Source organism: Loxodonta africana, chromosome X, assembly GCF_030014295.1.
Source record: "Loxodonta africana isolate mLoxAfr1 chromosome X, mLoxAfr1.hap2, whole genome shotgun sequence".
NCBI classification, from domain to species: domain Eukaryota; kingdom Metazoa; phylum Chordata; class Mammalia; order Proboscidea; family Elephantidae; genus Loxodonta; species Loxodonta africana.
In genome coordinates this window covers 50,890,575-50,962,663 of record NC_087369.1, presented here as the reverse complement: position 1 = coordinate 50,962,663, position 72,089 = coordinate 50,890,575, and the positions used below count along the sequence as shown (strand labels likewise).

At 40.3% G+C, this 72,089-nt stretch overlaps 1 protein-coding gene across 1 annotated transcript; it reads left to right on the top strand.

Moving 5' to 3' along the window:
• The first annotated feature begins 34,182 nt into the window (after positions 1-34,182).
• On the top strand, positions 34,183-52,033 carry NDP (norrin cystine knot growth factor NDP). The gene is made up of 2 exons (XM_023557943.2): positions 34,183-34,909; positions 50,860-52,033. Exons 1-2 carry the CDS (start codon positions 34,736-34,738, stop codon positions 51,085-51,087), a joined length of 402 nt encoding a protein of 133 aa, XP_023413711.1. The 5' UTR covers positions 34,183-34,735; the 3' UTR covers positions 51,088-52,033.
• Positions 52,034-72,089: the final 20,056 nt, after the last annotated feature.

Sequence of the window (72,089 nt, the reverse complement as noted above, 5' to 3'; positions counted from 1 at the left end):
CTATACATATTGTATTAGCTTATTTTATGTTTACTTAATATATCCTAGCTTCTTACTTTGTTTTGTTTTGATATGCCCAAATAGGCTGCTTGAGTGAGCTGGCTTCATTATTTTCTCCTTTGAAGCTCTAACATCCTGTCACCAGATGACTAGAGCTCTTCCCAGGTATACAAGCCATTCACTTTGATTATATGGATTCAGCTCAGGTGTCCAGGTAGTTGGTTATTAAGTGTGTGGTGCAAGCTCTGTCCTACAGTCTTAGAAGGGCAGGGGTCATTGGCGTAGGTACACATGCCCAGTTGTAGCAGGGGGTCATGCTCTCAGCAAGGCAGGGGGCTTACAACCATCCCCTGAGTGCCTGTGAGGAAAGTGCATCCCTGTGCCCCAGAGCACACAGGTGGGTGGGTTCTGCAGCCAGATCATGGGTACTCAATGGCTTGGTTGTAGGGACTGGGAGGTACCAGTTATTCTTGGACCCCTCTCTAGGGTGGGTAGGTGACATGGGCGGAGCCACCAGTCCTTAGGTCCCTGATTGTGGGTAGGTGAGGACCCTGTTTAATAGACAAAGAAGTGTCAAACATCAAAAACCCACCTCTCCACCACACAGCTGAAATAGTTGCAGTCTGCCAAAAAGGGCCTATTCTCCTGAAATGGGCCGAGACAGGTCCATGCAGGAATGAAAGGTATAAAAAGTGCATGGACTATTTGTGCCTGGACAGGAGCCAATTCTGCCCTGAGCTCCTCAGGTTTGTGGAGCTGACAGATATTCTTTTATTCTAGTAGAGAATTTATTTCTTCTCCAAGGCCAGGAAAATGGCTCAGGATGCACAGCAGGACCTATCTCAGGACCAGGGAAATCGACAGCTCCTGAAGTCTGCTTGGGGGCTGAGGGCACGGTAAAGTAAACGCAAATACTTAGATTTTGCCAACAGTGCTGTTATTCTCTAGTTCCAGAGATGTGAGTAGGTTGTGCATCTCGCTGTCTCTCCCTGAGGAAACCGCATCCAGAACACTACCACCAGCCCCACTGCGGTCGTTCTTGGGAATGGTGCCTGAGGGTTCCCAGTGATTCAGGTCTGGCAGCTCCTCACCACTTCTGAACTTTCTCTCCCTCCCCCTGCTGCTCAGTCCATTTTCTGACTTTGGCTTTGATGTTCAGGGCCCCTAGCTTGTCATATTTAATCATTTCACTTGCTTTTTTGGGTCCTTGTTGTAAGAGGGGTCACATGAAGCATCTCACTACTCTGCCATCTTAGCCCTGCCTCCTCCACTTGCTAGCTTTTAAGACCCCAGATGCTATTCACCAAAGTGAGATACAGAACGTTTTCTTAATATACTTTGTTATGCCAGTTGACCTAGGTGTCCCCTGAAATCGTGTTCCCCAGACCCCTGCCCCTGCTACTCTGTCCCTTGAAGTGTTTGGCTGTATTCAGGAAACTTGCCAGCTTTTTGTTTAGTCCAGTTGTGCTGACATTCCCTGTATTGTGTGTTGCTCTTCCCTTCACCTAAAATAAATCTTGTCTACTGTCTAGTTAGTGAATACCCCTCTCCCTCCCTTCCCACCCTGGTAAGCATCAAAAAATGTTTTCTTCTGTGTTTAAAGCTTTTCTTGAGTTCTTATAATAGTGGTCTCATACAATATTTGGCATTTAGTGACTAACTAATTTCACTCAGCATAATGCCTTCCAGATTCCTCCATGTTATGAAATGTTTCATGGATTCATCATTGTTCTTTATCTTTGCATAGTATTCCATTGAGTGAATTTACCATAATTTTTTTATCCATTCAACCATTGATGGGGACCTTGGTTGCTTCCATTTTTTTACTATTGTAAACAGTGCTGCAATGAACATGGCTGTGCATATATCTATTTGTGTGAGGGCTCTTATTTCTCTAGGATATATTCCAAGGAGTGGGGTTCCTGGATTGTATGGTAGTTCTATTTCTAGCTTTGTGAGGAAGTGCCAAATCAATTTCCAAAGTGGTTTTACCATTTTACTTTCCCACCAGCAGTGTATAAGTGTTCTGGTCTCCCCACAACCTCTCCAACATTTATTATTTTGTGTTTTTTGGATTAATCCCAGCCTTGTTGGTGTGAGATGTTATCTCATTGTAGTTTTGATTAATATTTCTCTAATGGCTAATGATCCTGAGCATTTCCTCACGTATCTGTTAGCCACCTAAATGTCTGCTTTGGTGAAGTATCTGTTCATACCGTTTGCCCATTTTTTAATTGGGCTATTTGTCTTTTCACTGTTGAGGTTTTGCAGTATTTTATAGATTTTAGAGATTAGATGCTGACCGGATTTGTTGTAACCAAAAATTTTTCCCAGTCTGTTGGGTGTCTTTTTACTCTTTTGGTGAAGTCTTTGGATGAGCATAAGTTTTGATTTTTAGGAGTGCCTAGTTATCTAGTATCTCTTCTGGTATTTGTGTATTGTTAGTAATGTTCATGCCATGTATTAGGGCTCCTAATGTTGTCCCTATTTTTTCTTCCATGATCTTTATCGTTTTAGATTTTATATTTAGGTCTTTGATCCATTTTGAGTTAGTTTTTGTGCATGGTGTGAGGTATGGGTATGTTTCATTTTTTTGCAGATGGATATCCAGTTATGCCAGCACCAGTTGTTAAAGAGACTGTCTTTTCCCCAATTAAATTTTGGGCCATTGTCAAAAATCAGCTCCTCATAGGTGGATGAATTTATGTCTGGATTCTTAATTCTGTCCCATTGGTCTATGTATCTGTAGTTGTACAAGCACCAGGCTGTTTTGACTACCGTGATGGTATAATTGCTTCTAAAATAAGGTAGTGTGAGGCCTCTCACTTTGTTCTTTCTTTTTTTACTTATCCAAGGCCTCTTCCCATTCCATATGAAGTTGGTGATTTGTTTCTCCGTCTCATTAAAAAATGCCATTGGAATTTGGATCAGGCTTGCATTGTATCTATGGATCACTTTGGGTAGAACAGACATTTTTACAGTGTTGAGTCTTCGTATCCATGAGCAAGGTTTTTTTTTCCACTTATGTAGGTCTTTTTTGGTTTCTTGCAGTAGTGTCTTGCAGTTTTCTTTGTATAGGTCTTTTACATCTCTGGTTAGATTTATTCCTAAGTGTTTTATCTTCTTGGGGGCTACCGTAAATGGTATTGATTTGGCGATTTCCTCTTCCATGTTCTCTTTGTTGGCGTAGAGGAATCCAACTGATTTTTGTATGTTTATCTTGTATCCTGAGACTCTGCTCAACTCTTCTATTAGTTCCAGTAGTTTTCTTGTGTGTTCTTTAGCTTTTTCTGTGTATAAGATCATACTTTTACTTCTTCCTTACCAATTTGGATACCCTTTCATTTCTTTTTCTTGCCTAACTGCTCTGGCTAGGACATTCGGCCCAATGTTGAATACGAGTGATGGTAAAGAACGTCCTTGTCTGATTTCCGTTCTCAAGAGGAATGTTTTCAAGCTCCCTCCATTTAGGATGATGTCGGTTGTTGGCTTTGTATAAACGCCCTTTGTTGTGTTGAGGAATTTCCCTTCTATGCTTTTTTTGATGAGAGGTTTTTTTTTTTTTTTTTTAATCATGAATGGATCTTGGAGTTTGTCAAATGCCTTTTCTGCATCAACTGGTAAGTTTATGTGGTTCTTGTCTTTTGTTTTATTTATGTGATGGATTACGTTGATTATTTTTCTTAATGTTAAACCATTCCTCCATACCTTGTATGAATCCCACTTGGTCATAGTGAATTATTTTTTTGATATGTTTTTGAGTTCTATTGGCTAGAATTTTGTTGAGGATTTTTGTGTCTAAGTTCATGAGATATATTGGTTTGTAGTTTTGTTTTTTTGTGGTGTCTTTACCGGGCTTTGGTATCAGGGTTATGCTAGCTCCATAGAATGAGTTTGGGAGTATTTCGTCCTTTTCTATGCTCTGAAATACCTTTAGTAGTAGTGGTGTTAACTCTTCTCTGAAAGTTTGGTAGAATTCTCCAGTGAAACTGTCAGGGCTAGGGCTTTTTGGGGGGAGTGGCAGGAGTTTTTAAATTACCATTTCTATCTCTTCTTTTGTTATGTGTTTATTTAGTTATTTTACCTCTGTTTGTGTTAGTTTAGGTAGGTAGTGTGTTTCTAGAAATTGTCCATTTCCTCTAGGTTTTCAGCTAGGTTTTCAAAATTTTTAGAGTACAATTTTTCATAGCATTCTGTTATGATTCTTTTAATTTCAGTTAGGTCTGTTGTGATATTGTCCTTCTCATTTCTTATTTGGGTTATTTGCTTCCTCTCCTGTTTTTCTTTTGTCAGTTTGGCCAGTGGTTTATCGATTTTGTTGGTCTTTTCAAAGAACAAGCTTTTGCTCTTATGAGCTCTTTCAATTGTTTTTCTGTTATCTATTTCACTTAATTCTGCTCTAATTTTTATTATTTGCTTTCTCCTGGTGCCCGAGGGCTCCTTTGCTGATCTCTTTCTGTTTGAGTTGTAGGGATAATTCTTTGATTTTGGTCCTTTCTTCTTTTTGGATATGTGCATTTATTCCTATAAATTGACCTCTGAACACTGCTTTTCCTGTGTTCCAAAGGTTCTGATAGGAAGTGTTTTCATTCTCACTGGATTCTATGAATTTCTTTATTCCGTCCTTAATTTCTTCTACAACCCAGTAATTTTTGAGCAAGGTGCTGTTCAGTTTTCATGTGTTTGATTCTTTTCCTTGGTTTTTCTGTTATTGATTTCTATTTTTATGGCTTTATAGTCAGAAAATATGCTTTGTAATATTTTGATGTTTTGGATTCTGTTAAGGCTTACTTTATGACCTAGTATGTGGTCTATTCTGGAGAATACTCCATGTGCATTGGAAAAGGAGGTATACTTTGCTGCTGTTGGGTGGAGTGTTCTGTATATGTCTATGAGGTCAAGTTGGTTGATTACGGCATTTAGATCTTCAGTGTCTTTATTTAGTTTCTTTCTGGATGTTCTGTCCCTCACTGAAAGTGGTGTGTTGAAGTCTCCTACTATCATTGTGGATCTTCTATCTCTCTTTTCAATGCTGTTAGAGTTTGTTTTGTGCATTTTGGAGTCCAGTCATTGGGTGCATAAATATTTATTGTGGCTATATCCTCAGAGTATATTGACCTTTTAATCATTTTACAGTGGCCTTCCTTATCGTTTGGGGTGGATTTTACTTTGAAGTCTATTTTGTCAGAAATTAATATTGCCACTCCTACTCTTTTTTGATTGCTGTTTGCTGGATATATTTTTTTTCCATCCTTTGAGTTTTAGCCTGTCTGTGTCTTTAAGTCTAAGGTGTGTCTCTTGTAGGCAGCATTTAGACGGATCATGTTTTTTTCATCCGTCTGCCACTCTGTGTCTCTTTATTGGCGCATTTAGTCCATTTACAGTCAGTGCAATTATGGGTGGGTATGAGTTCTGAGCTGCCATTTTTATGTCTTTGTGTGTGTGTGTGTTGTTGAGAGTTTCTTTTTTCCACTTAATTTTCTGTGCTGAGTAGTTTTTTATATATGTATTGTCTTTTTTAAAATTGTCTTTTCTACTTTTTAATTTTTGGTGTTTTTGTATTTGCTGAGTCTTTATGTTTTTATTTATTTTTTTAATTTTGATGCATACGACAGTTAGTTTCCTTTGTGGCTACTTAATATTTACCCTTATTTTTCTAAGTTTAAACCAAACTTTTATATCTTTATATAGCCTTGACCTCCTTTCCATACGAAAGATCTATGACTATATTATTTTATCTTATAGTCCGTCTTTTTTATTTAATGTTGTCATCTTTTACATAATGACTTCTCGATTTCCCTGGTTTGATCATTTTTAGCTTTGATTTATTTTTGTGATTTCTCTATCTGGATTGATATCTGGTTGATCTGTCCTGTGTTATAATCTTGGGTCGTTATCTGATATTACTGATTTTCTAACCAGGGGACTCCCTTTAGTATTTCTTGTAATTTTGGTTTGGTTTTTGCAAATTCCCTAAACTTCTGTTTATCTGGAAATGTCCTAATTTCGTCTTCATATTTGAGAGACAGTTTTGCTGGATACATCGTTCTTGGCAGGCAATTTTTTCTCCTTCAATGCTTTGTATATATCATCCCATTGCCTTCTTACCTGCATGGTTTCTGCTGAGTAGTCTGAGTTTAGCCTTATTGACTCTTCTTTGTAGATGACCTTTTGTTCATCCCTAGCTGATCTTAAAATTCTCTGTTTAGCTTTGGTTTTGAAAAGTTTGATTATAATATGTCTTGGTGACTTTCTTTTGGGTTCTACCTTGTGTGATGTTCGATGAACATCTTGGATAGATATCTTCTCAACTTTCACGATATCAGGGAAATTTTCTGCCAACAGATCTTCAACAATTCTCTCTGTATTTTCTATTATCCCCCACCCCCACCCTGTTCTGGTACTCCAACCAGTTGTAGGTTATTTCCCTTGCTAGAGTCCCACATAATTCTTAGGGTTTCTTCATTTTTGTAAAGATTCTTTTATCTAATTTTTCCTCAAATATGTTGGTGTCAAGTGTTTTATCTTCAGTCTCACTAATTCTGACTTCCTTTTCCTCAGTTCTACTCCTATGACTTTCTATTGAGTTGCCTAATTCTGAAATTTTATTGTTAATCTTCTGAATTTCTGTTTGCCATCTCTCTATGGATTCTTGCAGCCTATTAAATTTGTCATTATGCTCTTCTCTAATCTTCTTAAGTTCCTCTTATGCTATATCTGCACTCCTTGGCTTGTTCTGTGTTTTGCCTGATCTCCTTCCTGATCTCTTGAAGATTTCTGTATATTAATGTTTTGTATTCCACCTCTGGTAATTCCAGGAAATTCTCTACATCCAGAAGATTTCTTGATTCATTGTTTTGGGAGCTTGCTGAAGCCATCATGGTCTGTCTCTTTATGTGATTTGATATTGACTGTTGTCTCTGAGCCATCAGTTAGATATCATATTTATTTCTTTATGTTTCCTTACTGTGTCCCAGCTTCTTGTTTTGTTTCCTTTTGATATACTCAAATAGGCTGTTCGAGTGAATGGGTTTTATTATTGGCACCTTTGAAGCTCTAATGTCCTGTCACAAGGTGGTTAGAACTGTTAGTAGGTATATAAGCCAAGAAGTCCGTTTGATTTCTTGTATAGATTGAGCTCAGTTGTCCGGGTAGTCAGTCAGTCACCAAGTGTGTGGAGCAGGCTCTCACCTAGTCTTAGATGAGAAGGGGTGATTGGTGTAGGCACGGGTATCTGGCTGCGGTAGGGGGTCATGCACTGAGCAAGGTGGGGGGCTGACTACTGCTCCTGAGTGTTTGTGAGGAAAGCTTGTCTTTGTTGCCTAGGACACCTACGTCAGTGGGGTTGCAGCCAGACTATAGGCATGCAGTGGTGTTGGCTGTAAGGACCGGGAGGCACCACTTATCCTTCGATCCCTGTCAAGCGTGGCTAGGTGGTGTGGGTAAAGCTACCAGTCATCATGTTCCTGATGTGGGTAGGTGAGGACCCTGCTTAATAGGCAGAGTGGTGTCAAACCTGCCTCTCCAACGTATAGCTGAAACAGTTGAAGTTAGGCTTCAAGTATATACCCTGTTGTACTGTGCTAGTGAGGGCCTATGCTGTTGAAATTGGCCCACACAAGTCTATGGAGGGGTGAAAGGCATTCAAAATCTGTGGACTGCTTATGCTTGTGCCTAGACAAAGGAGGTGTTTCTGCCTTGAGTTCCCATCTTAGGGGAGCCAGCAGGTTATTTTTCCCCTTGTTTCTTAATTTTCTCTTCCTCCAAGGCCAGGAGATTGGCTCAGGGTGAGCGAGAGGTCCTACTTACAGAGCAGGGAAAGTGGCTATCACTGAAGCTGGCTCAGGACATGGTGCAGAGAGGGGAGGGGTCAGTTAAATGGGAAAGTGTTTTTTCCAAAAGGTTTTTTTTTGGTCCACGCAGTAGATTAAATGCAAGCACTCATCTTTTGCCGAGAGCTCCGCATTTCTCTGATTCCGGAGGCATGAGTGAACTCTCTGCCCCTTGGTCTCTCCCAATGTGGAAAATGTGTCCCAAACACCACTGCTTTCCTCACCACATTTGCGCCAGCAGATCTGGCATGTGGGGTGCCAGTTCCCACTGGGTCAGGTCTGGCAACTCCTTGCTTCTTCTTAACTGTCTCTCCCTCCCCTTGCCACTCAGTCCAATTCCTCAACTTTGCCTTTGATGTTCAGGGCTCCTAGATTGTCATATATAATCAATTCACTTGTTTTTTCAGGTCTTTGCTTTAAGAGGGACCACTGGAAGTGTCTGACTACTCCTTGGCTGCACCTACCAAAAATATCACCTTGAGGAATATGGTGCACTTGACCAAAGCAATGTATTTTCAGTGGCCTCATATGCATGCAAAAGCTGCACAATGAATAAGGAAGATTGAAGAAGAATTGATGCCTTTGAATTACAGTGTTGGCAAAGAATACTGTAAGTAGCATGGACTGCCAGAAGAATGAACAAATCTGTCTTGGAAGAAGTACAGCCAGAATGCTCATTAGAAATGAGGATGGCAAAACTTCATCTCAAGTAATTTGGACATGTCATTAGGAGGGATCGGTACCTGGAGAAGTATACCATGCTTGGTAATGTAGAGTGCCAGCAAAAAAGAGGAAGGTTCTCAATAAGATAGATTGACACAATGGCTGCAACAATGGGCTGAAGCATAACAATGATTGTGAGGATGTCACAGGACCAGGCACTGTTTTGTCCTATGTACATAGGGTAGCTATGAGTTGGAACCGACTCGATGGCACCAAACAACTACAATCTAAAATAGCATTCCCCTTTATTCTGGACCCCCTTACTTTTTTAATTTTCTTGGTTGCGCTTGTCATTACTTGAAAGTAATATCTTTCTCTCTCTCTCTCTCTCTCTCATACACACAGACATGTACATATATATATGGAGAGAAAGATGGTCCCTGCTTTAGGACATATTTGAGTTATGATGAACCACACTTATGATTGTCAGTGTATCTGGAACATTGCATCTTCCTGGGAGGAAGTTACAGGAAAATGCACGCAGGGGATATGGAAAAAGTTGCTGAGTTACGTGAACACACTCCAAGCATTTGATCAAGATAATGTGATGGAAGAGATTGGTGGGAAAATTGTCCATATGGCAAGAACGTTGAATTTAGAACTTGATATCACAGATGTGGAACAGCTCATAGTTCTCGAAGAATTGACAAATCAAGACTTAATGGATTTTGAAGAGGAAAGAAATGCTGAAGAAGAAATAATGAGGAAGAGGAAGGAGAGAAGTTGTCGAAAAATTTTATAGTGAAAAGATTAGTCGGAGCTTTTTCTAACCTAAATCAGGGGCTTTGTTTGTTTGAAAACATAAACCCAAACACTGATTGCTTTGTTAAAGTCAATACGCAGATTTGAGAAGCAATGAGATGTGAAATATATGAAGAAAAAAACAAAAGGGCCATACAGACAGCTCTCACTAATTTTCTGACTAGAAATGCCATCCCCATTCCCAGGGATAATCCCAAGGATCCAGAACCTTCCATAAGTGGAGTTCCTACCAGAAGTGACAAAATGCCAATGTTGTCCAATTCCTCTTCATTGTTGGAGTACATTTTTATGATTTGTGTGCTTTTTATGTATGTATGTATTAAAACATATCTGTAAGTTTATATGTAATGTTTCCAACCATCAAAAACAAATAAAGATTGGATTTATGAAAATAAGTGGCAACAATAATGAAAACAAATAAAAAAAAGAGATATTCAACTTACATCAGAACTGAGTTACAACAGAGTTGTTGGAACGGGAACTCCGTTGTAAGTCAGGTACTACCTGTATGTATATATAAACAGAGAACAAACTCATAAACGTATATTTTATATCTAAGTTATATAAATATATATGAGTTTGTTGTCCATTTCCTTAATGAAATGTCAGTTTCATGAGAGCTGGGACCTTGTTTGTCTTGTTTGTTGCTCTGTCTCTAAGGCCTAAAACAGTGCTTAGCACGTAGTAGGTGCTCACGAATTATTTGTTGAATAAGTGAATACATGGGACTAGAAAAGGGTCTGACGATCATTTCTCAGATTTCTGGGATAATCAGAGAGTATTTCTGAAAATGTAATTACTCAGCAATTTGGTAAGGAAAGGCAGGGTTTTCAGCAATGAATATGTGCTTAATAAACACAGATTGAATAAATGAGTGGATAAAATGAAGCTGCCTTTCTTTATTTACATACACTTACTCTGGAATACCTCTCAACCTATTTTTCTTAACTCAAACCGTCAGATAAGACTTTAAAATCAAGTTTTAATTGAAAAAGTCATAAATTTGGGGCAGACATACTGCTTAATACATGAAAAAATTCTTTTGAAAAAAATAGAGAGGTGTCATATATGGTAATATTTGACACCAGTGTTATCATTTGTAGGGGACAGGAGATCAAGGAATATAACATTTGTTTAAATATCCAGACAATGGCTAGTCATCATGTCAAAAAAAAAAGCATACATTAATTATAAGCTGTCAAAACAAACTCTTACAATAATTCTCTCTATGTGAAATTGACCTTAAGTAAGATTTTTTCAAGATTAAAACTGACTTACTAGCGAAACTGAGCTATTAGTGAAGGTAGTTTGTACCTGATCCCTGAGACATGCAAAGCTAATTAAAATATATATTTCTAGAGGAATGCCTTGTTTTATACTAAAGAAAGTGAGTATTTCTTAATACTGTGAAATTTAAGAATCTGAGAAAATAAGATTTGACAGTAAAGTCTATAATTTTATAACAAGAACAGGAGAAATTGAAGTTCAAATATAACTGAAGCAGTCCTGTTTCATTCTATGGAGAAAGTTATTACTTCCTAGCCTGCCAGCAGTTTTATAGGAATCATAATATGGAAGTCAAAGACCTCGGGGCAGTTTATAGCCAGGACTGAGTTCACTGTTTCCTTAGGTGCTGTCCAGTATGGCCTTGTCTAAGAACAAAATGGATCACTAATGTTTTAAATCTAAAGCAGTGGCAGTTCCATGCCTCAATAACCTTCACACCGAGGCTTTTAAATTGTTTTTTTTTTTTTTTTTTTACCCATAAAACAGATGAAATAACTGAGGTTGTAAGAAGTTAACGACTTTCTTTAAGTTGCAGAGCTAATGGGAGTTTCTAGGCTGGGGCAACAGTGGTGCAATTGGGTTAAGGGCTACCAAAAAATGGAGCAGCATTAGAAGAGAAGATAATCAGTTTGACTTGATACCGCAGTGAGAGGTACCAATGAGATATTTAAATGGAGATTTCTAGAGAGTCGGTGGAAATTCTGGCTTTGGAGTTCAGAAAGTAGGCTAAGAACATAAATTGACATAGAGGTAACATTTGAACCATGAAATAGATAAATCACTCAGGTGGCTCAGCAGTGTGAGAGAAGAGAATTGAGGCTATGAAGGAAAGAGATGTCTTCATTTAAGGGACGTGTGGGTCAGCATGAGGAGTCCCGGAGTGGCGCGAATGGTTAAACACTTGACTACCAACAAAAAGGTTGGTGGTTTGAACCCACCCAGAGATGCCTCAGAAGAAAGGTCTGGTGATCTGCTTTAAAATTCTACGGAGCAGTTCTACTCTGCAATATGTGGTGTCATCATGAATCAGAACTGACTTGCAGCAACTGGCTTGGTTTTTGCGAGGCCAGTATAGAAGTCCTTGGGTGGTACAAATGGTTAACACCTTCTGTTGCTTACACTAAGGTTGGAGGTTTGAGTCCACCCAGAGCCATCTTGGAAGAAAGTCCTGGTGATCTACTTCTGGAAAATCAGCCATTGAAACCTCTACGGAGCACAGCTCTACTCTGACACACACGAGGTCTCCGTAAGTCAGAAATAATTCCACAGCAACTGGTTAGGCCCGATGAGCCAGGGCAGGAGTAAATCCTATAACTATGTGGGGACCAAGGGAAGAAAGAATTTTAAGCAGGAGTTGCTAATTTGTGTCAAATACCATTGAAGGACCCTGTGGGGTAAAGAAAAGGATCTTTGAAATAAAATGGACATTGGGGTTCTTACCTCTAAAATGAAGCAGCTCAATTGTTTAAAATACTGTGATTTTAATAATCTCATTTCTCACCTCAAGGAGGGAGAGTTAATTTTAAAACCATAGTGAAACAAGACTACACACTTTGTTAGAGGATTTGTTTCCTCTTTAAAAGACAAGTCCTTTTTCCCTCTAATGTTCTTTGGACTGTTTTGAATCCTTGCATTTTTAATTTTGTATATAAAATAATTTTTTATTATCTTTATGGAGTAACTCACGGACAGAAGAATTTATTTAAAAAGAAAAGGGCTAGATAAAAATCTTAGTTTTCTATTAGAGTAACTATGTTGCTTTTAGAGAGATTTTTATAAAGTTCAAAAGGTGCTTAAATTTAGAGCCAAGAGTCTTTTTTTTTATTTTCGTCATCTTTTTATAAACCAAAGATTGTCCCTGATTTATGCCTTTGATGAGATGTACAGTATGTTGTTAGAAAAGATGTCCTCTCAATCCTTTGAAGAAGCTCATAAAATGGTGGAAAAGATGCCAAAAAGATTATTCATTAAAATCAGCACATACCTACACTAATACTACCACTCATTGCTGTTGAGCAGATTCTGACTCATAATGACCCTATAGGACAGAGTAGAACTGTATCATAAAGTTTCTAAGGAGCAGCTGGTGAATTCGAACTGCCAACCTTTTGGTCAGCAGCAGAGCTCTTAATCACTGTGCCACCAGGGCTCCAAGCACATACCTCGTTGGTTATTTATCTTGAGTTTACATTATGGAATTGTTTATTTGATTGATTGGCAGATACTCTTACAATGGTTAAAGACTGATCCTTAACCCTAATCACACTTTAGAATTGTCTGGGGAACTTTCAAAAATACCAAAAGTCCAGTCCCCACCCCTAGAGGTTCTGTTTTAATTAGCCTGGGGGAGGTCTGGGCGTCAGGACTTTTTTAAAATTGTATTTTAGTTGAAGGTTTACAAAACAAACTAGTTTCTCATCAGTTAGTACACACATTGCTCTATGACATTGGTTAACAACTCCACGACATGTCAACACTCTCCCTTCTCTACCCTGGGTTCCCTATTACCAGCTTTCCTGTTTCCTCCTGCCTTCCAGTCCCTGCCCCAGGGCTGGTGCGCCCCTTTAGTCTTGTTTTGTTCCATGGCCCTGTTCAATCTTTGGCTGAAGGGTGGACCTCAGGAGTGACCTCATTACTGAGCTGAAAAGGTGTCCAGGGGCCATACTCTCAGGGTTTCTCCAATCTCTGTCAGGCCAGCAAGTCTGGTTTTTCTTTTTGTGTTAGAATTTTGTTCTACATTTTTCTCCAGCTCTGTCCAGGATCCTCTATTGTGATCCTTGTCAGAGCAGTCAGCGGTGGTAGCCAGGCACCATCTAATTTTACTGGACTCAGTCTGGTCGAGGTTGTGGTAGGTGTGGTCCATTAGTCCTTTGGACTAATTTTTCCCTTGTGTCTTCAGTTTTCTTCATTATTCCTTGCTCCCGAAGGGGTGAGACCAGTGGAGTATCCTAGATGGCCGCTCACAGACTTTTAAGACCCCAAATACTACTTACCTAAGTAGAATGTAGAACATCTTCTTTATGCCAATTGAGCTAGACATTTCCCAAGACCATGGTCCCCACAGCCCTCAGCCCAGCAATTCGATCCCTCAGGAAGTTTGGATGTGTCTATGGAGCTACCACGACCTTTGGGCATCAGAACTTTTTTAAAGCTTTCCAGTGAAGTTGAGAATAAGACGTCTAAAACCACAGTTTCTCTAGTTTTAGGCAACATCTTTCTATGATTAAAAATAAAACCTAAACTATTACATGTTTTTGTTGTGACAACCCACTCTTCTGGTTTTCTTCTTACCTTTCTGACCTTTTCTTTTCAATCTCATTCCATGTAGGTGAGCTCTGGGGCTCCATCTTGATGCCTCATACCTTCTTTAGCTATTTTCTCTCCTTAGGCGATTTCGATGAGCCTGTGATTGGTTGTTAGCTACTGTCAACTCAGACCCTGACTCACGGCGACCCCACGCACAGTGGAACAAAATGCTGCCTGTGCCATCTCCATGATCTGTCGTGGGCCGACTGTTGTGATCCATAAGGACTTCATTGGCTGATTTTCAGAAGTAGATCATCAGACCTTTCTCCCTAGTCCCTCTTAGTGTGAAAGCTCTGCTGAAACTTGATCAGCATCACAGCAACACGAAAGCCTCCACTGACAGATGGGTGCATGGCTGAGAATTGAACCTGGGTCTCCTTCATGGAAAGCGAGAATTCTACCACTAAACCATACTGGCCCCCTCAATCAGCTACATAGCTTTAAACAACCTCTTTAATTGACGACCTACAAACTTATAGCTTCAGGTCTGAAATATTCCCTGAAATCCAGACTTTTGTATCTCTACATTTGAACTTCCTTTGTCTAATAGGAATGTAAAACTGAAACTGTTCCAAACCGAATTAATGATTCCAGTTCCACACCCACCCATCATTTGCTTCCCTCCGTCCACCATGGGGCAAGAATCTCCCTTGACTTTTCATTTTTCCTCCCCCCACCCCATATCCAATCCAGATGCAAGTATTCCACCCCCATAACATGTCCTAAATCTGTCTGCTTTTCTCCATCTCCACTACTTCAAACTTGGTGCAAGCTGCCACTTTCTCAGGCCTAGAAGACTTCAGTATCCCCTCTCCTTCCCCTCTTTATCCCTTCCCGCCTCCTCATCTGCCTATGATCCATCCTTGCACATGAGCCAGAGTGAGCTAAAAATGTAAATCATGGCTTTAAACCCACCAATGGATTCCCATCCCGTTGCAAACAAAACTCAATCTCCCTGCACTGGCCTATAAGGCTTTATTTGATAAATATGGCCCCTGCCTCCATCTCTGACGACATCACCTGCCACTTGTCCCTCTCACTCTGTTCTAGCCACCCTGATATTTTGGCTCACCAAGGCTGCTCGCATGATTTAAATTCAAATGCCTCCTACAGAGAGACCAACCCTAATCACCCTATTAACTCACCCCTCTTCTTGCATTACCTCAGTTAACTTTCTAGCTCATTACTTCTTCATTCTCCTCTTAGCGTTTTTCAACTGTGAAGTCACCTTGTGTACATATTGTCTCTCACTGTGGCCGATACTACTGGTTATCTACCCAACTGTCTTTTATCTTTTCATTGCTAATAGACTCTATATTTAGTCTTCCATGCACCCAGCCCCAAAGCATGGATTGTGACTGGGCCAAACTCATCAGGACAAGTGTGTTACCTTTTACAGAGATTGCTGTTGAGATGGGCATGTGACCAGTTTCTTGTCAACAGGATATAAGGAGAAGTCTTTGGGGTTTCTGGAAAGATTTTCCTTCCTGATTGAAGAAAAAGGCCAAGATCAAGCTCTTTTCTCCTTACTCCTGAATTTCGATGTGGTTTCTACTAGTCATCTAATATCTACAAGTTGATATGCCTGAGGAGGGCAGGAACCACCATGCTGAGTATGACTGAAGTAGGAGGAGCTTGGGTCTTCCATGATACTATGGAGCCACCATACCAACCCGCTTCCTGACTTTTTGTTAAGAACCATAAATGCTCTTGTTATAAGCCATTGACACTCAAGTTTTTTATTAATTACACTGAACATATCGTTACTGACATATCCCCTCACCATTGCCACAGAAACTTTGTGTTATCCAATCCTGGTGTCCCAGGAATGAAAACAGTGTCTGGAATGTAGGAGGCACTCAAAGAATATTTGCTAAATGAATGCATGCATGCATGAATTACAGTACCTATTTACATTCCTATCTTTGGACTCAGCTTTGCTCTTCTACCTTACTCTTCTTCTTCCATTTATGTAACTTCTTCTCTGTCTCAGACTGTCTTTTCACTCTCTTTTCTCCTTTTTAACCCCATCTGGCTCTAGCTCCCTAGCCTGGCTTCACCTCTGCTCACCACATACACCTGGCTGGCCATAGCATACGTTTTGGTCTAGTCAAAATGTCTGACTGGGGGTCATCCCACAGCTCACCTTCGCTCTCTGGTTTCTCTACTCTGTACCTTCAAAGCTCAGACCCAGTGGAGCTCTCCTGGACACTCCACCTTTTATTCTATTGTGCCTATTTTCTTGTGGCTCTGATCACATTCTACCTTGAATCGTTTTGAGAGAATATTTCTCTCTGCCTTTTAATATCACCTTTCGAACTACACCTTGAGAACTGGACCCATGTCCTCCTTTTATTTGTATCCTCCACAAGTCACAGAACATTACATAAAGTTGCTGCTTAGTGAATTTCTGTTGAATGGGGACAGCATGGCATCTTGGTTAAGCAATGGTTCTTCGAGAAACGAAAGCCAGAGTTCGTATATGCCATTTGCTTGCTGTGTCAACCACAGACAAGTCACCTAACCTCTCAGAGCCTGTTTCTTCATTGTCAGATAAGCAAAATAATAGTACCCACCTTATAGGATGTCGTGTATCTCTCTGAATGAGATAATGCATATAGAATAGTTGGCACAGAGCCCAAGAGAGACTAAACCAAAAAAACCCAAACCAAACCTGTTGCCATTGAGTCAATTCCAACTCATAAGGATCCTATAGGACCAAGTAGAACTGCCCCATAGGGTTTTCAAGTAGTGGCTAGTGGATTTGAACTGCCAACCTTTTGGTTAGCAGCCTGAGCTCTTAACCAGTGTGCCACCAGGGCTCAAACACCCATTAAATAGCCACTATTATTATTAACAGAGTACTGAGTGGTACAAGCTGTTAACATGCTCTCTGCTAACTGAAAGTTTGAGGGGTAGAATCTACAACTCTTTGCACCACCCAGGGATTCCATAAGAACCATGGATCTTGTTTTATACCCACAGAGGAATTTTCTGCTTTTTTTGAAATGTTATAGCAAAGGCTATAGCAGCCTAACAATGAGTCTGAAACAATTTGTTTGTTCAGGGAAAGTAACTAGGAGTGGGTGGAGGCTACATTTCCATTAATACTAATGATGTTAGTTTGTTATATTTGGAAAAAGTCTTGTTCAGGTCAGGACTCCTGGTTGCCAACCTCAGAAATTGTCTCTAGCTAATTACAACGGAAAGGAATTTATTGGTAGGATTTTTAGGGGTGGGGGTGGTTCATAGAACCACCAGGAAAGCTGGCGATCTGGGCTCATAAAATGGTGGCAAACTTAAATGTAGCCAGGAGACCAGACTGCTAGGGGTGCTATCATGGGCCCTGTGTTCCCAGGACACCCACGGTCACATTGCTGGACTCTGTTGCCCCTGGACACTGGCTGCTGCAGCCCCTGGGCTCTCCTTTCCAGTAGGGAATAACCTCTGAATGTCTTCATGCCTTGTCTACTCCTTCCAGCAGGCACACCTGGTGAGCCAGTCTTGATCACACCTGGCTGTCTAGTTGCCCTGAAGAGGGGAGAGGAAGCTTTTGCTTCCTTCAGGTTCTTCAGTGGAGGAGGTCCTGCCTCCCACCTGCTTTGGGATTTCCCATACCCCTAGGGGTGTTTGGATGTTGGGTGATTTCTGTAAATGTCCACTAGTGATACCAGGAAAGAAAGATACAACCTAGAAATTGAACCAGAAATAAAAGACTCTGAAGTGGTTCCTTAAAGGATTGCCCATCCAATTGTTAGATGCCTCATTCTCCAAACTCTTCCCATCCTAGAATGTGGATGAAAGAATCGCAGGGTATTTTCATCCCCACCATCCATCAGTGGCTTGGTTGTTGCTATGATGCTGGAAGCTATGCCACTTGTATTTCAAGTACCAGCAGGATCAAGTTTCAGAGGAGCTTCCAGACTAAGACAGACTAGGAAGAAAGACCTGGTGATCTACTTCTGAAAATTATCCATTGAAAACCCTATAGATCACAACAGAACGTTGTCTGACATAGTGCTGGAAGATTATCCCCCTTGGTTAGAAGGCACTCATTATATACACAGAGTCCACAGCAGCGGACTCAAGCATACCAGATCATAAGGATGTTGCAGGATGGGACAACATTTCATTTTGTTGTACATGGGTTCACCATAAATCAGCTGAGTCAGTGGCAACTAACAACAGAATTTTTATCCCTCTTTGTGTAGATGGAAAATTAAAGGGAGCCCTTTTTTTTTTTCTTTAGTTAGAATTGACTGAACAGCAACTGGTTTTTTTTTTTTTCTTTCTCAACGGCATTAATAATGCCAGTAAAGTAATCACATGTGGCTTTCTAAAAAGCATGATGACTGTGATGAAAAGTGTTGCCGTTGCCAGATACCTATTGACAGACTTAGCAATGGGTCTTCAGGAGCCCAGTGGGCACAGGGAAAGCTTCTCTCTTGAAAGGGGCAGCAGATGGTATTCTTCACCATCCCTGACGGAATTACGGCTGGAAGAAGCCGTGGGGGTTCCATATGGGAGAGAACCTGTCTTCTCCAGCCAGGAAGTCAATGTGTTTGCAATCTACACATTTTCTGTGTGCTCTTTCAGAAAGGCAGATTGCAGAAGGCTGGAAAATTCCAACCAGGAAGAGCCACACCTTTTCATGGTACTTCAGAGAAGATAGGGTGACTCTGAGAACCAAAAGGAGAAACATGGCAGGGGCAAGTGAGGAACATATGCTAAGAAAGCCACAAATTATTCGTTAAGTGAAATGAAAAGGTGGATGGACATTAAGCTCTGATATCTGAAAATGTTGGTGGTCAAAGTGTTTATCCTTCCTTCAAATCTGACCCACAGAATTGAGCCAGAAAATGTGTTCATGACTGTTTCCATGGCTCTTACTCAGCTACAAGTCATTTCCCCTTTCAGATTATTTCCATTTTTAAGGTCCAATTTCCATCTGCTTTTTGATCTTCTGCTTTTAAGACTTTTAGCCAATATCATCATCGGCCAAGTGCCAAGTTTTCTTTCAAGTCTTTGAACCTAGGTCTTTATCCTTGTCATTGGATTCTGTTTGTGACTGGCTGGTCCAAGGTAGACAGGGGTTTCCTGGTAGAGCAAAAGAAAACAGACTTCTCTTTAAAGGGTGGAGGTAAAACCGAAAATCTTAGGACTTCTTTTATAGACATCAATGGCCGCTTAGAATAAAGGTTCTATGGAAAAGTAATAATGCAATTATCATCTTATTAGTCTATATAAATGATTTGATTCAATGGAACATGGCAGTTTCAGCATTAACAATTATTTGAAGCTCTCAAGAGAAATTTCTTAAGTTGTATGACATATTTACTCTTCCATGAAATATCATTTTTATATTCTCTGTTTAATTCTTTGTCAATGTTAATAAAAAATTATTTGGGCTCTGGGTCCACTAGAAATACAAAATATATATTATAAACAGATTAATGGCTCTTTGCATAACAACTGCTGATGGTTTTCTGTCTTAATTTTAAGCTTTTTAAGGACAAGAACTATGAAATCTCTCCATCTTTATTCCCATAGGTCGCAGCTAGCAGATATTTAGCCCACAAGGTTCTGGTTACCTTTGCCACTTTCCTACTAGTTGTGGTGTGGCCCTAACTTTTAGTTCCATACTCATGTATCTCCAGGAGTCAAGGACCACACTTTCTCATTGTTTCTAAGTAACATCTAAATTTTTATTCTAAATATGCAGATGAAGGTGCTTCATAGAATGCCATTATGGATTTAATCAAGTATATACTGCTAAAAAATAACTTAATGGATAAACAACTCAGAAAAAAAGAAATCTCACCACCCACACACATCTTGCTAAAAGAGGGCAGTGTTTTGCGCTGGCTTCAACATCTTTCTCCTGTCTTAGAACTTCAACTTCATCACAGTCAGCTGCTGAATGGTTAAACGGCATGCCACTCGGCTGTCTTTGTATTTCCAAAACTACGTGTCTTTATTGCGGACTGTACGTCTTGATGGCAGCCACATGCTTGCAAAGAATGAAATTCAGAATATTCATTTAGCCCCTTATTACTTCCACAATACCAAAAAAAAAAAAAAAAAAGAAGAAGAAGAAGGAAATTCCCTTGTCCTTGTTCTTCTAGGTTGTTACCATCGTAAGATGCTCCGTGGAAGGGAGCCGAGCAGTGGGCAGCGGCTGTGCGTCCCGATAACGAGCGCCTCGCATTTCCGTGGTATTCCCATTTGCTAGCGCGCTGCTGTGGCCGCTCGCCTGATTGATATATGACTGCAATGGCACTTTTCCATTTGACATTCTCTCTCTCTCTCTCTCTCCCTCTCCCTCTCCCTCTCTCTCTCTCTCTCCCCCTGTGTCGCTTAAACAACAGTCCTAACTTTTGTGTGTTGCAAATATAAAAGGCAAGCCATGTGACAGAGGGACAGAAGAACAAAAGCATTTGGAAGTAACAGGACCTCTTTCTAGCTCTCAGAAAAGTCTGAGAAGAAAGGAGCCCTGCGTTTTCCCCAAGGTAAGCAGGAAAACAAGCGCTGACGGCTTGCCTAGGAAATTACTTCTTTCCAAACCGAACATTTCATCCTCCTCTCAGACAAAGAGACAACCTTTAAATACCACTTAAATTTGCATTAATTGAATTTGCATTGATCTGTAGCATGCTAGCATTGTGTTTTTTAAATGAACGTGTCTTTGAAGTCTGCGACAGAGCAGGGGAGCCTCAACAGAGAGGCTTGAAAATATCTTTTGGGTGGATTTAAAGGAATTTTATTTGGAAACTCTCTGTGTAGTTCTATGTAACTTCGTAATGGTTTTTCTATTTGACCATGTGAGAGGGCACTGAGAAGCAGCTCCGACCCGGGTTCATGGAGCCCCAGCTATCTTCCCCACCGCCACTACAATGGGTCACTATTAACGCAGGCAAGCCTGAGAGTTTAAAAACGCACTGTTTACTTTTATTACTGCTTATGTATGCTGCTGATCTCCTGCCAGGGCTCTGCCGGAGTGCTTAGAATGACTTTGAACAATAGGCAACGTTTATTTCTAGCTTTCTGTGTCATGCTTTGCAAGAATCCTTTTCCTTTGCACCCTTCTTACAAAGTGCAGGACTTCACTTCCATGGATACATTCAGGAGCACTGGGGAGAGATGAGGATGGGTTTGCTATATGATTTTGATTGGGCAAGAAGTCCAAGGCAATGCTTGGCCTTACTGCAAAGGGTTATATTTAGCAGTCAGCTTGTCCCTGCAGCACGACCAACACCACAATGTGGCTGTCCGAGGAGTGAGGGGAAAAGGATGCTCCCACCAGCCCAGGGACCAGGACCTGTAGGAATGACTCCTAAAAACACCTGAGGAATATTCAGAGGGTTTTCTCAAACTCCTGAACACAAGTTCTCTCTTTAAAGCAAGAATTGCGCTGGGGGAGGCCTGAGCATAACTCTTTCTTGGGGAACAGGGAAGTTTGACTAGGAACAGAATGTTAATGGATCAGAATGTCCCGTAACTGGGGCTCATTGTAATGGACCAGCCCAGATAAACCTTCAGGAAAGAGGCAGGCTCCCAAATGAACAGAGATTCAGGTTCAGAAGAAACAGCTATTTGACAAGATAGGAGTTCCATGCTCTACTCTGTGCAACTAACATTAATAACAGATATGGCTGCTGCAAAGCTTGCTTCTCTCCATTTCTAATATTAAAAAAAATATTAGTGTATTTTAATTTTAAGGAGTTGACAGTGGCAAATTGCTTCAACTCATAACATTAACTACCAGGTGCATATGAAAACATAAACCAGAAAAACCAAACTCGTTGCCGTCAAGTCGATTCTGACTCCGAGCGACCCTATAGGACAGAGTAGAACTGCCCCACAGAGTTTCCAAGGTTTGAAAACAGAGATGCCTAAAATGCAGTGTTGTCTGTAGGTGTCAGCCAAATACAGCGGTAACTGCTGAATGCCTCTCAATCAAGGGTTGGGACCAAATGCCAATATTTGCTCTCGTTTTCTTCTCCCCAGTCTGGCTTTTGACATTTTTTTCCTATTTGAAAAATGTTGCACTGTCAGTAAACTTGAGGGTCCATTTTTCATTTTGGAGAGAGGACATGGTTTATGAGGAACTTTTCTGATTTTCTCTGATATCTAGCTTCACAAGCATTACTGAAATGAAAATCTGGCTTTTGAATGCGTTAATTTATAACTTCGGAATTCACGCTGTTGAAGAAACCCTGTAAAAGATACTATGGACTCTACTGCTACAAATGTTTACACTGATTTGTTTTTAAACTACTGTGGTTAACATAGCATTTAACCAAATCAAAATAATTTTCTTAAACTGTCATTCGGATCATTACAAGAGAGTGTTTATCCCCAAAGGGCAAGGTTTTGCATCATTTATGTTAAAATGCATTTGGTTCAGGTAAAGGGAGAACTGACCAGGGCCTTCTGGATGACTGTGTACCAAGCAGCTGACACCTGAAGATGGAAATGTGCCTGTAGAGTTTTCAGTCTTGATACGAGTCCCAAAGACACTGCCAAGGGAAAAATAAATCATTTTTCAATACATTTAGCAATTTCCAACTCATTTATTTTCCTGGCCCCTTGAAAAATGTGGTGAATTTTTCAGAATTATAGCCACCAATGGTGGCTGGCAAATTTTAAAGCTATTTTATGAACTTGTGATTCAAGTGCCGTTCTTTTATTAATTATTGATTCCACCATTCTTTTAATAAATATTTGTTAGGCATTTTCCATATGCTCAGCACTGTACTAGTTCTGATGGTGCAAAGATGAGTAGGACATTGTCTTACACCCTAATTCTCAGTCTGCACAGTATCTCCACTTAGATTTTAAAACCAAAATAGTCTTTGCCAGTGGGTAAACTGGATAATAAATACCTTCCCTGTTATAAAGAACCATTTAAAATATCCACAGGTATCCATATTTACTTAAAATGATGACTATTCATCAATGGGATTTTCTTTTCATTTATGATTAAGGGCTCCCTTTAGGTCTTTATCACCAGATCTTTGGGCACATGTTACTTGTACAGCCTGGGTAGGAGACTAGTCCAATTGCCATTGAGTTGATGCCAACTCATGGCGACCCCATGTATGTCAGAATAAAACTGTGCTCCATAGGGTTTTCAATGGCTGATTTTTCAGAAGTAGATTGCCAAGCCTTTCTTCCAAGGTGCCTCTGGGTGGACTCAAACCTCCACCTTTTTGTTTAGCAGCCAAGTGTGTTAACTCTTTGTACCACCCAGGGGTAGAAGAAGCCTGAAAAAGAGTCCTTTATCCTATCTCTGCTCCCTTGAATAGCCTTAGGATAGGACCATGTGCTGTCTCTGTGGGGGATGGGTGTGAGTCACCTCCTCTGCAGCTGACATCAGAGCCACTTGATGAATCATTGAGTCAGAAACATGCGTGGAGGAAGATTCAGTCACTGTCTCCCACCACGTACTTGTCCCACCGCCAGGATCAAAACCAGTGATCTCTGGGTCTGGCCAAAATTCAAAAGACTCTTGGGAATAAGTTGCCGGAAGTTGTTACCAAAACTCAGGTCTCTCTCAGAACCACACAGAGTGTTGTTTTCAAATAATCCAGTCTTGTGTTTTATGATGCAGTTAGGATACTTGGAAAAAAATCCCTGAAGCATCACCACTGAAGACAGTATCACCAGGTCTTTGACTTGGTCCTTATCAGCAGATGGTCCCCTGTGGTGGATTTAAAATGCCTTTGACTCCGTGGGGTGCCAGACTTACCCTAGCCAACCTTCAGCTTCTTGTCCAGAGGCCTAGTAGCCCATCCTCACCTCTTCCCCAATTAATGCTGCTTTCTTCAGGCCCTCTCACTTGGGCCAGTGGGAGTGGAGGGGATGGGAAGGCAGGTGGAAGGACTGAGATGTGCTAAAGCAGAGGAGGGAAGCGGGGCCATGTGAGGGTTGGTGAGCTCCAGGGCCCGGATTGCTGTGGCCTGCCCTGGCTGTGATCAGCTGTCATTTCCTCTTTGTGTATGACACTGTGGAACATATTAAAATTTCTCTGAGATGGTATGTTTGGAATTCCTCTGATGCCCCACCTCACCAACTTACCCGGACAATAAAAGCAAGGTTGTAAGCCTTTGAACAGCTGGCAGGCTATATATTTCCCCTCTTTCTTTCGCATAATCTAATTCAGAAAAGAATCCAGCGAGACTGGCAGTGCCATGTCTGGGCACTTATTTCCTGTGAGCCCTTCCTCCACCGCCTCCTCCAGCCGGCCCTGCCTGGAATCTTCCTGGGTGGCATGTGGCTTTTCTTTCTTGTGCTCACCACCACTCCCACCCCACCCCCTTTTCCTTCGCCTGAGATCCTTCCATTGTGAGTGCTCTCTTCCGCTCTGTCTGTTTTCCAGACAGCCTGGGTCCTGTTCTGTCCGGGGACAACAGCCCAGTAGGTCTCCCCATCTCCATAGTCTTCCCAAGATGTCATTCTTGGCACCAGCTCTGCTGGCCTGATAGCACTGGGGGGCTTTTTGTACACCCGAGCCTGAGCCCACTCACAGCCACATGGCTCAGCTGCCCTTTAGGCTGCCCGAGAGCAGGACTGAAGTGACCAGGGTTGGCAGGGACAAGCATACCATCACAGTGATCCGCACATCTCCGGCAAAGGGTTGGGGGCGGGAGCGCTATGGGAACGCCTGGATGCACTTCGGCCTACATTAAGAGAAATGTAGTGATTTTCTGTTTCAGGGAGAGAGACAAGTGACTGGAAACAAAGCTCCCTGGTTCCCGGGGCCCTGCCCTGCCCCCTTTCCTCATCCTTCCCACGTCCTTCACTGCCCAAAGAGAGAGAAAGAGAGAAAGGACTTTTAATTCGGCTAGCACAGAGCTGAATGTAAAACCCATTTGGTGAAAGGAGGGAAGAAATAGATTCTGGGTTGAGCTGAGCTGAAAATGCATTAGGCTTTGGAGATGCGGAGGGGTTTTTCTTTCTTTTAACAGCAGTTTGGTTTATGACTTGCAAATGGAAGCAACTGGACCTCTTAATCAGAAGTTCCCATTTAAGAGCTTCATGTAACCCCCTGTGCAGCATCCTTAAAAGATGCTGCGAATATCCTTGGGACCAAAAAGTATTACAGTGCAATCTACAATGCGACTTCCTGTTCCTTTTCTTTTCCTGGGGGCTTTGGTAGTCTTTCTCGAATTAGCTCAAGTTCATTAAAAGACCCAAAAGGAAAAATTTAACACAGCTGAATTAAAATGAGTCTTTTCCTGTTAGCTTGACAAGGAAAAGAAAGAAAGAAAAACGAAAGAGAAGAAAGAACCAACTTCCCTCCTCTGCCACTTCTTGGGTTTTAATATGAATTATTCCGTACAAGTCCCTAGGCTAGAGGATCTATTTAAAGACGCCTGGCAGCATGAAGGGAAAGGGTAAAAATACAACCACTCTTTTGTCCATCAAAGGTTTTCTTTGGGAGGACATTAAGAGCATTCCTATTTTCCTGTCTGCCCCTGCCAGTGGCTACATTCCAACTGGTAGTACCCACTCCTCACCCATTGGATCAGCAACCATGAACTTCTATGTGTGATTGCAGGAGAAAACAAAGGGTGGGGGATCCTTCTGAAGCCCCCAAGTATGTGCAGTGTTGTGGGGGAGGCCGGTACTGAAATGAGTGCCTGCTTGGCTATGCAGGTTGCGTGCTGCAAATTCACACACCCACACACTCAAGTTTTTGAGAAAGATTGTGCGATGGCATTATTTCTGATGCCAACTTTCCTCACATCTGCAAAGCTTTTTTTTTCTTGTATCTCTGGCAGTAGTTTGATTGGCGCCATTCATGCTTACTGTCCCATTCATCAGAGGGTCCCAGAACCTGATGGTTGAGCATATAACCTTGAGAGTCACTCCCCCAGACCTTTTTGGATAGTCAAAACTTAACATTCTAGATGGGGCTCGCAGTCCGGAACAACTATTTTCTTGTTAGGGAGAGTGCTGATTCAGAAATTTCAAAGAATGGGTAACTTCAGTTGGCAATATATCCCCAGTACTGATAATCAGGAATTTATCCAATTGGCTTCTATCTCAACTTCATGTCAAAATCTGGACATGAATAGTAGCTTTAAACCTTGTAAGATTTGCAGTAGATTTTTTTTTTCATTTTTTTTCCACAAAAGCTAAGAATTTTTCAGACAATTTTCTCTTTTTCAAGACCTGGCTCAATCCCAACTTTTTCTTTTAAGCTGTAATCCAACCAATTGCAGTATCCTTTAAAAATGAAAGGGCAACAGGTTAATACATTCAAGAAAGTTGATGAGCTGCCAGAAAATGCTTAGGGGTGATCTTTCTAAAGTGCCACAAACCAACAATGGCCCTAAATGTGGAGTCCCCTTCCATCCTTTCATCCATAGAGAATAAAAATAGGGAGAGAGCAAGCCATAGGAGAAATAACAAAAGAGAAGGAGGATGGATTATTTTTGATGTTCAAAATCTGCCACTGACCTTTCTATCCTTTCAAATAGCACAATTTCAGAAAGGGAAGCTTTCCTTAATTTCAGCCACCCCCTCCCAGGAAAGGGAGTTTGAACTTTGAAGTTTCCTTCTTTTTCTGACATTAGAAAAGGAGGTCAACTCCTCAAGTGGAAAAAAAAAAAATCCCCCTTTCTCAACTCTGTATAAAATGCAGGTACATGCATTCCTAATATGGATGCGAAGAATCAAAGAAATCCAATTCTTAATAAAAGCTTTTTTTTTCTTTAAAAAGTGAGGAGATATTTTAGGACTTGGTACATTTCTGTGATTTTCCTGCAAATTATGGAAAATTACTCCTTTTAAGAATTCAAATTCTTCTTTTGAGTTTTGGAATCCAAAGACAACAGAGTAGGATTATTACAGGAGAACCAGCAATCAAAAAATGTAGCTGTAGTGTGCATGGTTTAAGAAAAGTAAAATACAAACAGAAAGCCAACAGCTCAATAAATTCAGGGTTCTTAACTATATAGGGTAACATATTTTCGTGTGACTTGATTTTAACCTTGCTCTTTGACACGGGTCTGAGTCCAGGAGTGTTCCAGATTGCAACAAGATTGAATTCAGTGTTCAAATCCCACCATCGGGCAGAAAAGGCAAATTGAATGGGGAATGGAAAGACTGAATTGCTCCTATTGTTTCTGCCCCATTTCTAACTAAGAGCTCTACAGCTGTTAGGTGAGATCACTACCCACCATTCCAAAACGTTGCTGCTGCTGAGGAGATTCAAATGTAGCTTTGGAAACACTTTGCTGGACACTTTGAAGAAAAGCCAACATACTCATTTGGCTCCAGGGTAAAAGGGAGCCTGTACCCTGAGCTAACATTGGATACCTCTCTTCTCCTAAGGCTATACCACAGCCAGCGGTCCAGGGGCAGATCAAGTGTTAAATGACTCTAGCCAAGGGTCCCCAGAACACCTGGCTACCTTCTCTTTTCCACAAGGAGAGCGTACATTTATGTATTTTGGCAGAGCTTGAGTCACTTGAGTTGGGTATCTCAGAGCTCTCTTGCTTCATTTCCAAAAGGTCTTACACGAGTTGAGGGGGTATAGTGTGTCCCATTCCTCACATGAAAATCCCTTTCCTGGGAGGAGGTGACTGATATTAAGGAAAGCTTCCCTTTCTGAAATTGTGCTATTTGAAAGGATGGAAGGTAACTCCACATTTAAGGCTATTATTGGTTTGTGGCACTGTAGAAAGATCACCCCTAAGCATTTTCTGACAGCTCATCAGCATATCAGTCACAGCTTTTAGAGGGTTGGCCAGATTTACATAAATAATCCAAACCCCAGAAGGAAGAGATTTCTACAGAATCATGCTTCTTGACACGCTGGTAATCGGACCTGGTCTTTTCCAATTTATGCAAGGTTTGTATCCTAGAAGTCTGTTAGTTATGTCAACCATTAAGAATTCAGACTAAGTCTTTCCAGAGAAACTACATGAGCTGTGTGGGTTCACCCTTAGAAGTCCACCACAGGACCCAAGAGCCACCCAATGGGCAGCTCTTTTAGACCCAAGTCTCAGCTCACATCTTCAGGAATGTACTTTGCCTAGCACTGAAGTTCTGTCGATACGTTATCAAGCAAGGTGCCTTGCTCTTGACCACTAAGACATTCTACATCTGTGGAGAAGAAGGCAACTCTTCTAACCAATCTTCTTCTCTTATACTGATCCAGAATATCAGAGATAGTCTCACTAGGGCATGAGGATCTGTGGCTCAAACTTGGATTAGGAATAAGTGCCATTCATAAGTCAGGTGCAAGAGGGTTGAACATGACCCATATCATCAAATGAAAGAAGTCTAATCCTAGCACAGTTGATAACTATCAAGCCTTTCTCCTCTGTCCATTTATGCTTTGTGAAGACTGGGCAGGAACATTACAAATTTTAAGACGGCTTTAGTTGAGAAATAGAAACTGGTTAAATATCCTCACTAACCAATTCCTTTTATTACTACATATTATTAATTTATAAATCATATTTAGTACATTGCAACCACTGAGTCAATTGGTTATTAAGTGCTATTTTTATTTTAGGCCACCTATATGGCCTTGCCTTTCAGTCTTGGCTCAGGCTCCACATTAGAATTTGTTCGGACTTTTCTGCAAGAATTAACTCCTTGAACACGGAAGGGACTCTTTCTTTAGGGTGGTTTTGGGAATATGTAGCCCAAAAGTAGGTGTTATACTCTGAGAAGGTTGGGTAGAATGGGAGGATGTTAGAAAAGGATAGAGCCTTAGAGAGCATCTAGAACAATCTATTCATTTTGTAGATTAGGAGACTGAGTCCCAGGGAATGGAAGTGACTTGCTCAAGATAATACAGCCAATGATGGGAGGGTAGGACTCAGGGCTTGAGGATCCTCAGATCACCATTCCTTCCACCAGGTCAGGCAATGGTAGAATGCTCTATAGGTTTCTGAATGCAGTGGAGTAGCTATCGAATAAAAAAAATTAGTACAAAATACCAGGACATGGTACCCTAACAACCAATATAGGCTAGCAATGGGCCTGGGGAGGAAAGGATGAAATCTGTAGGTAAGGGGGAGTTTGGATAACAACCAGAAGTTCCTCTGGTTTTCCTGACAATGTTTTAAATTCAGGATGTTAAGTTTCAGTCAGTCTCAAGGTTGAGTCTTCCCATACTGTCCCTCGCCAGACAGTAAAACTATTCAAGCCAAAGACACACACCCAGGTGGGGCCACTTGACAGTTGTTTCATCTCCAGAAATTACTTCTACTCCCAGTTCTTGTTTTAGGCCAACTCGACAGCAGCTAACAACAACAATAATATGTAGCTCAAGATTGTGAGTGATTGCTCCTTTCCCAGTCTATATTCCTCCTTCCTTTTTGCTACTCCCACCTCTTTTCTTCCTCCATCACCTCTGCTGCTGATCTCAGTCCTATTATAGACTGAGGACTGTTGTTTTATCACAGGGATGTCATCTTCTCTCTCCTAAGGTGACACTATGGGGGCAGTCGTTGCCTCAATCTCCCCACTTAATGGTAGAATAGACGCTGTGAGGTGAAAAGGGCAGGAGTCACTCCCTCTCCACTGACCTTGTGGTAGCCCATCCTTAGAGATGCCTGGGGCCAGCGGGCCAGAGGCCTGACAAGGTTTGCAATTGGTACCTCTGCCTCTGGGTCAGCCCAGGCCTGGCTTCTTGGCTGCTACTAATGTCCTGCCAGATAGGAACAATATTCAAAACCATTCACTGAGCGCACGGGATGCTTTATAAAATCCAACATGCTGTTTACAGTTTATAAATTAAGTGCCTTGGGAAGAGGCATCTGACTTATTCTCCAAGGCATCTAGTTGACTAGATACAATTGGAATTCTTTGAGTTCCTGGAAAGGGGCTACTTAGCACTTCACACTCTCTGATTAGACCTAGAGTTTGTTGCTTTTCGTATTCTAATATGAAGTGTTATTTAGTGGCAGGCCTTCTTCTAGACTTGAATCTTGGAATTTTCTTTTCTTTTTGGCAATTCCTTTGAGAGAGGCTCTATATTCTGCCGCCTTTACTTTCTCCCTTCCTCATATCATGATTTTTTTTTAATTACAGTAAATATAAAATAATTCTGTTTTTACACTAACTCCATTCCAAAGTTGTTATATTTTATCTGCTTAACTTGATCTTCTTAGAAATGATGCAATGCATGTTGAATATGAATTAGATGTTAAAGGAGTTTATCAATGTGTCCAAAAAATTGCCCAGGAAAGTATCAGGCCAAGTCTCTTTGCTTGTGGATGCCGTGAGCTAAATGAGAGATTTAGGATAGAACCTGATCCTTAACTTGGATGTGCTAGAGCAAAAGGAGGCACATAGTTAGTGCTCAGTGAGTATGTTTTAAATAAATATTTGTTGCAGAAAGCCATGGGAGGGAATACCTGCATATATTAGTACTGAAAACAGTTCAGTGGGGAGGATATAGATACCTAAGCACTGCCCTCCCCTGCCAGGCAAGTAAGGCACGAATAGGACCATTCTTGGCACATGCCACTTGTCTTAGCCCGTTGCTGGAACAACATGTGTGAAAACCAGCACTTTACCCTCTGCCAGGCAGAAGGTCAGCCCAAGAGTGAGCTGATCCGTGGGCACAACACCATCTCTCACCCAGGAGACTAGGTCCTCTGTAAGCTCTGCTATATTATTTCGCTGAGGATGACAGGTGGGGAAATCTGGGCACCAGTTGTTCTTTTCCACTGGTATCGTTTGGAGGGTAGCTCAAAAGTCGGGCACGCCAGCCTACGTGCCTCTCCTGCCGGCAGAGGCTCCACATTGGAGCTATTAGAATGTGGGCTCTGTACACTCGCCAAGTCCATGTCTCAGAGACTGTACCCAGAGCACAGGGCAGCCACAGGGCTACTGAGTTCAGCATGACAGCCATCTTCTTATTCCACCCATCATTGGCAGGGCTGAGGTTCTAAGTCTTGACATTTGGTTTTATGACACATGGCTTTTAAAAAAAAAAAAATTAAAGCAAATGAAAATAAATACAGTTTTGAGAATTTGACCAAAAGTTCCTACCAGGCAGAGATAGCTCTAGGCTGCCATAAAGGAGGGATCACAAGTGATGTAAAAGTTTCCTTAATTCCTGATATTCCTCTTTGTTTCCCCAGCACTCTGAACATTTTCACTTACACCCCAATCAACCAGGTCTCAACTTAGCATTGCTCTTTTCTAGAGCTTTATTATTATTTATTCTTCAACACGACAGTGTTGGTTCATCCAATTCGAGCACTTCAGGTAAAAAATCCCAATATCGTGTGGCATAAGAAATCTTACCTTTTTGTTTTGTGGGTTCTGTTACTTTTATGACCTATTTTCACATTGTTATTTCAGAGTTTAGTATAAAAACTGACCAAAAATATAATGATTTGTGAGTGTGTTGAAATAGAAAATCTATTTCTTCTTAGAGGCAAAGCAACTTTCCTCTTTCTTTTATACTTTAGCTTTATTACTACTTCTGGGTCCAGGTTAGCATCTCTAAAGAGAAAACCAGATAATAAAGTTACATTGTGTGTTGTATTAACTATCTCGTTATTAGTATAAACTTCATAAGCTTTTTTGCAAAAGTGTTTTACCTTTCAAGAAAAACAAAAAAACTGTGCTTGCAATTCAGGATGCTGTTACTAGGTGGCAGTAGTGCACAAGAACGAAATGGTCCCCCTGGACGATACTTGATGAAGAAAAGAGGCTAGCATGCCTTTCCATCTCTATAATAAATAAAAAATAAGATTATTAAAATAATCATACTGGCACAAACATTAAAAATTCATTCATTTAGATGCATTTTAAGTCAGCTTTTAAAAAAGGTTTTTTAAATGAAATTTTTGAATAGGTAATACATTCACAATTTCAAAAATCTAAAAATACAAAAAAATTGGAAGAAAGGTTTTTCTTCCATTCAATGAAGTAATTAATTTATTTGTTTCTTGGCTATCCTTCCACTGTTCCCCATTTAGCACAAACCATTACATAGAGTTTCTGCATCCTTTTTAATAAAATTGCATAGTAATTTATCATATGAATGTTTTATAACATTTTTTTAACCAGTTCCCTACTGATGGATATTTGCTTTGCTTCCAATTTTATGCTATTACAACTTAAGCTCATATAATTTCACAGGGAGGATAATTCTCAGAAGTGGAATTGCTAGGTCCAAATTATATACATTTGCAATTTTAATAGATATTGGTAAATTGACCTCTATAGAGATTGTACCAATTCATACTGCACTATTTCTAAAATATGTCTGTTTTCCCACAGCCTTGCCAGCAGAGTGCATTACCAGATTTTGGAATCTTTGTTAATCTGGTTGGTTGAAAAAGGTATCTCAAAGTACTTTATATTTTATTTCTCTTAAATGAGTGAAGCTGCACGTCATCTATGCTTAAGAGCCATTTATATTTCTTTTTCTGTGGAGAAAATGAAAACATCAACAAATAAAACCATACGTACACATATGCACATATGTAGGATTTTGCTATAGATGTCTTTGCTTGTTTTTACCATCATTCTATACATGTTTATTTTCAATTTGCTTTGCTCATTTAACTGTACCTTCTGGCCATGCATACATTTTTGGTAGCCCTGAAGAGAAGTTACTGGCAATAGGGAAGGCCAGGACTGAAATATCCGTTTTTCCTTTCATCCCTTTGCCATTGATACTTGGGGGGCAAATATATGTAGACTGGAGTGGTGAAAGGAGAAAGCAAATAAATTCTCTTCCTGAGTTAACTAAGGCTTCCAAGAGACAGATAGTCACTTGGAAGAATTTAGTCACCTTGAAACTCGTGAAAAGGTCAGGAATATTGCATCCTCTGAACACGAAACCTAAGAAAGCTCTGGTTCTTTATGCTGAGACCTTGGTGAGTTTCAGTGTAATGTATATAGGAAAACCTAGAATATGCAACTGAAAAGAGAAACAAACAAAGGCTCTTCTGTACCCCTTGCCGATTTGTAACTTTGAGTTCAGGTTTGATCAATTTTAATGAGATGTTGCCACTAGCAGGCATATATAGGAAAGTGGTGCAAAGCTGTATGAAAATGTGGTCTCCTCAACTTTAAGATTAGCTTCTGCATGTGGAAATAGTGGTAACTGAGTCCATAGCTATCAAGTGGCAGCATTTTAGAGCAAGATGGGACTGCAGATGCCATCTCTTCCAACTCCCCTACTCTACAGATGACGAAACTGAAACTGGAACAGTTTAAGTGACTTGTACAAGATCTCCCAGCTCATTAATGACAGTGCTGGCACTAGAGTCCAGGTAGGTCCCCTCATTGCTGGTTCCTGCACTTCCTGAAATTTACCAGACCTCCCTGAAACTCATGTGCTGAGGGTTTGCCATTGCCATGACAGGTCTATCTCACACACTCTTTTCCTTTTGGAACCCCCCCACCCCAACCCCACACTTACAAGATGGCTTAACAGTTGGCTAAGTGGATCTGGAGCCACTCTACTAGGGCAAAGCAAGTTGGCTTCTAAGGACTTAAACTTCTAATCTTGATCTTACCAACACTTTGCCCTGTTTATTCAGAATGTCCATGACTAGGAAGTTTAAAAAAATGTACTATGAACAAAATAACTCAACTTTTATAGAAATACCTTTGAAAGATTTTCTGAAACTTTAATTATAATGTTACTTTTGTTTTGGATGTAATGTCAGGTCCCCCCAGTTTTCCTAAATGTTTGGAAATGTTTTTGATACTCCCTGTCTTCTGGTATGATAAAGAGCATCAGTGTTGGCCATGCCTTGGGGGTTAGTGAGGTATTTGGGGAGATCTCCAAACTCCAGACCTTTGTCCAAGAGGTATGGTTAAATGAACAAAGCAAATTTCAGGAAAGCCAGGATAGTATGATCCCATTTTAAGGGTAAGTCTCCATTCCAACGACCACTTACTTTTTCAAATTATACTATGTACTCAGGCCAACAAAGGGCCTGAAGAAAATGTGTGACTCCACTGGCAAATACACATGTGCTGCTGCCTTAGCCACACTGGAGGCCAGTCAGTATAATGTGTATTTCAGATGTAGTTCGTCATTGATGTTGGGTGGCACAGAGCTCACAGCAAAAACAGGATGAGCCCAGAGTGTAGAAATGGAAAACTAGATGGGTGGGTGGGTATGGACTTGGAAATGGAAAATGTGCTTCCCCATGGGATGTGGCCTGTACTCATTAGTGCTGACCTGCCTCCTCTCTAGCCCTGTGAGCTGATGTTGACACCAAAGCTTACCAAGAAACTGAATAGGCCCTCCTGCCCCCACCAACCAGGGAGAAGGATAGACCACCCAACTCAGTTATGCTGTGGCCAGAACCACATGTTTAATCTTAATCTTTACCATAGGTTCAAACTGTTCGTGCCCCTAGGAACAAGGACTTCAGCAATTTAAGTTAACATGTGCTTCCATTAAACCATTGTGTCCACCCCCAAATGGTTATAAATATGTAGTATAAGGTATGGATAGTGGGGGGAGGGGGTGGAGTGGATGAAAGTTGATGCTAATACTCCAGAATATTCTCCACTCAAAATGACACGGAAAATTTCTACTCAATACCTCCTAGCTTCCGTATTTCTGGGTAAATATTTTTGGGGAAAATAATTTCTGTTTTCATTCCAGCTGTGTGGCAGATACTGTGATGGATTGCAATTGCAAAAAGTAAGACACCATTCCAGCCTACAAAGGACAATGACAACCAGGAAGCTTCAACCAGATCCTGCCCTTTCCTTGAAAGGAACTGGATCCTAGGAGTTGAAGACATTTGGAAACTTGTAGTCCTCTGCCTCCCTCTGCTGTTATTCTTGAGAAGTTTTTCCTCACAACAATGAGAAATCATGTACTAGCTGCATCCTTTTCTATGCTCTCCCTGCTGGCAATAATGGGAGATACAGACAGCAAAATGGACAGCTCATTCATGATGGACTCGGATCCCCGACGCTGCATGAGGCACCACTACGTTGATTCTATCAGTCACCCATTGTACAAGTGTAGCTCAAAGGTAAGACCAAAGTCTCTGTGAGGGTGGCAGTACCTCTGGAAATGTGAGAGAAGCCGTATTTCTTTGTCAGAGGACGGGGAACTACGATCATATCCCAACCCTGAACCCTGAGCTACATGGCTGCTCCACAGGGTTTGGGGGAGAATCATGCCTTTAGGGTTTTTCATCACAATTTGCACTTTTGTCAGTAACCAAAAACAAAAACCAAACCCACTGCCATCAAGTTGATTCTGACTCATAGTGACCCCATAAGGTTTTCAAGGCTGTAAATCTCAAGGGAAGCAGACTGCCACGTCTTTCTCCTACGGAGCTGCTGGTGGTTTCAAACCACCAACCTTTTGGTTAGCAGTCAATCCCTTTAACTACTGTGCCTAATTGACCATGTCCACATGCATCCAACTTCTCTCTTTTTAGGCTACTAAAAGTCAGTGGTAAGGGCTAGAAGGTTCTCACAATCAAACTGTTGCTAAACACAAGCAGGGAGGCATGTTCATCCCTGGCTATTAAATTTATGCAGGGCAGTGTCCTTTTTCAAGAAAGAAAAATGGAGTCTACAAGTTACCATGACTCCTTCTACCTCCATTAGGAATAAAGACGGAGAGAATGCAAGGAATATGACTGAGCAGTGAAATAAAACTCTTGAGAGTCTCTTCAGAGAAGCTCCTTTTGATGAAATAGCTGGCAGCTGGTCTCCATGTTTATGTTGAATCACTTGTAGTTTATGTGATTGTGGCCCTCCCCAAAGTAGGATAGCAATTTGATCATTTATCATTTTTACATTGATTATCCAAATCATTCTTGTCTGGATTAGGCTGCATGGGTTTTGCACAGGCCTACCTCATGTAAATGATGCCCCAGTTTTGAGAAAAGTTGTAAGAAGGCATACTGTGTTTAAAAGGCCACCAAGAGTGGCCAGCCATGTGGACCACCCAGAAAGGAGGTATATAGTAGGAGGTGGACATAGAATCAGACATTTCACTACTGTCACTGCCCCCAAATAGTCACATGAATGAAATTGGCCCATGCTTTTTTGACAAAAAAGAATTTGTTTAGCTCAGCCCCAGGGCTTTTCACTTTAGTCTTGAGGAACCACTTGAACATTCTCATATGGCAAGCATTTTTTAAATTACCAGTATAATTAAGACTTTTTTGGTAATATCAACCACTAGAATTAAGACCATATAAGTTAATCTCTCCTCCCTTCATTTAAAAAACATTACAATGTCTGTGTGCCTTCAAAATTTCCATAACTTTTCTGATTATAGCTCAATGATGATGACTTGCTTCAGTTGGGGGGGGGATTTGAGTTAATTTATTTTAACCATTATATTAAGAAGATCTATGACTGTGGGAAAAAATTGAGATTTTCGCACTTGAGAAAAACTATCTGGCTCTTATTTGTCCTTGTTGAACTAAAAGAAAAAGGGAGTAAACAGATTAACTGAAATTTTTGCAATGCTGCATCCCTTCTTGGGAAAAGAAAACTAAAATTGACAAAAACAATGGGAAGTATTTTTACAACTATAGTGGCTCAAGAATTGTAGGCCTGAGTGAGGTTGACTGGAACCATTATTTGGCTTCTCCTCCCCACCCCCTGTAGAAGTAGACAATATTAGTATTTAGCATATCTTTTTCCATGGATGATTTTTCCCACTGTTGAGTGGTCTTCCATAATCAAAATTATTTTTTAAAGGAATTATAATTATTTCGAAGAAATGGTCAATGTGATGATGGGATGAAACAGAGAGATAGGATCATCCATAAAAACTGGAAAACAGTCTGGAAAGATTTGAAGAAATGGAGGAGTGCCTTAGCACTATCACATTAGTGTAGGAAAGACCAAAGAAGACAACGCATTAACTCTAACTCAGCAAAACCCTAGTACTTGAGTGCGAGTCCTAGAAACAGACTTTAGTCTACCTTTGTTCACTTCTGTTTCTTCCAGAATGTCATGGTAAATAACAGCACAAAATTGTGATAGTAGGAGAAATGTTTGTAATTTCATGGGAACAATCTGTTTTGAAACATCCCAAACTATACCAAATATAGCAATAGTTTTTATGTAAATGGTGCTCACAATTGTAAAACTTTCTTCCTTGGCCATAAAATGAGCCTGGCAGAATCTTAACTACCGAGACCTTTTCTGGATTAGATTTTCTTTACGTATCCAGGAATAAAAACTGTTTTTCATTTTGAAATATTCTGTAATTCTTAGCTCTCACAGACTCAGCCAGGCCTTCTCTCTAATGAGTCTGACTCTTTTTTTTTCTTATGTGTGTGTGTTTTTAATTTTACTGTGTTTTAGGTGAAAGTTTACAGCGCAAATTAGTTTTTCATTAAAAAATTCTATACATAAATCGTTTTGTGACCATAGTTGCAAGTCCCACAATGTGTCAGAGCTCTCCCCCTTTGCCTTTCCACCCTGGGTTCTCAGTGTCCATTCATCCAGTTTTTCTGTCCCTTCCAGCCTTCTCTTCTTTGCTTTTGGGCAGATGTTGCCCATTTGGTCTTGTATACTTGATTGAACTAAGAAGCATGTTCTTCATATGCGTTGTTTATTTTATAAGCATGTCTAATCTTTGGCTGAAAGGTAGGCTTTAGGAGTGGCTTCATTTCTGGGCTAGCAGAGTGTCTGGGGGCCACAGTCTCGAGGGTTCCTCTAGTCATCGTCAGACCAGTAAGTCTGTTTTTTTTTTTTTTGTGAATTGAATTTTATTCTATATTCTTCTCATACTCTGCCCAGGACCCTGTCTTGCGATCTCTGTCAGAGCAGTCGGTGGTGGTAGCCAGGCACCATCTAGTTCTTCTGGGCTCAGGCTGGCGGAGGCTGTGGTTCATGTGGTCCATTAGTCCTCTGGACTAATTTTTTCCTGGTGTCTTTGATTTTCTTCATTCTCCTTTGCTCCAAACATTCTGGGTCCAATAGATGTATCTTAGATGGCCACTCTCAAGCTTTTAGGACCCCAGATTGGTACTCACCAAAGTAGAATGTAGAACATTTTCTATATGAACTATGTTATGACAGTTGACCTAGATGTCCCCCGAAACCATGGTCCCGAGCCCTCAGCCCCAGCAACTCAGTCCCTCAAGGTGTTTGAAAGTGTCTAGGAAGCTTCTATGACTTTGCTTTGGTCAAGTTGTGCTGACTTCCCCTAGTAATAAAGAAGACAGTAGGAAAAGCTTTTCTGGGAGCCTTCAACAAGACTGTCTGTTCACTCTATCCCTGAACTTGCAGCTGGCCAGTCACAGGGTACTGTTGCCCATCTCTTAGTGATCCAGACAAGGGCCAAGATGCAGCCAGACAAGAGAGACTGACTCTAGTGATCCCCCAGGGTGGACAGTGTGGCCACAGATTAGGACATGCCTTGTGGCTTTCAGTGATGTTGTCTACCAGGGTTGGGTACAAAAGATCCTGGGAGTGGAAGGTTCATTTAAAACCTTCATGGGAGATCACATTTCCCTGAAATTCTGAGTGAGTAAAGGCTGTAGCAACATATTTCAGTGAAACTCCCAGAGTAGGACGAACTAGGAAGATCTACTTCTGACAATCAGTCAATGAAAACCCTATGGATCACAATGGTCTGATCTACAACCAATCATGGGGATGGTGCAGGACCAGGCAGTGTTTTATTCTGTTGTGTGTGGTGCCACCATGAGCCGGGGACTAAATCAATGGTAGCTAACAGCAACAACAACAAAATCTGTAGAGCAAATAAGCAAAAGGTCAGAGGTTAGTGGAAACAGACTGACTAGGAAACCTTTAATGGAACTGAGGTGCCCCATGCTTTAAAGTGAGAAAGACCTGGTTTCAAATTCCAGCTCCACAATTTGCCAAATGTGTGACTTTGGGGGAAGTTAATTCGTTGTTTTAAGCTTCAATTCTTCCCATGTAAAGTGGAACCCGTGCTGTCTACCTAAGGGTGTTGTTATGGGCCCTGGTGATAGTATTTGTAAAACATTCATCACAGTGTCTGGCATAAAATAGACATTTAATAACAGATATTATGATCTTGATGATAAAATTATAAAATAGACAGGTGCTTAGACTCACTTTTCTATTTCAGTCACTACTGAGATCTCAATAACTGTTGGGATCTCCAATAGCCTTAAAGGATTAGGAAAATGAACCTCATTGTAGTTCTTGTTAAACACTGGAACCAAAAGGGCAGAAGAGCAAAGTAATGTAAGTCATTGTGGTGGGTGCTAAGAGGGGGAATTAAAATAAAAGAGAAACATATCCCACTGTCTGACCTCCCTTCCTAGGTGAGTGGAGGAAGAGAGGACTAGAAGGGGTGAGTTATGGACTTGGGCCAGGAAGGGGCTTTCAGGAACTGAGGATGGGAAAGAAAGCTTTCAGGGCAGCCCTGTGACCCACAAGCAAAAAATGAAGTCTGAGTTGGGTCAGGAGTGGCAGATGGTTCCAGGCCAGGGGCATGGAACCAGGGCATGATTATTTGAATTCCTAAGGGCCACTGGAGCAGGTGGGGAGCCTGAAGGGGGTCAGCAATAGAAGGAGAGGAAGAAGAAGAGAAGGAGGAGGTGGGTTGAAGGGACAAAGCCTGGGAAAATTCCCAGAGGAAAAGGGGCATTGAATGCCAAGGGTTGAGGGAGCTGTTAGAATCCCCAGGCCATTTACTACTGCTGCCCACAAAACTCACAGTACGTTAATAAAAATAAAGAGAATCAGGAATATCAAGTTTAAAACCCAACTGACTACTTGAGAGATATGACTCGATATTTTTAAAAACAATAAATTTATATTGAATTCTTATTATGTGCAAGCACTGTGGTAGTTACAGGAGATACAAAGTTGGGGAAAAGAAAGCATTAAGTTACTCCCCTCGTAGAACTTACAGGTCGAAGAGAAAGGGAGGGAGGAAAGGGAAGTGTTCTGTGTGCAATGGCCTCATCAGACTAACATTTGTGACTAGAGTTAAGAGACCAGATTCCAGTTGGAATGAGCTGAGTTCCCACCCATCCTTTCAAAGGTCCCAGTGCCCCTAACATCCCTCTCTCTGTTCCTTGGTTGAGATTTTGTGTATGACCTCAGCCTGGCACAGACTCTTTGGAGATTGATTTGGGCCCCTGGAGATGAGCTGAGCAGTCATATTTTGAGAGTGCTGGTGTGAGAGGTGATGGGAGAAGCAACATGGGTGAATGACGATCCTCAATATAAAGACAGTGCTTCAAAGAGTGCCACAGAATAAAGTTCTGTGTTCACAATGTTCACTGCTGAGAAAAAAGCAAAACACGTTTTCTGCTCAGTTGGGGTATATTAGTTTCCTAGGCAGAGTCCCTGGGTGGTGCAGATGGTTAACATGCTCAACTGCTAACTAAAAGTTTGGAGGTTCTAGTCTACCAAGAGGCACCTCAGAAGAAAGGCCTGGCAATCTACTTCTAAAAAAATCAGCCATGGAAAACCCTATGGAGCACAGTTCTACTCTGACAAACTTGGGGTTGCCATGAGTCTGAGTTGACTGAACAGCAACTGGTTTTTGTTTCTTAGAGCTACCATAACAAATTACAACAAACTGGGTGACTTAAAACGGCAGAAATTTATTCTCGCACAGTTCTGAAGGCCGGAAATCCAAAATTAAGGTGTCACAGGGTTGGTTCATTTTGAAGACTGTGAGGAATAATCTGTTTCATGCCTCTCTCCTAGCTTCTGGTGGATGCCAGCAATCTTTGGTGTTGCTTCGCGTGTAGACGCATCACTCCGATCTCTGGCTCCATCTTCACATCACCTTTTCCTCTGCATTTCTCTTCTCTGTCTGTGTCTTCTCCTCTTTTTATAAGGACACTTGTCATTGGATTTATGGCCCACCTAGATAATCCAGGATGATTCCATCTTGAGCTCCTCAACTTAATTACATCTGCAAAGATCCTTTTCCCTAAATAAGATCACGTTCTCAAGTTCCAGATGGACATATCTTTTGGGAGAGCCACCATTTGACCCACTGCATGGGATAAAATAGACAAAACCCTGTTCTAGGATAGGAAAGATGAGTCTATTCGAATGCTAACAGAGACACCTAGTCAGTCCTGGCCTAAACCAAGAATTCATGAGGGCTCCGCATGACAGGAGAAGAAAGTGTCTTTGGTGATGGCAGGAGTCTTTCAACAAAGGGTGACAGAAATCGTCTGTATTTGGGTTTTCTCTCACTCAGAACGTAGCTGTGTATTGCACATAATTCTCTAAGAACTATGGTAGCTTACCAAAGAGGGCAGGGGCCTGAGGTCTCTAGTTGTAATCCTTGGTTTGGACCCAGGAATCACAGCTGACTACAGCCCTCACGATATGACCTGAACTTACGCATGACCAACTTGTGCATCTTTTGAAACCTGAAGACTTGGTAGGCTAACTATCCTAGCCTAACAGGTTAGCACCGTGGTTAGGAGAGACAGTTTAGGAATCAGGCTGTCTCAATTCAGAATTCTGGCATGACCTTGTACCTTGTGACCTTGGGCTTATAACTTACTCTCTGCCTTTTAATTTCTTCATTTGTAAAATGGGGAGTGTTCACCTTTTGAAATTACTAAGAATCAAGTTGACTCGGCACAGGCCTGACATCTAGTAAATGTTCAATACAAGTATATGTCATTACATTACTATTATTTATTGTTGTTAACAAAGGGCCTTTCATTACTCTTAGCCTCAGTATATGGAAATCAGATTGGAATATGAAGGAGCCTGTCCTTGAGCAAACGCTCTGAAGTCAGCAGCTCTGTTCATGTTAGAAGGCACTGGATTTCACATTCAGCTGGAGCCAAGTGACTCCAAGGTTGGGAGGAATTATAAAGGAGTTGCGGAGGCGATGCCCAGCTTCCAATCATCAGGCCATTCATTTTAGGAACACGAGATAACAAAAACTAAACACGGCTGAAAACAGACAACATGTACAGTCATCCCTTGGTATCCACAGGGAATTGGTTCCAGGACCCCCACAGATACCAAAATCCACGGATGCTCAAGTCCCTTATATAAAATGGTGGAGTATTTCCCTATAACCTGTGCACATCCTCCTGTATACTTTAAATCATCTCTAGATTACTATAATACTTAGTACAGTGTAAATGCTATGTAAATAGTTGTTATGCAGTACTGTATTGTTTAGGGAATAATGACAAGATGAAAGACAAATAATGCTTAAATGAGTGCTGGAGAGAGACTGAGGATCTGTAAGATGGCGGGAGGCTACAGTAGGGTATGCCTACACATCATGTCATTCGCGTGGATTCAGTATAGTGCTTGGCATGCAACAAATTCAAGTTTTGCTTTTTGGAACTTTTTTTCCCCAAATATTTTCAATCCATGGATGTGGAACCTTTGCATACAGAGGGCCAACTATATCTGTCACCCACCTGAGCTGTGAGAAATCAACAGAAGGTCAGCGGTCATACAAACAAAAACCAGCAGTTGGACTCACTCTTCTAAAGGTGTAGCCCCATGGGGTATTGTGGTCTTTATCATCAGAAGTTAATTTTTCCTGATTTGATAATGAAGTAGTTTTGCAGCTCTTTATTAAAAGCAGTTAAGTGCAGTGCAAAGTGCAGAGGAGTCATCCCATGTTAGTAAAACACAGCCACAGCACTCACATTTGAGAAATGAGCATCAACCACAAGCTGAGGGCCAATGTATTTGGGAAGGTGAACTGATGTTTGAAGGTGTCAAAGGCTTATTGAACTGAGGATGAATTTGTCAAGGAGTTGGAGTGTGTGTGGTACCATGCAATAAATTGCTGGGAATCCTGGGAGTCTACAAACCACTGGAGGGGTGGTCTTGACAGTGGAGGAGATATTATCTAGGACTTTCATGCCTTTGGAAGATTCAGCTCTGCATAAGCTTGAGGTGGTGATGATCTGTCCTAAGAAGCTCATAGAAAAAAGGTCAAATGTGTGTGTCTCTGGCTTATGATATGGTTAGGGCTCCCAGAGGCAGGTCAATGGTGACTCGAGAAGGGTACGAGCTGGCTCACGCCTCAGGAAAACATCTTAATATTAGGAGGCAGGGTACTATAGTAGTTTAGATCAGGGATTTGATTTCAGACAGACCTGGGTTTGATTCCAGCTCTGCCTTTTCCCAGATTTATAAGTTTGGGCAAGTTACTTAAACTCTCTAAAGCCTTAGTTACCTAATCTATAAATTGAAGATAAGTAAAAAAAAAAAAAAAAAAAAAGTCAAAAGCACTGAATAATTTTTAAAAAATTAAAAAAATTTTTTTTGCCATTAATATTATTAGTTAAATGATCACTATCTGGTGATCCATCTAGTGGAGTGCCTCTCAAACTTTAATGGATCTAAAACCTCGCTACTCAAAGTGTGATAACTCAAAGAATGTAATCAATGTCACTGAAACTATTGAATTGGTGTATGTTTTGCCATGTATATACTCAACAACAAAAAATAAATTAAAAATTTTTTTAAAAGATTAAAAAAAAGAAGAAGAGAAAAGTGTGGTACTCAGGCCAGCAGTATCGATACCAACTAGGATTTTGTAAGAAGTGCAGAATCTTGGGACCTACCCTAGACCTATTCAATCAGAATCTGCTTTTAACAAGATACCTAGCTAATTCACATGCACCTTACAGTTTGAGAAGCTCTGGTCTAGAAAGGTTTTTTAAATGCTGAAACACAGGTGAGGCGTGACTGAAGCTAAAATGTGAAATATCAAGAGGGAACCCAGAAAGCAGATGTTTATCTCTTCCATTCCTTATCACACACCTATTTACTGATCTTGTCTTCCAAACCCCTCCTGCTTTACCCCTTCAACACATGGAGATAAGACAGAGATAGATTTTAATATTGTTTCCAGCTTTGAGACATGATCTATGTACTGAGACTCTCCCAAAGAGGGACTTTGTGTGTGTGTGTGTGTGTGTTCAGAACATCAAGGGTCCAATAACTATTCCATAGTCTTTTATTTGAAGACTTTTATTTGAAGATTTACTTATTTGGAAAAAAAATTATTGTGGCAAAATATATCTATAACAAAAAGTTTACCATTTTAACCATTTTTAAGTATATAATTCAATGACATTAATTACATTCACCATGTTGTTTTGCCATCCTCACTATCCTTTTCCCAAAGTTTTTCATCTTCCCAAATAAAATATTCAGTACCCCTTCAACAACTATAATGCCTTGGATATTTGACATAGAAAGACATGAGCAATGGCAAGAGGCAGGAAAATTCAGGACAGTTCCATGGACTCCTAAGTAGTTTGGTTAGATTGGAGTAAAGAGTGGGTAAGGGAACAGTTCTAAGACTGGAAAGATATGCGAGACCCAGGTCATGGATTACCTTAATTTGTGTTCAGGGTTTTGGATTTTATTCTGAAGGCAAGGGACAGCCATTGAAGGTGTTCATACTACACATTTCCTTACCTGGGAAGTCCAGCTCCTGAGGAAGAGAGGCCGGGTCCAATGAAGGTGGTGCCAGATTCTTCAGTGCTGGAGTTCTTGCCCTTCAGAGTGGGCTGGAGGCAGAGCTTGAGGTTCTGAAAACTTTTAATGAAATCACTGTCAAGTTATCTCTTCTACAAATTGTCCTACACTGCTGATTTGATCATTTTACAGACAGTTCTGCTCACCTGGTCATTTAATGTCTAAGTTTGGTTGACCTATATGTGTACTATTTAGATATGATGTGTCACCTCGTCTCTGGCTCTTATGAATTAAGTCTGTTGGTACAGGCCTACCATATCCACCCAGACTGAAATTGGATCTCTAACATTCCATTTTGGGAGGTGACTCTGAGTAATTGCTTAATACACCTAATAGATCACCCAGATCAGAGATCAGCAAAGTTAACAATACTCAAAGGTAAGGCATCAAGTAGCCCTTCCCATGTACTGGCAGGTGTGGGGAGTAGGGATTGGGAAGACCTTGAATGTTCTCTCTCATTAGAGAGATGGGATTGGCCTATGACATAATCTTTCAAAACCTGTTTCAGATCATGTTTGTTTTGCCTCTTAATGTGAAGAGCAGGCAGGATAGAATCAAAAGCTTTAATAATATCAAAACAGCTTACACCTGCCACTTTCTCTCTGCCTCTGTGATCTTTCAGGGAAAATAAGTCAGTTGATCTGGTTCAATGTATTCACAAACCATGCTGGTTGTTCCCTAGTGTATCATATTCCCTTGGTGGTTGCTAAGTGATTGTTGGATTTATCCCAGCATCTTCTCAAATAATGATGTTAATAATCTATAATTACCAGAAGTCATCTGTAATGATTAAGGTTATGTGTCAGCTTGGGTGGGCCATGATTCTCAGTGGTTTGGCAGATATTATGTAGTCATCCTCCATCTTGTGATCTGATGAGAGCTGCCTATCAGTTGAAAGTGGAGTTTCCTTGGGGGTGTGACCTGCATCCGATGTATATGGATGTTCTGGAAAAGCTCACTAAGCTCTCATTCCTGCATTCGACTCATCAGTCTCTGACCTCCAGTCCTTGGGATGTGAACCATCAGGCTGGCACCTGAGCTGCAGATTTGGGGATTTGCCAGATCCTGCAACTCTGTGAGCCAGCAACTTTATGCTTGACCTGCTGATTTTGGGTTCATGAGCCCCTACAACCATGAGTCAAGAGAAGCCTCCAACCTGACACCTGACCCACAGATTTGGGACTTGCCAGCCTCCACAGCTGCATGAGCCATTTCCTTGAAATAAATCTCTCTCTATGTATATTTATATATATACTTCACTGGTTTTACTCTTCTAGAGAACCCAGAAAAGGCATTACCTTTTCCACCTTTTGGAAAGATAGGCAGACAGTTTCCTTTTTTTAATCCTTGGATGTTTAATGCTGTCCTATAGGATGGTGTCAGAGATAATAGCTGGAGAGTCTCTAATAACGACCGCTAGTTCTTAAAATATCATAAGTAAATGTAAAAAGGTTTCATACATCTTTTATTTGCATTGTTCCACTTTTTATGTTCTTATTGTCAGTTCTAGAATTATAGGGTAACTTTTTCTCCATCACCTAATATGAAATGCAGCAAGGAAGACCCTCCCACATGAACATGAACTAATAACCTCAGTGCTCTCCAATCCCACCCCAGTATACGGGATATATACAGGATAGCTTAATGACTCAAGCTGTCCCACCCTATGACTTCTAATCCCTGGATACCAACCCCTGCTAGAACAAATGTTGTGGTATACATAAATAAGTTTCTGGTTTGCCTCCTTAAACTGTATGCAGAATATTGAGTGTATGCTTATGTACATTTGTCTGGGGAAAACTTTGGTAGTTTTCGTCAGATTCTTAAAGGAGTCTACTTAACAAAGTCAGGTTAAGAGTCACTATGAAGAACACACAGCCTCTATTACACCAGCCCCAGGCTTTATTATCATCCTAACCTACTTTTTGGGATGGAAATGGTCAGAATGGGTACATCCTAACATTTATCCTAAAGAACTTTGAAGATGTGGTTGCAAAAATATCAGACTTCTTCAGTGTACAAACCCAGAAGTGTGATTCCAAGGCCCAAAATGTGCTCTGTCTCTATTTCATTCTCTTGTCCCAAGTTGTAGTGCCCCAAATTTTCTTCCTAAGCATCACTCAGGTTGCCTTCTTTTTCTTCTTCAGAAAGCATGTTCCTTTTCCTCAACTATTCTTTACGCCCACCACTTGTCTGTCAGTTCGTCATACTGTGGTGGCGTGCATGTTGCAGTAATGCTGGAAGCTATGCCACCAGTTTTCAAATACCAGCAGGATCACCCATGGTGGACAGGTTTCAGTGGAGCTTCCATACTAAAAAGACTAGGAAGAAGGGCCTGGCAAGATACTTTTGAAAAAATTGACCAGTGAAAACCTTATGAATAGCAGTGGGACATTGTCTGATATATGCCAGAAGATGAGCCCCACAGGTTGGAAGACACTCAAAAGATGACTGGGGAAGAGCTGCCTCCTCAAAGTAGAGATGACCATAATGATGTAGATTCAGTAAAGCTAGTGGGACTTTCATTTGCAGATGTGGCACAACTCAAAATGAGAAGAAACAGCTGTAAATATCCATTAGTAATCGGAATGTGGAATGTACGAAGTATGAATCTAGGAAAACTGGAAGTTGTCAAAAATGAAATGGAACACTAGAAGATCAGTATCCTAGGCATTATTGAGCTGAAATGGACTGGTATTGGCCATTTTGAATCAGACAATCATATGGTCTACTATTCCGGGAATGACAACTTGAAGAGGAATGGCATCTCATTGATTGTCAGAATGAACATTTCAAGATCTATCCTCAAGTACAATGCTGTCAGTGATAAGATAACATCCATAAGCCTACAAGGAAGACCAGTTAATACGACTATTATTTGAATTTACGTGCCAACCACTAATGCCAAAGATGAAGAAACTGAAGATTTTTACCAACTTCTACGGTCTGAAATCGATCGAGCGTGCAATCAGGATGCATTGATAATTATTGGTGATTGAAATGCAAAAGTTAGAGAAAAAGAAGAAGGAGTGGTAGCTGGAAAATATAGCCTTGGTGATAGAAAGGATGCCGGAGATTGCATGATAGAATTTTGCAAAACCAACAACATATTCATTGGAAATGCATTTTTTCAAAAACATGAATGACAACTATACACATGGACTTTGCCAAATGGAATACAAATTAATCAAATTGACTACATCTGTGGAAAGACACAATGGAGAAGCTCAATACCATCAGTTGGAACAAGGCCAGGGACTGACTGCAGAACAGACCATCAACTGCTCATATGCAAGTTCAAGATGAAAAAACTAAAACAAGTCCAGAAGGGCCTAAGTGCAACATTTAGCATATCCCACCTGAATTTAGAAACCATTTCAAGAATAGATTTGACACATTGAACACTAATGACCAAAGACCAGATAAGTTGTGGGATGACATCAAAGACCTCACACATGAAGAAAACAAAAGGTCATTAAAAAGGCAGGAAAGAAAGAAAAGACCAAAGCGGATGTCAGAAGAGACTAAAACTTGGTCTTGAACATAGAGTAGCTAAAGTGAAAGGAAGAAACGATGAAGTAAAAGAGCTTAAATAGAAGATTTCAAAGGGCCACTTCGGAAGACAAAGTAAAGTATTATAATGAAGTGTGCAAAGACCTGAAGTTAGAAAACCAAAAGGGAAGAATATGCTTGGCATTTCTCAAGCTGAAAGAAAGAAGAAAAAAATTTGAGAACGATTGAAAATTATGAAGGATTCTATGGGCAAAATATTGAACGATGCAGGAAGCATCAAAAGGAGTTGGAAGGAATACACAGACCCACTATACCAAAAAGAATTGGTCGATGTTCAACCATTTCAGGAGGCAGCATATGAGCAAGAACCAATGATATTGGAGGAAGAAGTCCAAGCTGCACTGAAGACACTGGCAAAAAACAAGGCTTCAGGAACTGACAGAATATCAGTTGAGATATTTCAACAAATGGATGCAACCCTGGAAGCCAAGAAATTTGGAATACAACTACCTTTTTACCAATTGACTGGAAGGGATCCATATCTGTGCCCATTCCAAGGAAAGGTGATGCAGCAGAATGTGAAAATTACTGAAAAATATCATTAATATCACACACACAGAATTTTGCTGAAGATAATTCAAAAATGGTTGCAGCATTTTATCGACAGGAGACTATCAGAAATTCAAGCTGGATTCAGAAGAGGACGTGGAACAAGGGATATAATTCCTGATGTCAGATGGATCTTGGCTAAAAGCAGAGACTATCAGAAAGATGTTTGCCTATGTTTTATCGACTATGCAATGGCATTCAACTGTGTAGGTCATACCAAATTATGGATAACACTGCAAAGAATGGGAATTCCAGAGCTCTTAATTGTGCTCATTCAGAATCTGTACAAAGACCAAGAGGCAGCTGTTTGAACAGAACAAGGGCATACTGCATGATTTAAAATCAGTAAAGTCATGAGTCAGGGCTGTATCTTTTTGCCATACTTATTCAATCTGTATGTTGAGCGAATAATCCAAGAAGCTGGACTGCATGAAGAAGAATGTGGCATTAAGATTGGAGGAAGACTCATTAACAACATGTGATATGCACCTTACACAACATTGCTTGCTGAAAGTGAAGAGGATTTGAAGCACTTATTAATAAAGATCAAAGACTACAGCCTTCAGTATGGATTACACCTCAACGTAAAGAAAACAAAATCCTCACAACTGGACCAATAAGCAGCATCATGATAAACAGAGAAAATATTGAATTTGTCAAGGATTTCATTTTACTTGGATCCACAATCAATGCCCATGGAAGCAGCAGTCAAGCAATCAAAAGACATATTGCATTGGACAAATCTGCTGCAAAAGACCTCTTTGGAGCTTTGAAAAGCAAAGATGTCACTTTGAGGACTAAGGTGTGCCTGACCTAAGCCATGGTAGTTTCAGTGACCTCATATGCATTTGAAAGCCGCACAATGAGTAAGGAAGACTGAAAAAGAATCAATGCCTTTGAATTATGGTGTAAGTGAAGAATATTGAATACACCATGGGCTGCCAGAAGAACGATCCAATCTGTCTTGGAAGAAATACAGCCAGAATGCTCCTTAGAAGCGTGGATGGCAAGACTTCATCTCACGTACTTAGGACATGTTATCAGGAGGAACCAGTCCCTGGAGAAGGACATCATGCTTGGTAAAGCACAGGGTCAGCGAAAAAGAGGAAGACCCTCAACGAGGTGGATTGACACAATTGCTGCAATAGCAGTGATTGAGAGGATGATGCAGGACCACGCTGTGTTTCATTCTGTTGTACATACAATAGCTGAGTCAAAATTGACTCCATGGCACCTGACAACAATATTCTCTGTGCACAACAAAATTCCCTTTTTTATGTAGTCATTCTTTATTTACTCTTGATTCCAATTAGAAAGGCTTTCTGCATTTTGATCCTGCTAGAATTGACAATGGACAGAGAGTAGTCTACCATTTGTCAGTGGAAACTTCTTTGTTCTTTTATGTTTATTTATACATCATGGTGGTGGGTCTTAGCAGTGGTTCTAAACCCTCGGTGCGCTTTGCAATCACCTAAGAAGCTTGGAAAAATATAGGCTCTTGGGTTTTACCCCCAAGGATTTTGATTCAGTTGGTCTGAGATTTGATTCAATTGGTCTGGTGTTGCTGTGTTGAGATATATATTTAAATACAGTTTATTCTGAGAGCAGTTTTAGGTTTACAGAAAAACTATGCAGAAAGTGCAGAGTTCTCATATGCTTTCTCTCTGTCTTGTATACTGTTTCTCCTATTATTAACATCTTGCATTAGTGTGGTTCATTTGTTGCAATTGATGAACCAATATTGATACCTTATTACTAGCTGAAGTCCACAGTTTACATTAGGGTTCAATCTTTGTGTTGTACAGCCCTATGGGTTTTGATAAATGCATGTCATATGTCCACCTTGATATCTCTTTTAAAGTTTCCTAGGTAACTCTAGTGTGTAGCCAAGGTTGAGACTCACTGGTCTAATCCAGCAGGAATTGGCAAGGCAGGTTTTTGGTGCATTAGGGCCTTTCAATGAGGTATTGGTTCAGTGGTAGAATTGTCATCTTCTGTGCAGGAAACCAAGGTTCAATCCCAGGCCAATACACCTCAAGTGTAGCCCGCCGCCTGTCTGTCAGTGGAGGATTGCGTGTTGTTATGATGCTGAACAGGTTTCAGTGGAGTTTCCAGACTAAGATGAACTAGAAAGAAATGCCTGGCAATCTACTCCCAAAAAACAGCCAATGAAAACCTCATGGATCACTAAGGTCTGATCTGCAACCAATCATGGGGATGGTGCAGGACCAGGTGGCTTTTTTTTTTTCATTGTGCATGGGGTCTCCATGAGTTGGAGGCCCATTCGGTGGCAGCTAACAACAGGGCCTTTCAAAGGGCACTGTGGTACCTGGCTGAGGTTTTGGCATCCCTGCAGGGTAATCACCTTTTCTTCTCTCCCCAGATGGTGCTTCTGGCCAGGTGTGAGGGGCACTGCAGCCAGGCGTCACGCTCCGAGCCTTTGGTGTCCTTCAGCACTGTCCTCAAGCAACCCTTCCGCTCCTCCTGTCACTGCTGCCGGCCCCAGACCTCCAAGCTGAAGGCATTGCTGCTGCGCTGCTCAGGGGGCATGCGACTCACTGCCACCTACCGGTACATTCTCTCCTGTCACTGCGAGGAGTGCAGCTCCTGAGGCCTGCTGCTGAGTGGCTTCTGGATGTGACAGCATCCCGTGGCCAAGGCAATTCAACTAGCCAGGGCGGGACTGGCAAGAAAAGAGTGAAGGCATGAAAGATGCAGCAAATCCCACAGGATTCTGCATATTCTAGTAATAAAGACTACGTGCTTGTTGGCACAGAGATACTCTGGGAACTTGTTTTCAGTTCCCATCTCCTTTCCCTGGTACAATTTCTTTTGGTTCCTTTTTAGATTTTGGCTCTGAACACTGTTTGGGTTTTCAGCAACTTAACATTAATGAAAAAAAAAATGGGTACTCATGCAAGAGTAGGTCTGGCTGTCACTGTTTGGTGCTTATTAGGGAAGAATTCACTTTGGAAAGCAAGAAAGCCCAAATCTTTATGGACCATCTTCTGCTGCTTCTTTTGTCTTGTCATTTTGGGCTAAGGTTGCCATTGCTGCTAAAAGGTTACCAATTCCAAATTCCAGACACCAAGCACATGGATGTGTTTAGCCAGGTTTACTCACAACTAGCTAACTGATATTAAAAATAACTAACAAACGGATTCTCTTATGTGATGCTGGAACTCTGGACAGCTATAATTATTATTTGGAATTGACTTTTGGGAAGCAAAAGTGGCAAAAAGAGTTTGTCACCAGAGGGATCTCTCAGATAAATTGTGGTAAAATTTTTGTAAGGGAGCAGACTTTTTAAAGACCTGTACAAATGTGGATCCTGCACTGACTTTGAAAAAGGCATATATGTTCTAGTGGCATGGAGAATACACTATACTGATGCATGCAAATTAGACAACCAAGTATGAATCTATTTGTGGGCGTGCTATAGCTTTAGCCATTTCGTGGGCATCATTCTCTAACATCCACTTGTCCATATGAAGCTTGGTGCCAAAATGGCAGGCTGGCTCATCTTCTGAACATTTGGCTCAAGTGTATTTTCATCTTTGAGGCTCAAATTTTGAGTTATTCCCATGTTTTGAAATAAAAAAAGAGTATCTTCAAATTTTTGACTGTGTATTTTTTTTCCTTGTCAATCTCATACCATGATGTGGACTACAAAATATATGTAGCTAGTTAGTGCTTGAGTAGCCCTATTGTGTAGAAGGGTTCCAACAAAGAGGGAGATAGGATTCTAGAATGCATGATGGGGGCATTTTTGGAAATCAATATTCTAAGGGTTCATGGAGATTATGAAGTTTGATTTTATTGTCAGGATCTACCCTATTGAATGAACACAAATTCTCATGCATTCTGGTTTCCTTAGAAGTTATGGAATGAAATAGAAAAATCACCTCCTTTTTAATCTCTTCGCTTTTCTCAAAAGAGAATAAGTGTCCATAAGTGAAGTCTAAAGAACCAGTAAGAGGACAAATAGTCCACAAACATTGGTTTCTGTGCCACTGACTGTTCAGTGGTTAGATTCAATGATTCTACTGAGAATTATAAGGAGGAAATATACTCATGGTGCTAGCATAGTGCCATGTTCGTTTTAGACATCTCAACACTAAGCCAAACTTGGTAACTCAGTTTCCAGGGCAACCTGGACACCATGCTGTCCTGCTTTACCAGAGATGCTGACGCTCCCCACTGTTAGTACAGCCAAGCCGTGAATTACTTTTCCTGTAGAGATAATGGCTTTGCACATTCTTTGACACATTTTTTGAGAAAGCCAGCAGGGTTAAGTTTGTACTTCCAGCTTTGGAACAAAATGAAACTAATGTTATTAAATTTTGACCTTGACCATAACCTTCTTGGTGACAGAGCCAGGTAGCTCAATAAATTGGAGATTCTTCCCAGTTTCAAATGTGAAATAGTAATTTGGATCATTACATGAAGAGAAATTCTGTCTTAAAGAGAATTAAATTTAATACTGAGAGTTAAATGGTTATAGTTCTTAACTGATAATAAAAGTATTAACTGCTGGCCACATTTATGGTTGTGAAAATAATATTCTACCCTTAATGTATCTTCTCCTGGCTTTGGAAACTCAGTTTGCATTGAGTCTATAACATATGCCTCAAACTCCAATCTTTATTTCTTTACTACCGATTTGCGACTGGAGAGGGAAATTAGACTATTCATGTCTTCCAAACTCTGGAAGCCATAGAAAATATTCCCTTCAAATCTCATTACATGGTCTATTGTCAAAGCTTCCTCCACAGAAATGAACAGAGTATGGCTTGGAACATTAGAGAATCATAGAACAGTGGCATTGAGAGGGACATTAGAAATCATCCCTCCTCTTCTCTCCCTAAATAGATGAGCAGAAATACAGGAACTTGCCTAAAGTCACACAATTAGTCTCAGATTTGGAACTAGAGCCCAGGCTTCCTGTTGCCAAGCCCTTGAGTACTTCCCTTCCCTTCCCTTCCCCCTGACAGTGAAAGAAGCTTCCCTCCTTTCAGAACCTCAGATGCTGAAAATGAAGAATGAGCTGGAATAGTGTGGTGAGACAGGTTAAAGTTTAATGGGGCATACCAGGGCTGAAAAAGAGGAAAAAGGAGTTATGTTTTCCCTAAAGACCTAAAAATAGTCCTGGGAACTGAAAGAATTCAGCAATTATCAGATATTAAGCTACTATGGAATTTTTATTATATCTTTTAAAAATTAAGCATATTTAAAGCATATTTTAATGCCTACAAAAGGTCTGCAAAAGACCTCTTTTAAAGCTTTAAAAAGCAAAGACGTTACTTTGAGGAATAAGGTGCACCTGACCCCAAGCCATGGTATTTTCAATCACCTCATATGCATGCGAAAGCTGGACAATGAATAAGGAAGAAAGAAGAAGAATTAATGCCTTTGAATTGTTGGCAAAGAATATTGAATATACCATGGACTGCCAAAAGAAGGAACAAATTTATCTTGGAAGGAGTACAGTCAGAGTGCTCCTTAGAAGCAAGGAGGGAGAGACTTCATCTCACATACTTCGGACATATTATCAGGAGGGATCAGTCCCTGGAGAAGGACATCATGCTTAGTAAAGTAGAGGGTCAGTGAAAAAGAGGAAGACCCTTAAGGTGATGGATTGACACTATGCCTGCAGCAACGGGCTCAAACATAGAAATGATTGTGGGGATGGCTAGGGACTGGGCAGTGTTTTGTTCTATTGTACATAGGGTTGCTATGAGTCAGAACCAACTCAATGGCTCTACCAACAACAAACAACAATCCCTAAGGACTGAGAAAGAACCAAATGAAAACACCGATCAGTTAAAAACACTACTCCTGAAATTCCTAAGAAATGTTCACTTGTCTTCCCTATATGCTAGCATACATGTTAGGAATCTGTATGATACGCCATAGTGGTTGTGGGCAAGCCTATCATTAACTGATATTACTCTCATCATTAATAATCATTTAATTGTTGTTAGTTACTATCAAGCCTGCTCCAACTCATGGCAACCCCATGTACAACAGAATGAAACCTTGCCCTGCCCTGTACCATCTTCATAATCACTGAGTCCATTGTTGCCTTTCAACCTAGGGGGCTCATCTTCCAGCACTGTATAGAATAATATTCTGTTGTAACTCATAGGGTTTTTATTGACTAATTTTCCAAAGTAGATCACCAGGCCATTCTCTCTAGTCTGTCTTAGCCTGGAAGATCCAATGAAAGCTGTCTACAATGCGTGACCCTACTAGTATTTGAAATGCTGGTGGTATAGGTTGCAACATCATAGCAACATACAAACCACCATAGTACAACAAACTAACAGGTGGTAGAAGGATTTAGTAATAACGGGTTTTTATAGCAATGGACTTAACAATTTTCTTGAGATCTCATTTTCCCAGAACAATCTCTTAAGTCTTATTCCTGTAAACTCCTGAACTTTGCTCAGAAATTTAGAATGAAGGGCAAATCAACCCTTCTTCGTCCTGAGGAAGTAGTGGTTCATTTTCTTTTAAACTCAAGTGTTTGTTAGTTTGCCCAACACATTATTTTGTGTTTCGTAGAGCAGCCTGCATAGACGTTATGACTGGGAAACTGTTTGAATTGTTGATCTCTTTATGGAGACCTTGGAGGAATTGTGATACAGATTAGCTTTTGACCACTTCTTCTGGCCCCATTGAAACATCCACACTTGAGCAGGAGAGTTGCCCAAAATGTAACATCAAATGCCTGGGGGCCAGGGGACTGGAAAGGCTTAGATCAGAAAGAGAAGTCACATCCTGCTGATGTTGAGTTCTTTATGACTCCAGTGCACAGGCACATCCTGGTGGACAGACAAACCCTCTCCTTTCAGGAGCTGGAATAGTGGAGAGGCTTGGATGTGGGAAGGGAGGGTCTGCCCAAGGCTCTATCATTACACACAAGCAGGAGTGCTTTGTTTTATAATGCTTGGAACTTATCAGCACACAAGCAGCCACCCAGAAACTACTTGCTGAAGAACAGCATTTTACTAGAATGTTACATTACATTACTAGAAAGTTACATGCCAACAAATTGATGCTCTTTGCTTTCTTTAAGTCTTCACTAATTAAATGCTCTGATGTATTCTACCACACATTTGCAAGAGCATAGGTGTTTTACTTGATTCTGGATGTAATTTTAAATTATCATAGATTAAAGTCAAGCCATTCTATGACCTCAAATACTAATGTATCTTCACATGTGACAGAACGTTTTAAACTTGGTGACTATGGAGTCCCTGGGAGATGGAAACGGTTAATGAGCTTGGCTACCAACCAAAAGGTTGACAATTTGAGTCCACCCAAAGGGGACTTGAAAGAAAGGCCTGAAGATCTTCTTCTGAAAAACCAACCATTGAAAACCCTATGGAGCACAATTCTCCTCTGACACACATGGGGTCGCAATAATTTTGAGTTGATTCAGTGACAACTGTATGGTGAACGTGGAGATGCACTGACCAGATGCACTGTCAGCCCCTTCAGGGACTGCTTCAGCTGCAGAGAGCTGCCTTTCCCAAGACCGTACTCTTCCCAGGGAGGTTCATGTCAATGGCTGATGGAGGCAGGAATATGAAGGCCTGGTTATTTGGCTTGAAGGAGGACAACTCTGATGGGCAACACTTACTCAGAGCTCTCCATTGGTAGGCTGAGGTTTGTCAGTCCTGAACCATAGCTCTGCTTCTCTTTCTGCCCAGTCATGCTCCCCCTTCCTTCCAGAAGCTCTGATCCTTAGCAAATATTATGTCCCACAAACTTCATGTCTGAACCAAGCCTACAACAGTGACTTTTAGTTGTTTTTTTTTTTTTTTTTTCGGCCTGTGAAGGGAAAACAGTGCATTATTTTTGGGTCTAACTAGTTTAGTCTCATATTGCAGCCCATAATATTTAAGGGTTTGAATCAATTTTCCTGCTTCTTTTAAATGTGTAGTTTAATAAGTATGTGAAAACATGTACTATATGTCAAACAGTATGTTGAATGCTGGAGATATTGAGATGAAAAAGTCATTCCGTTGCTGTCCATGCCTTGCCTTTAATACGTGCACAGGTTAGAGAGGGTGAGGTGACTATAATAAGTACAATGATGACATAGAAAGATAATCCACAAAGCAGATAATCTTGTGTGTTCAGTTTTAAAGCTGCTGTTTTAAAGTAAGGGGATATGACTTTTCATAACCTTAGCATTTGTACAGCACTTTCACAGATACAATCTCATTTGGCTTTCAAAATATACTTGTGAGGTAAGTTAATTATTATGAAAAAGTTTCATAGGTGAGAAACCAAAAGTCATATTCTGACCTCAAACCCGGTGCCGTCGAGTCGATTCCGACTCATAGCGACCTCAAAGCCTGTGCTTTTTTAGCTATTCAAAAGCACCCCCCACCTTTTCTTTTTTCTAAAGGATGTGTATAAAAATAAAGGACCACAAAACCATTTTTGTGCTGCTGTCAGTTCTCATTAGCAAATGAGAATCACAGAATGTGAGGAACTTGTGGACACAAAACATATTATTCTAATATGAACTTCTGCAGAAAATAATACATTTCAAATTATGTATGAAACCAAACCCTAGCTTAATGAGTTTAAAATCCTATCATGCTTTAGCTGTAATCTTTTGAATAGTTTCAATGTCCTAGTATTACATACCTACATGTTAACTTGAATGTTTTACTTGAAAATTGCTGAGAGTTGGACGTGGCCTTCTAGGAGCAGTTTGATTTTTGTGGCCCACGGTCATCATCAACTTCATCATCATTGTCAGCCTTGATTGACAGCTTATAAGGCAGATGTGCTTAGCACCTCCTGTGCTTTCTCTCATTCAATCCACCCAGCAACACTTTATAGATATGAATACATACTTTTGGTTCCTAATCACTCAAGTTTTTTTTTTTTGCTTTTTTTTGAATTATTCTTCATTGTCATCATAATCATTACCAAAACAAATATTGTCATCATCATCACAAAGCACATGTAAAGTATCTGCACATGCATATGTGCTATGGAAATAAATTTAAAGAGGTAAGATCCCTCCCCTCAACAGCTGACATTCTAAACTGTGCTGTGGGTTTAAATAACTAAATTCCTAACAATGAGTTTTCTTCAATCTTTGATCTGTTCCAGCAGCACGTTTTTTGGGTTTTTTTTTTCATATTCCTAACATATCCAACTATTTCTCCTTTTGCACTGGGATAGTCTCTTTCTCTTATTAGGTTCCATAACTCTGTTTTCAACTCATGACTTTTTAGGTAGCTTTTGTTGAATAAGCCACAAGAAACCATAGTAATAAGAGAACCTCTAGTCTGAAACGGAACTTGGAGGAAATATAATCCAACTCTCTTATTTTCGTGAGGTTTCTGATACTCCACCTCTTGACCTGTTGCTCACCTCATTGATCAATGTTTTTTCTATGGGTTGAATCATTTCATCCAAAAGATGCTGAAGGCCTAATGCTGGTACCTGTGAAAGTGACCTTGTTTGGAAATAGGATCTTTGAAAATGTTATCAGTTAAATTAACATGAGGTCATACCAGAGTAGAGTGGGTTCTAATCCCATCTGAGTGGGGTCTTCATAAAAAAGAAGAGATACAGAGAGACAGAGGAAGACAGCCACACAGAGAGACAGAGGAAGATGGCCATGTGAAGATGCATCTATGTATTAAGAAACTCCTGGGGCTACCAGAAGCTGGGAGAGACAAGAAAAGACTTTTCCTAGAGACTTTGGAGGGAGTATGGTCCAACCCACATATTGATTTGGACTTCTAGCCTCCAGAACTGTGAAACAATAAATTTCTGTTCTTGAAACAGAAGCACTCAGTTTGTGGTACTTTGTTATGGCAGCCCTTCTTGGTTCTTCTTGCATGAGTTCTTTACTGTTGTTGAAACCAACATTCCTCCAATTTCCCACTTTTACCTACCAACTCATTGTGCTCAACACACATATCATCATATGTGCACGGTTTCAATAAACTCTGAAACCAGGCTGCCTGGGTTCACACCCCTGCTCTGCTGTTTATTACTTGTGTGACTTTGGGCAAGCTATTTGGCCTCTCTGGGCCTCATATTTCACACCTGTAGGATGAGGATGATAACAACATGATAATACTTCACAGTACTATTCTGAGGATTAAATGCGTTGATAGAAAATAAAGACCTACAACAGTGCCTGACACCTAGTTAGCACTCTTAAGTATTAGTTATTATTCCCATCACACACTTACAGTTTGAATAAGTTGTAACTTTTCAAATATAGTTTTGGTTAAGCTGAACATTTTACATACCCACATTTTTTTCCAGAAAAATTGTGCATTCTTAGAGACAAAAGTTTATCAGCGGTTATTTAGGGATGCAGGAAGGGAGGAATGGGGAGTTGTTATTTAAGGGGCACTGGGTTTCTGTTTGGAGGGATGAAAAACTTTTAGCAAAGGATAGTGGTGATGGTTGCACAGGATGGCAAATGTGATTAAAGTCACTGAATTTTACATTTAAGAGTAGCTGAAAGGGGAAATGCTTTGTGATATATATTTTACCATAATAAAAGAAGAAAAATTATACATTCTTGAGATTTCTTTTTATGTTACTCTTCAATAATTTTTTTTTCATTTTTTCTTTAAAGTTACAATACTAAATTGAAAGAAATACATCAGAGTTGGTTGTTCTGTAGCTTCATTTTTAGCTTGTGTATTTTACCTTAAAAGCATATCCACACTTGTAGTAGAAAACACCTAATAGATTGTTTTATCTGCCCACCTACATACCTGAATCAAGCTTAGATTAAGACAACTAAAGTAATGAAATATGCAAGTTTCCCAATATTTTTTTGCGGGGGTGGGGAAACTTAATTTGCTCTTCAGTAAATTTGCAGTCTTCTCTTCCTCCCATAATCCAAGTTTTCTCAGAAATACTATTCACCCCTTTCCCACCTTTCGACAACTCCTCTCACAGGTATGAGTTAATAAGCCTGTTCTGAAGTATGCTGTAAGGAGTGGCCTACCAGAAGAACCTCATGAAAGTAAGTATTATCATTAATTTTATAATCAAGAACACCAGAGATTCAGGAACTACATGCTCTATCCCCCCCCCCCAAAAAAGAAATCCCAAAGAAGAAAGTAAATAGTGCAAGTTAATACATCTAAATCATTAATTTGTTACCTTAATTTCAATTTTTCCAAAATAATACAGCTATTTATTAGCACAATTTACACATTTCCCCCCAATAGCATAACTATAGATTAGTGCAGTTTAATATATCTAACTCATTGATCTCTCACCTTAATTCTCATTTTCCAAAACAGCAGCCATACTCCCAGAGCCAGAGCTCCCTGGAAAAAGTCTTTAATTTGAACAAAGCACAGAATATGAAATAAAAATTGGAAAATTAAAATTCCTTATTATTTAACTTAATGCTATTTAACAGAAATATAATGAAAGCCACGTAGGTCATTTTAAATTTCAGAAATTTACTGTGTTGTTGCTGTTGTTGTTAACTGCTGTGGAGATGATCTCCAACACATGGTGACCCCATGTACAATAAAATGAAACATTGTCCAGTCTTGAGCCACTGCCATTATCAGTTGCAGATTGGATAGTTGTGATCCATAGGGTTTTCACTGGCTCATTTTTTGAAGTTGATCACCAGGTCTTTATTTTTAGTATGTCTTAGTCTGGAAGCTCCCTTGAAACCTGTTCAGCATAATAGCAACATGCAAGCCTCCACTGACAGATGGGTGGTGACTGTACATGAGGTGCATTGGCAGGGAATAGAACCCACATCTCCTGCATGGAAGGTGAGAATTTTACCACTGAACCACCAATATCCTAAATTTACTGTAGCCACAGTAAAGAGAAAAAGTTAAAGTTAATTTTAACAATGTATTTGAGTTACTCCAATATATTCCAAATGCATGGATTGAATTGTGTCTACCCCAAATGGATTGTAAATCCTAACGGTTTATACCTGTGTTTATAATCCCACTTTGGAATGGGTTTTCTTTGTTATGTTAACAAGACAGTATTAGCGTAGGGTATGTCTTAAGTCAATCTTTTTTGAGATATGAAAGGAATTAAACAAGCATATGACCAAGCAGAGATGGGGGAAGATAGATGCTAAGCCACATGAAGATTGCCCAGAAGGAGAAGCTCAAAAGAGACAAGGGCCTTCCTCCAGAGCCGACACCCTGAATTCAGACTTCTAGCTTCCTAAGCTATGAAAAAATAAATTTCCCTTTGTTAAATTCACCCATTTGTGGTATTTCTGTTACAGCAACACTAGATAATTAAGACACCAAATATTATCATTTTAACATAATCAATATAAAAAGTTATGAATGAGATACTTTATTTTTATACTAAGTCTTTAAAATCTGGTTGTATTTTACACTCACAGCAAAGAGCAATTCAAACTATGTATGATTTTTGAGATTTCACAGATGTGCTGAAATCCCTGGGAAAAAAGGGCAAATGTGGTGGACACATCTAAGAACAAGGACAAAGCGAATGGGCCTGAAAATTATGGATGAATCTGTCAAACAATAGTTAAGTGGGCATTTCAGAGACTATTTCCTACATGGCTTTGCACAGCAATTCTCTAGAAGTCAGGAAACCTGAATGCGCCCCTGGCTTTCTCACTAACTGCCTATGTCATCCAGAGCAAATCACTGATGCTTTCTACTTCTCGGTTTCTTAAACTAGATTGTGAAGGTCTCTTCTCATACCATGAATACTCTTCACACACACACACGCACATGCGTACACACGCACACACACTCTAACACCTGTTCTCAAGGTAAAGGACATTAAAAAATACCTTTTTGTTGTATTTCCACCACCAAGAGACCTTATACACTTATGTATTGGGCTTTTTCATTTTTCTTCTTTTCAAGAGTTGTGAGTGGGTGATGTTATGCACAAGTGATGAAAAATGGGAGTAATCCCATTAAAATATTTCTTTGACCAATTTCAGAACATAATTAGCTTTATTATATTGCATCAGGGCAGAACTGTTGATAATGCATCACTCATTTTGAGAATTAACAACTAAAATCTAAATGTCATGTATTCCATGAAAACATCTGTTACATTTCTTCTCTTCTTTTCCTCCTATCTGACTCTTCCTCTCTCTTCACTTCTAACAAAAGCTGCAAACAGCAGATGGATAGGAACGGACCAAAGCTCATTTTCTGGTGGTGGGTCAGCCATCTATTTGCTTTTGTGCATTGAGGCCCTGGATATATGCCAAAAGTATTTGAGGAAAAAAGAGAGAAAAGCTTTTAGCCAGTATGTTCATCCATAATTAAGTTGCTTAGTTGCCAGGCCACCAAAGGAAAAATCAAATACCCTGATGACAAAAGCCACCTGTGCTAAAAGCAGAAGCAGGATCATGCAGGGAGAAGGCAGGGCCGATAGCAGATACTCATGAAGCACTGAGCAGAGAGGACATTTTAAAAGACAAAAGAAAAGGCCTTGAACTGTGTGTCAGAGGAAAATGGCAAGCATTTGTTGTGTTGGAAATTCAAGTCTATTGCTGGGGCCTGTGCTGATACACGATGTTGCCTCAAACAGGAGAGTCCGATTTTCAGGTAATAAGCCAATAGGTCACTCATGGACTATACTCTGCATCAAGCACTGTGCTAAGAAGGAAAATACAATATTTAATTGAATCCTCTCAACAGCTTTAAAGGTTTTCATTGGTAGTCCAATTTGACAGATACGGAAACCAAACCTTGCTGTTGGCATTTTTAGCTGCAGTCGAGTCAGCTCCTGACTCATGATGAGTCCATGCACAACAGAATGAAATGCTGCCCAGTCCAGTCCTATCCCCTTGACAGGTTATGGATTGGACCATTGTGATCCATAGGGTTTTCATCATTTGATTTTCAGAAGTAGATTGCCAGGCCTTTCTTCCTAGTCTTAGTCTGTAGGCGCCAATGAAACTTGTTCAGCATCCTAGCAACATGCAAACTCCACTGACAGACAGGTGGTGGCTGTACACGAAGTGCTTTGGCCAAGAATCTTCCACAAGGAAGGTGAGAATCCCACCACTGAACCACCATTGCCCCCAACTAAAGCTTAGAGGACTTGAATGATCTGCCCAGAGTCAAACAGCCAGTAAGGGGCAGAGGCAAAATTTGAACACAGACCTCTCTGCCTCTTAAGCTCCAGATTCCTTTTTATTTTGGCTCCATTCACCCTTCCTCTTCGTCCCCACACAAGGCACATTGCCACTGGGTGATTGCATCAGAGGGCTTGGATCAGGATCAAAGGTTGATTTGTTTTGAAATCTAACACTCAAGTCTTTTTAAGATCAGCACCTATTTCTAAAAGGTCTTTGGGATCACTTCAACTTCTAGGAACCTGGGAATGCCAGCTAACCACTGGGGCCCCTGGAAACTTCTAGAGGAAAGTTTCCTTGGTCTCAAATTAGGCAGATTTGGGTAAAACTTCGCTGGGCCTAAGAACTCCATAATGGAGGCTTCCTTGGATCATTTTATTCAGCTGCCTACAATAATATCACATAGAGGTAAGGGACCAGGCCACCCACCTCGCCTTCCCACAACCCAGGGCTATAATGAAGAATCAGATGTTAGGACAGGAAAGCCTCTTAGAGATAATCTAGTTGAACATCTTGGTTTTAATGATGAGCAAACAGCAAAGCAGGACTGAAATCCCAATCTCTAGGAGATGGGTACAAGATTGCAGAGTAGTCAGATGCTTACTGTGTTCTCCCTTACAACAAAGACCCCCCCCCAAAAAAAAAACGAGTGAATAGATTATATATGACAATACAGGAGCCAGGAACATCAAAGACACAGTTGAAGAATCGGACTGAGAGGTGGGGGGAGGAAAAGACAGTTCAGAAGCAGCAAAGAGTTGCCAGACCTGACCTGGTGGTAACCAGTACCTTGCTGGCTGGAATCAACTGGCACCAGTGGTAAGGCAAGCAGTGGCAATCAGGACACGTTTTCCACATTGAGAGAGACCGAGTTGCAGAGAATCTACTCATGCCTCTGGAATCAGTGAAAAGCAGTGCTCAATCAACAAAAGATAAGTACATGCATCTAACATACTGTGCAGATCAAAAAATACCACTTTGGGAAAAACCTCTCTCCCACTTAGCTGCCCCCTGGCCTCTCTGCACTGGGACTGAGCTGGCTTCAGAGAGTGCTGCATCCCCTGGGCCAGAAGTAGGACATGTCACCCTCCCTGAGCCATTCTCCCAGTCTTGGAGAGGCAACAAATTAACAAACAGGGAAAAAGTAATCTGCCGGCTTACCTAAGCTGGGAACTTAGGGCAGAAACAGCTTTTGCCTAGGCACAGGCATAAGGGGTCCACAGACTTTGAATGCCTTTCGCCCCTGCATAGACCTGTGTGGGCACATTTCAACAGCTTAGGCCTCATTAGCACCGTGCGACAGGGTATATACCTGAAGTCTAACTTCAACTGTTTCAGCTATATGGTGGAGAGGTGGGTTCATGACATTTGACACTGCTCTACCTATTAAGCACGGTCCTCACCTACCCACATCAGGGACCTGAGGATTGGTAGCTTCACCCATGCCACCTAGCCACCCTCGACAGGAGTCTAAGAATAAGTGGTGCCTCCCAGTCCTTACAGACAACAGTGTTGGGTGCCCATAGTCCAGCTGTAAAACCTACCCACCCACGTGTTCTAGGGAACAAGGACACTTTTTCCTCACAGACACTCAGGGGTGGTTATCAGCCCCCTGCCTTGCTCAGCATATGACCCCCTACTGCAGCAAGTTACCTGTGCCTACACCAGTCACCCCTGCTTGTTTAGGACTGTAAGTAAGAACTCGCACCACATACTTGGTGACTGGCTACTGGACACCTGAGCTGAATCCATACAAGAAAAGTAAACAGATTCCTGGGCTAGTATACCTAGTAACAGCTCTAACACCTAGTGACAGGACATCAGAGCTTCAAAGGCATCAATAACCAAACTAGCTCACTCAAGCAGCCTATTTGGGCATATCAAAACAAAACAAAACAAGAAGCTAAGACAGTAAACAGACATAAAATAAATATAATAACTTACTTGATGGCATGGAGACAACAGTCAATATCAAATCACATAAAGAAGCAGTCCATGATGGCTTCAGCAAGCTCCCAAAACAAAGAATCAAGAAATCTCGACAAACAGAATTTCCTGGAATTACTGGAGGTGGAATACAAAGGATTAATATACAGAACTCTTAAAGAGTTCAGGAAGGAGATCAGGCAAAATGCAGACCAAACCAAGGAACATACAGACAAAGAAAGAGAGGAACTTCAGAAGATTAGAGAAGAGCATAATGACAAATTTAATAGGCTACAAGAACCCACAGAGAGACAGCAAACAGATATTCAGAAGATTAATGATAAAACTTCAGAATTAACTCAATAGAAAGTCATAGGAGAATTGAGGCAATGGAAGGCAGAATTAGTGAGATTGAAGATAAAGCACTTGGCAGCAACATATTCAAGGAAAAATTAGATAAAAGAATTTAAAAAAATGAAGAAACCCTAAGAATTATGTGGGACTCTATCAAGAGGAATAACCTATGAGTGATTGGAGTACCAGAACGGGGGTCGGGGGGGGGGGAGACAGAAAATGTGGAGAGAATTGTTGAACATTTGTTGGCAGAAACTTCCCTGGTATCAGAAAGATGAGAAGATATCTATCCAACATGCTCATTGAACCCCACAAAAGGTAGATCCCAAAATAAAGCCACCAAGACATAATCAAACTTGCCAAAACCAAAGATAAAGAGAAAATTTTAAGAGTGGCTAGGGTTAAATGAAAAGTCACCTACAAGGGAGAGTCAATACGACTAAGTTCAGACTACTCAGCAGAAAACATGCAGGCAAGGAGGCAATGGAATGACATATATAAAGCCTCAAAGAAAAAAAATTGCCAGCCAGGAATTCTATATCCAGCAAAACTGTCTCTCAAATATGCTGGCGAAATTAGGGCATTTCCAGATAAACAGAAGTTGAGGGAATTTGTAAAAACCTAACAAAAATTACAAGAAATACTAAAGGGAGTCCTCCAGTTAGAAAATCAATAACATCAGGTAACAACTCAAGACTAGAACACAGGACAGAGCAACCAGACATCAACCCAGATAGGGCAGTCACAAAAATAAATCAAAGCTAAAACATTCAAAACAGGGAAAAAGACAAGTTATTATGTAAAAGATGACAATATTTAAAACAAAAAAGAGGGACTAAATAACGTAGTCATAGATCTTTCACATGGAGAGGAAATCAACGCAATATAAAGAAATAAAAGGTTGGTTTAAACTTAGGAAAAATAGAGGTAAATTTTTAAGGTAACTACAAAGGAAACTAACAATCCTACTGATCAAAATAAAAAAGAAGAAAAACATAAAGACTCAGCAAATACAAAATCAACAATGATGAAAAGAAAATACATAAAGAGAAATGACTCAGCCCAGAAAATTAAGTGGAACAAAGAAACTGTCAACAACACACACACACACACAAAAAGACATCAAAATGGCAGTACTAAACTCATAAAAAAAAATAATTACACCAAATGTAAAAGGACTAAATGCACCAATAAACAGAGAGTGAAAGAATGAATTAAAAAAAAAAACACGATCCATCTATACATTGCCTGCAAAAGAACCACCTTAGACTTAAAGACACAAACTAAAACTCAAAGGATGGAAAAAAATATATATCAAGCAAACAAATCAAAAAAGAGCAGGAGTGGCAATACTAATCTCTGACAAAATAGGCTTTAAAGCAAAATCCATCACAAAGGATAAAGAAGGACACTACATAATGATTAAAGGGTCAATACACCAGGAGGACATAATCATAATAAATATTTATGCACCCAACAACAGGGCTCCAAAATACATAAAGCAAACTCTAACAGCACTGAAAAGAGCAATAGCTCCACAATAATAGTAGGAGATTTCAACACACCACTTTCACTGAAGGACAGAACATCAAGAAAGAAGCTCAATAAAGACACTGAAGATCTAAACTGCACAATCAACCAATCTGATCTCAGAGACGGATACAGAATACTCCACCCAACAGCAGACAAGTATAATTTCTTTTCCAACACACATGGAACATTCTCCAGACTAGACCACATATTAGGTCATAACACAAGTCTTAACAGAATCCAATGCATCGAAGTATTACAAAGCATCTTTTCTGACCATAAAGCCATAAATGTAGAAATCAATAACAGAAAAAACAAGGAAAAAAAATCAAACACTTAAAAACCAAACAACACCTTGCTCAAAAACTACTGGATTATAGAAGAAATTAAGAACCTAATAAAGAAATTCACAGAATCAAATGAGAATGAAGATACATCCTACTGGAACCTTTGGGACACAGCATAAACAATGCTCAGAGTTCAATTTATACCAATAAATATACACATCCAAAAAGAAGAAAGGGCCAAAATCAAAACACTAACCCTGCAACTTGAACAAATAGAAAGAGAGCAGCAAAAGGAGCCCTTGGGCACCAGAAGAAAGCAAATAATAAAAATTAGAGCAGAATTAAATGAAATAGAGAACAGAAAAACGATTGAAAGAGTTAAGAGCAAAAGCTAGTTCTTTGAAAAGATCAACAAAATCGATAAACCATTGGCCAAACTGACAAAAGAAAAACAGGAGAGGAAACAAATAACCCAAATAAGAAATGAGATGGGCAATATCACAATAGACCCAATGGAACCTAAAAGAATCATAACAGAATACTATGAAAACCTGTACTCCAAAATATTTAAAAACCTAGAAGAAATGGACAAATTTCTAGACACACACTACCTACCTAAACTAATACAAACAGAGGTTTTTCTTTTTGTTAGGTGCTGTTGAGTCAATTCTGACTCATAGTGACCCTATGTACAACAGAACAAAACACTGCCTGGTCCTGCGTCACACCCACAATCGTTGTTATGCTTGAGCCCATTGTTGCAGCCACTGTGTCAATCTATATTGTTGAAGGTCTTCCCCTTTTTCATTGACCCTGTACTTTCAACAAGCATGATGCCCTTCTGCAGGGACTGATCTCTCCTGACAACATGTTCAAAATGTGTAAGACATAGTCTTGCAATCCTTGCTTCTAAGGAGCATTCTGGTTGTACTTCTTTCAAAACAGATTTGTTCATTTTTTTGGCAGTCTGTGGTATATTCAATAATCTCCGCCAATACCACAATTCAAAGGTGTCAATTCTTTTTCTGTTCTTTCTTATTTATTATCCAGCTTTACGATGCAACTGAAAGTGGCTTGGCTTGGGTCAGGCACACCTTAGTCTTCAAGGTGACTTAGTCTTCAACTGTTGCTTTTCAACACTATAAACAGGTCTTTCACAGCAGATTTGCCCAATGCAATGTGTCTTTTGATTTCTTGACTGCTGCTTCCATGGCTGTTGATTGTGCAGCCAAGTAAAATGAAATCCTTGACAACTTCAGTCTTTTCTCCATTTATCATGATGTTGCTCATTGGTCCAGTCGTGAGGACTTTTGTTTTCTTTACGTTGAGGTGTAATCCATACTGAAGGCTGTGGTCTTTGATCTTCATTAGTAAGTGCTTCAAGTCTTCTTCACTTTTAGCAAGCAAGGTTGTGTCATCTGCATAATGCAGGTTGTTAATGAGCCTTCCTCCAATCCTGATGCCTCATTCTTCTTCATAGAGTCCAGCTTCTCGCATTATTTGCTCAGCATACAGATTGAATAGGTATGGTGAAAGGTTACAACCCTGACACACACCTTTGCTGTTTTTAAACCAGGCTGTATCCTCTTGTCCTGTCCAAACAACTGCCTCTTGATCTATGTACAGGTACTCATGAGCACAATTAAGTGCTCCCATTTTTTGCAATATTATCCATAATTTGTTATGATCCACACAGTCGAATGCCTTCGTGTAGTCAATAAAACACAGGTAAATATCTTTCTGGTATTCTCTGCTTTCAGCCAAGATCCATCTGACATCAGCAATGATATCCCTGGTTCCATGTATTCTTCTAAATCTGGCCTTAATTTCTGACAGTTCCCTGTTGATGTACTACTGCAACCATTTTTGAATGATGTTCAGCAAAATTTTACTTGCATGTGATTTTAATGATATTGTTCTATAATTTCCACATTCAGTTGGATCACCTTTCTTGGGAATAGGCATAAAACGGATCTCCTGTAGTCAGTTGGCCAGATAGCTGTCTTCCAAATTTCTTGGCATAGACAAGTATTTCCAGCGCTGCATCCATTTGTTGAAACATCTCAGTTGATACTCCCTCAATTCCTGGAACCTTGTTTTTTGCCAATGCCTTCAGTGTAGCTTGGACTTCTTCCTTCAGTATCACTGGTTCCTGATCGTGTGCTACCTCATGAAATGGTTGAACATTGAACAATTCAACAACTAAATAAACCTATAACAAAAGAGAGATCAAAAAGATAATTTAAAAACTACCAACAACAAAAAAATCCCTCATGGCTTCACTGGAGAATTCTACCAAAGTTTCAGAGAAGAGTCAACTAAAGGTACTACTACTAAAGGTATTTCAGAGCACAGAAAAGGATGGAATACTCCCAAACTCATTCTGTGAAGCCAGGATAACTCTGATACCAAAACCAGGTAAAGACACCATAAAAAAAGAAAACTACAGACCAATATCCCTCATGAACTTAGCTGCAAAAATTCTCAACAAAATTCTTGGCAATAGAATTGAACAACATATCAGAAAAAATTATTCACCATGACCAAGACGATGGTTCCACATTAGAAAAACAATCAGTATAATTCATCACATAAATAAAAGACAAAAACCACATGATCTTATCAGTTGATTCAGAAGAGGCATTTGACAAAGACCAACATCCATTCGTGCTAAAACCCTTCAGCAAAATAGGAAGAGAAGGGAAATTCCTCAGCATAATAAAGGTCATTTATACAAAGCCAACATCATCCTAAATGGCGAGAGTCTGAAAGCACTTCCCTTGAGAACGGGAACCAGACAAGGATGCCCTTTATATTGCGATGGGAGTTCTGGCCAGAGCAATTAGGCTAGACGAGGAAATAAAGGGCATCCAAATTGGTAAGGAAGAAGTAAATGTATCTCCATTGGCAGAGGACATGATCTTAAAGAATCCACAAGAAAACTACCGGAACTAATAGATGCTTTCGGCAAAGTATCAGGATACAAGATTTAACATTCAAAAATCAGTTGGATTCCTCTATACCAACAAAGAGAACGTCGAAGAGGAAATCACCAAATCAATACCATTTACAATAGCCCCTAAGAAGATAAAACACTCAGGAACAAATCTAACCAGAGACGTAAAAAACCTATTCAAAGAAAACTGCAAGACACCACTGCAAGAAACCAAAAGAGACCTACGTAAGAGGAAAAACATACCTTGCTCATAGACAGACTCAACATTGTGAAAATGTCTATTCTATCCAAAGCGATCTATAGATATAATGCAATCCCAATCCAAATTCCAATGACTGTTTTTTAATGAGATGGAGAAACAAATCATCAACTTCATCTGGAAAGGGAAAAGGCCCCAGATAGGTAAACCTTACTGAAAAAGAAGAACAAAGTGAAGGCCTCACACTACCTGATTTTAGAACCTATTTTTACCACCACGGTAGTCAAAACAGCCGGGTACTGGTACAACAACAGATACGTAGACCAGTGGAACAGAATTGAGAATCCAGACAAAAATTCATCTACTTATGAGCAGCTGATATTTGACGAAGGCCCAAAGTCCATTAAATGGGGAAAAGACAGTCTCTTTAACAAATGGTGCTAGCATAACTGGATATCCATCTGCAAAAATATGAAACAAGGCCCATACCTCACACCATGCACAAAAATGAACTCAAAATGGATCAAAGACCTAAATATAAAATCTAAAACGGTAAAGATCATGGAAGAAAAAATAGGGACAACATTAGGAGCCCTAATACATGGCATAAACAGCACACAAAACATTACTAACAATGCAGAAGAAAAACTAGATAACTGGGAGCTCCTAAAAATCAAACACCTATGCTCATCCAAAGACTTCACTAAAAGAGTAAAAAGATTACCTACATACTGGGAAAAAGTTTTTAGCTATGACATTGCCAATCAGCACCTAATCTCTAAAATCTACATAATACTGCAAAAACTCAACTACAAAAAGACCAATACCCCAATTAACCCCCACGTGTCTGTCATTTTGTTGGATTGTGGGGGCTTGTGTGTTGCTGTGATGCTGGAAGTTATGCCACTGGTATTCAGATACCAGCAGGATCACCCACAGAGGAAAGATTTCAGCTGAGCTTCCAGACTAAGACAACTAGGAGGAAGAACCTGTCAGTCTACTTCTGAAAAGCATTAGCCAGTGAAAACCTTATGATTAGCAGTGGAACATTGTCTGATATAGCGCTGGAAGATGAGCTCCCCAGGTTGGAAGGCACTCAAAAGATGACAGGGGAAGAGTTGCCTCCTCAAAGTAGAGTCGACCTTAATGACGTGGATGGAGTAAAGCTTTCGGGACCTTCATTTGCTGATGTGGCATGACTCAAAATGAGAAGAAACAGCTGCAAACATCCATTAATAATTGGAACCTGGAATGTACGAAGTATGAATCTAGGAAAACTGGAAATCGTGAAAAATGAAATGGAACACATAAACATCGATATCTTAGGCATTAGTGAGCTGAAATGGACTGGTATTGGCCTTCTTGAATCAGACAATCATAAAGTCTATTATGCTGGGAACGACAACTCCAAGAGGAATGGTGTTGCATTCATCATCAAAAAGAATGTTTCAAGATCTATCCTGAAGTACAATGCTGTCAGTGATAGGATAATATCCATACACCTACAAGGAAGGCCAGTTAATATGACTATTATTCAAATTTATGCACCAACCACTAGGGCCAAAGATGAAGAAATAGAAGCTTTTTATCAGCTGCTGCAGTCTGAAATTGATCAAACATGCAATCAGGTTGCATTGATAATTACTGGTGATTGGAATGCGAAAGTTGGAAACAAAGAAGAAGGATCAGTAGTTGGAAAACATGGCCTCGGTGATAGAAACAATGCCAGAGATCGAATGATAGAATTTTGCAAGACCAAAGACTTCTTCATTGCAAATACCTTCTTTCACCAAAATAAACAGTGACCTTGCCAGATGGAACACACAGAGATCAAACTGACTACATCTATGGAAGGAGATGATGGAAAAGCTCAATATCATCAGTCAGAACAAGGCCAGGGGCCGACTGTGGAACAGACCATCAATTGCTCATATGCAAGTTCAAGCTGAAACTGAAGAAAATCAGAGCAAGTCCACCAGAGCCAAAATATGACCTTGAGTATATCCCACCTGAATTTAGAGACCATCTCAAGAATAGATTTGGCGCATTGAACACTAGTGACCGCAGACCAGACAAGTTGTGGAATGACATCAAGGACATCAACCATGAAGAAAGCAAGAGGTCATTGAAAAGACGGGAAAGAAAGAAAAGACCAAGATGGATGTCAGATGAGACTCTGAAACTTGCTCTTGAGCATCAAGCAGCTAAAGCAAAAGGAAGAATTGTTGAAGTA

Excerpts from the sequence above, each read along its gene's own strand:
- NDP (XM_023557943.2), top strand. The coding sequence starts at position 34,736 with ATGAGAAATCATGTACTAGCTGCATCCTTTTCTATGCTCTCCCTGCTG. Across the intron at positions 34,910-50,859 it reads TGTACAAGTGTAGCTCAAAG|ATGGTGCTTCTGGCCAGGTG; the intron begins GTAAGACCAAAG and ends TTCTCTCCCCAG.